Source organism: Manduca sexta, chromosome 22 (assembly GCF_014839805.1).
Source record: "Manduca sexta isolate Smith_Timp_Sample1 chromosome 22, JHU_Msex_v1.0, whole genome shotgun sequence".
NCBI lineage: Eukaryota > Metazoa > Arthropoda > Insecta > Lepidoptera > Sphingidae > Manduca > Manduca sexta.
This window is the reverse complement of record NC_051136.1, coordinates 394034-448094: the sequence shown is the minus strand read 5'-3', so window position 1 is coordinate 448094 and position 54061 is coordinate 394034. Positions and strand designations below refer to the sequence as shown.

General features: G+C 33.8%; 2 protein-coding genes across 2 annotated transcripts; one reads left to right on the top strand and one right to left on the bottom strand.

Moving 5' to 3' along the window:
* Positions 1-21914: 21914 nt before the first annotated feature.
* On the bottom strand, positions 21915-40295 carry LOC115446642 (tetratricopeptide repeat protein 17). The gene is given in 21 exon segments (XM_037441401.1): positions 21915-24046; positions 24497-24602; positions 26008-26159; positions 26965-27184; positions 27441-27558; positions 27750-27962; positions 31229-31345; positions 32051-32186; positions 32188-32229; positions 32527-32751; positions 32910-33051; positions 34592-34717; positions 34927-35085; positions 35231-35342; positions 35695-36018; positions 36287-36396; positions 37213-37500; positions 37711-37937; positions 39145-39495; positions 39497-39517; positions 40054-40295. Coding segments are annotated over 21 exon segments (3447 nt in total). The 5' UTR covers positions 40171-40295; the 3' UTR covers positions 21915-23905.
* Positions 40296-41765: 1470 nt separating this feature from the next.
* On the top strand, positions 41766-48535 carry LOC115446646 (post-GPI attachment to proteins factor 2-like). Its single transcript, XM_030173379.2, has 6 exons — positions 41766-42159; positions 42229-42360; positions 43106-43267; positions 43803-43908; positions 44783-44989; positions 46179-48535. Exons 1-6 carry the CDS (start codon positions 42052-42054, stop codon positions 46307-46309), a joined length of 846 nt encoding a protein of 281 aa, XP_030029239.1. The 5' UTR covers positions 41766-42051; the 3' UTR covers positions 46310-48535.
* The last annotated feature ends 5526 nt before the right edge of the window (positions 48536-54061 follow it).

The window sequence follows — 54061 nt, the reverse complement described above, 5'->3', positions numbered from 1 at the left end:
ATATAATTGTAAAAGGTAGGTAGATAGGGTAAATTTGACTTTTCGGACGACAAAAACCTCAGTCACAATAACCATGAAGGCTGCAAAGTCTTCGAAACGTCGGGTAAAAGTAGTAATACGAAAAACCGCGACAAAACAAAAAGCCGCGAAAAATCCAAAAATTTGTTTCATTTCAATACAACAATACAATGATATCTATTATGTATATCTTAAATTTCTAGAAATTCGCGTATAAATCATACCAAAGATTAAAGCCTACTACTTTATTAAAAAATAAATAAATTATTTCTGTTATAATTGAATAAAATGTAAATTCATCCTCGCCAACCAATCACTATGTTGGACCTTCATAATAATTAGTGTCGACTAAATTCGCAATCGACCACCCCGCGCGCCCGCGCACCCCCCCCACCGCACGCCCAACCTGTTTCAGAATTAAACTGACCTAATTCCTACACTGCAATCCCCCTCCGCACCGACTGACGTCATGCCACACCATTACAGAACGTAACAACCTATAGCCCATGCAACTAATACGGAATAAAATGCGCATCACAATATATCATAAGGGCTATAGTACCATAGCAAGAACAAGATGGTTACGTCTCTTTGCTCCTGTATTCACGGGGCATACAGTCAAAAACTGGGTCATCCCGGATTGCAAGGCTCTATTCATGAATCGAAGCAGGGGTGACGGGCAGCGGTTCATTCTTGCCTGGAGTTAATCGAACACAGTTCTAGCGTTGACGGATGAATCGCCATATAAAATTCATTAACATATCACATGATTATGTAACTTTTTTGAAAATGGAACTTTACTCTCTGGTTAAGTATATAGAAATGAAACAAATTTGGCATAATACTTTAAATTTTAAAAAATACAGTTATAAGTATTACGTTGAAAAAGCATAGCAGAAGGCATTTCATTAGCATATAACAATAAATACATGTAATATTTTAAAAAGGTACCTTTAGTATATCAGTTACCTGAAACTTTGGAAGTTGGTATTGTTAATAACGATTTGTATGAAGAACTTATGACACTATTTTAAAATATTTTTAAACGTTCACTAATTTCGATTAAGTTGCTATGTAAAATTTTAATTCATTTCCATTGTTTTCATTCTGGGCAGAGACTCTCAACCAGGTACAGTCATAAAAAACCTTTAGTACTTGATAAATCTATTGAAAGAGGATTTCCCTACAAATACTTATTATTGCTACTAACCGCTACCTTTTAAATTTTCATTTATAATAGTAATTACGTTGACACTGGCACATACACAAACCGCGCCTTGCGGAGAGAGAGAGAAAAGAAAATTGTAATATTAGCCGTTTTCTATTTTTGAATGTTATGATTAAGTAATTATGTCTGAATAATTGACTTTAGGATAATATGTAAAAGTTTAATTCTGGATGACCTTTAGATAATGCGCTAGCTTATATATATTTCCGTTGTCTTAATATTACGCTTCGTAGACATTTTTGTGGATATTTTTAAATATTGTTTTAATCTAATTAGGTTCCGAATTCACATATTACATTTAAAAGATTTATGTAATGTTTTGGTTATTCGTTTTTAGTGGCAGATATTTTAATAATAGTAGATTTACGCTGTACACATAATACAACCTTGTATGTTTGCAGCATGAATGACAGCTTGGGGTTGTATTTCGTATGGCGAGTAGAATTTTGACGAAAATTGTAACATCTCTTTCATATGTCTTAATCGTGTTCCTATTGGCAGCGTATTTTTCTAGTGATGCAGGGAACTTAATTGTTTTTTTACTGGTTTATTATAATAAAACTGATCAATACTTCTTTATCGTATAACACGTATAAAAGCAACCTTAAAAGTAATAACTATAAACAATTCAATCCTTTTATAATAAAGACGTGAAGCCTGAAGCAAGGTAACAAGTATTATGTGTCATCACAAGGCATTGTAGTTTAAAACGAAAATAACCAACGCCATTACCGTGTGGCCTGTTTAGTGTAACGCCAGGGACGCATTAGTATTTTGAAGAAGGGCCAAATGCAAAGTCCTATTTACCTATACATGTACCACTCTTGTGCTGTCATTACGTACCATAGTTTAGAACATACTAAAATTATAAAACAAAAACGTCACTAACAGAAATCATAATCAATAATTATAATCAATAATCTCTATAAGTAGATTAATATCCACATAAAGGTGAAGTATTGTAATATGTATTGCATTTGAGCCAACAATCCCTATCAAGTAAGGCTGTTACTTAGAATAAATTATTACATTATTCTAAAAGGTGTCCAGAAAAATGTTAACCATTTTAAAAAATTGCAATACAGTTACCATTATCAGTAACCTCTATAAATGTACTCCAATACTTGAACGCTGCACCTACCGAGCAATACCAATTGCATCCCTGTATAAGGCTAAGCGAGAAGGCCGCGTCCTTGCGCCGTGACGCACGCGCCCGCCTTGGAACTGAATGGGCCACGCTGCGGAAATTGTGTTAGCCCACTAAACTTATTTATTTATATCACCGGCAAACAACCTGTGCGCTTCGCTACAGGTTTTAATGTTTTCATGGTATGGATGGCGTTTGTGCCTTGATTTGTAGCTTCGGCGATTTTACATTTTATAAAGATAACTGTTGTTATATTATGTGGTTAGGATATAAAATAAAAGTTACAAAATGTTAAGTAGAGATCATTAATTTATGTTTTATTTGTATTTTTACAATTAGTACCATAAAAATGTAGAGTGATTTACGAATGCAAAAAGCCTTGGCAAAAATCTTCATTTCTAACACGTGGTTCACATAACTCTTAAAAGAGTAGAGACTAAACAAAAGAAGGACGAAATCGATAAATAAATTTATGTTGCATTACATTCCCGAGCTTTCATACCAAATACATTTCTATAACTGCAAATATTTCGATAGCATAAAACAAAAGTAGCTCAGAAATCATGTCTTTAAATTAATTGATCTTCTTAATTTCACCGACCCCTTTTTGATGAAAAGGTTTTGGAACGCAATTCCAGCATGCCGGACAAATATAACTCGCCTGGTGCACTTCAATGACTTGGAGTCCGAAAGATGGTTATCAAACCATGTTACATCCTTTGATATTCAATGACCAGCATTTCTTTCTAAAAACCTTAAATTTTTTTTAATACAATACCAGATGATAACACATTTAGCATTGGGACAGATTTACGTCACCTATGTCCACAGTTCTTGGAAAACACTTTTAATCAGTCCGCGAAATGTTCTACACAAACTATCGCTGAATTGCGTCATAGTTTATCTGTTATCGTAGAGGAAGTAATAACCGAGCTCACGTCACGTGTGATAAGGATAGCCAGATCCGCTTTGAAGAGAGATTAGAGAGTGAGAAGCAGGTTTAGGAAGTTTCCATTCTATCTTCTCTCAAGAAAACAATAATTTATACAAGCTTTTGTCAATCTCATTTAATTTTTACAGTAAGTTTATAAGTTTTATGCATTTTTTTTTTGTATATCTCGATGTGGTAAAGAAAACATCAGAGTCGATGGCAATACAAGGACACCATAATTTTTTTAGTGACCTCAAGAGTAATGGGTAGTGTAATTATATTTATTTATAGTCTATGAAATTTAAGTGTCATGTTTCAGTTATTTATTTGTATTAGTTATTGATCCAATAGAATTAACAAAAAACAAATTCTAGTATAAGAAAATGGATTTAAACATCGAACGCTATATAACGAATCCATGAAATAAAAAAAAAACAACTTTAGATACTGGCCATATGTTAAAATAATATTTAATAAATATCCTAAAAGTACACAAGGCCATTGGTATCACTTGTCAGCCAGTGATCCATCAATCTATCCTTACTGCACTTCTGCTCCAGTAGCTCAAGGTCCCAAAATACGCTTGCAATTACATTGCAGCATCTCGCATCAAGGTGTTTCATCCAGTTAACTCCTCGTCCTCCGTTAAATGTCAAACGAACATAGTCGATATACCTCCACTTGTTGCGCGGTGACCGGGTCACGGCGGGGGTGTGCGGCGGAGTGGAGGGATGCAGGGGCGGGGGGGAGCGGTAGGCGAGAGCTCCCGACAACGGTCAACGATCGCACCGGACGCACCCTGTCGCATGCAAGCTATTTTAGGAACAGCCTGCATAGGTAAAGTTCGAAGGTCAAATTATTTTGACTCCACCTATTTGCTTAATAAATTTTAATGGAATGGGGAATGGAGGTTCGTTGTGTGTTCTTAATTTACTAAGAGCCAATTTAGAAAAAAGGAAAAATTTTTTTTTTGTAATTTTCTATTAAATCAAGACATATCAATAATACTTTATTCGGTAAATTTTTAATTACCTGCGAAGATTAAAATAAAACTAAGTACCTACTTACAACATAAATTATAATTCATATGTAAAATAAAAATAAAATAACTTCGTTTACGTCTTTATAAATTAATGCGAATTTGCAATGCTCGTTACGTCGTAGAAATTCAAAATAAAATATTAATATAATTATTAATGTCCGTAAATAGCACTTACAAATTTATTTAATTACAAATAAGTTTATTCAGAGAACTTAACTAACGGTAGTAGTACTTGATCGGGACCCTTAAAAATATCCTCATATACGACATTGAAAGATATTAATACCGTTTGCTTCTATTTCAGATGCTCAGTTGCATAATGGAGGCTGGTGTTGGTGACGTCACGGGAGGCACGGCGGGGCGCGCCGCGAAGCGTGAGCGTGAGCGGGCGCGGCAGCGGGCACGGCAGCGGGCGCGGCAGCGGACCTCCATTCATACGGCGGGGCACACTCACACACCCACAACTCCGCACACGGCGCCCCGGCCACATGATTGTGATTTTCGTAATGACGTCACGGCGCGCCGACCAATCGCAGAGCAGATCCATTCAAGCCTAACTGCTGAAGGGAAATTCGTCGCGTGGGATGAAGGCACCAGTCGACGGACGCTCGCCGCGTAGGTGGTAACAGTCAGTACCTCACTTCCGCGTTCCACCACCAACCTGTAATGCATATTCAAAAGTTGTACAAAGTTTTTATTATGCAGTTTTGTTAAGTATTATTATGTTGCGTTTCATTGGCATGTATTTAGAAGTTCGAGGGAAACTTGTTGAGAGGGTGAGTAATCGAAATTAAGAAGAGATAACATACAAATATATGACAATCATTCATAAAACAAAGAAGCTTGAAATTCGAAAAGTTGGAAAAAACTTAAGTTTGAATTCGTAGATCACGTGTAGCGGCAGCTACGCTACGATGCTACGACGCCCACGCGCTGTCTGCCTCGTAGCTCCGTAGACTCGCCCACGCACAAGAATTTCCTCACGAACCCTACATAAATCGCTGAATATAACTTAGTTCTAGTTCTTGCGTAAACAGAGGTTCAAAATATATTTTCTATACAAAAACATCGTTTCCTAAGTTCTGTTGGTACCATTTCTATTAAAACTACGTATTATAGAACAATTTAGTGATTCTGAAAAAACATTGCTTTAAAAAAGTATATGCCGCGAAAAATAAAATTGACCTTGAATCCGCCATGTTCATTACTCAGTCTAAAAATACGCTTCCTTAAAGGCACAAGTTTATCACAGTACATATGAAATTTATTTTGTAAGCTAAGCACAAATTACGAAGAAGCACTTCCTGCGCAATAAGCACGCGATGAGCATGCGATAAATCAATCCAATCGCGGAAGTAATAAAATCTGGTACAATGCCTATTGTTCCTTTAAGTATTTCATAGTTAATATCAAATGGTTGTAAGGTGGGCGTATAGCGATCGTTGTAATGTCCTTGCACTTCGACAGTTAACCACGCAGGTCTGACATTCACCACAGGAAGTTCATTATTTAGTCGTTTTAATCTGTAGATTAAAGAATTACAAAACAGTTAGTGTTTCAGAAGCTGAAAGAAAACGTAAAATAATTAATAATCATGGATATTTCGGCCTTTAAAATTTAATATGACGAAATTTTAAAGGCAGAAATATCCATGATTATTAATTATTTTTACATTTTCTCCAACTGCGAGAACTAATCACTAACTAGACGTGAATTTAAATTCTTTACTTGCCAATACTTGTTTAGTTACCCAGATTAAAGCCGAAACAAAATGTATGAAAATGGACCTTGAGGTATCGCCTTAAACACAATTTTAGAACGTGACGTTAATTACGAACAAGCTCCTGAAACAAAGATTTAAAAAACGTGACACTTATTTCTAGATGTTTGTATAATGATAGTGTCTCTGCTTCGAGTTAATTCGATCAGCTTATTTAAAAGGTAATCGAATTATAAAATAGTTATATTCATAAAATATAATTTAAGCTTTCTTTGTGTAAGTTGTCCAAAATAGTATTAGTTGAAATAAAAGTTTTATAATTTTGAACGTATATTTTAATAATATTGGTGGAATCGTACGATATCGGAGTGCCTCCAAACACTTCAATTAATTATATTTAATACAAGTGGAATCGTTATAAGTAATTGAAAAGATAGATAAGAATAACATTTAGCTATACACTTATTACTATTTGATATCGAAATATCACACATAGTTTATATATACTTTTTTGTATGGATTACTAAGCATTGCTAGCGGCTTCGCTCAAGATTTGGTCTATGTGATCAACCTAAATAAGTACCCTATGTTCTTTTGTGATTCAAGTTAACTGGAAGCCAAATTATATTAAAATCGTTTCAGTTTAGCTGTAAAATATATTATACTAATAATGTTATTTACTTTTACAAAGATAGTATGACAACAAAATAGTTAACCTTCCCAAAACATATACTAGGTAGCATCTGACGACACATCCGCTTCCTCAAGCACTATACTGGCGAAATCAGTTGCTAAGTTGCAATGCAAATTTTATTTCAAGTTAACATGCAACATATGACGTCACTATTGCGCGTTAAAATGAAAAAGTAAACTATTTAACATGAAATCCTTTGGTCATGTTATCAACAAAATTTGGTAGGATATTCAAATAAACATAACATCGTGTTATTTGTCAATACTTTAAAACTATTTAAAAATCTTCTGCTTCTGTAACTTTTTATCTCTGAATAGGTAGGCAGAGCTGCAACTAGTGCATACTTCGTTGAGCTTATATCTACCCCATGATGTGATAGGTTGTGAGTCTATCGCCATACTAGTCTATCGGAAATTTCTTTTGTTATGACGTATTCTTGGTATGACGATTTAGTCAATGATATAACAAAATGTATGAACTGCCTAACATTCTGTTTGATAAACATCGTATACAGATTACAATACTTTTTACATTATTTTAAAATTAAGGATACAAGGTATCTAGGTATTTTAACTGTTGCATGGGGTTTACCTTCACTGAAAGTCCAGAAAATAAAAATTCCATCAAAGTTGATAATATTAACGTAATTACGTTATGGGTTAATTTTAGTAAAAAATGAGGATGGAAATGATAAGCAATTTGTTTGCTTATAGAAAGTATTTCTTTTCATCTTCACTATAAAATTTTCATAAAATATCTTTATTATTTTAATAAATTCTATTGTTATTAATGAGTAAACTAATATAAATAAGCAGTAAAAAATAAATTATAAAATTTCTGTGTATAATTTTATTAATTACAATAAACTTTACAATTTTATTCTCACAGAAATACCAAAAAATCTAAAAAAATACCTAAAATATTATAGTATAAATCTGTAATTTTTATTTTGGGATCATTCTGATACATAATTTCAGGTTTTGTGACAAATATCCGAGAGTTAGAACACTGCAACACTAAACACCGATACACATGTACAATATATACATAATAATACTATATACATAATATACTATATCCATGTACATTATTATTTATTTGTATATCAAATAACTTAAATTGTACTAAAACTGCAGATTATTAATTATACAATACTATGCATACTGTGACATGTTACTTTATATTATCATCTATAAACCCTGCAGTAAACTTACAGTAGGATGAACTCAGACATAAGCTTTGGTAGCATTAGGCATCATCCGCAAAGGCCACAAAGAAACAATATCCATAAAACTGTAGGAGCAATTCGTATGCGAGGGGCCCGGGGCGCACTGGGGGCGGGAAGGGGCTCGGCTTGACGTCAGAGCTCTCCCGTGACGTCATAGGTCTTTGCCACACCCGCGTTTGACGTCATCACCACTGAACCTAGGCATAGCGTTAGTGTTACAGCGACCTCGGTTGCACGTACGTCACAGCATTTCTCATCCCGAATAATAAGTCATATTTTTCGTAAATTATTAACGTGTAATCATTCAACACGTTATGCTTTTCTAGAAAATTCCTTTTAAACATATTTAAATTAAAAAAATCTTCATAGTTTTAAGAACTACTATAGATACTTAATCTCTTCTATATTAGCAGCATCCTATTAAAACGAACTCAAATTGCATAAAAAAACCGCGATGCACCGCGGCTGAGCTTTTCGCTTATGCCTGTAAAATTCAATGAACGAGCTTGGCAACGTCACGGGCGCTGCAGGCTTGCGCTCCGTCCCTTTCTAACACGGTAGTTGCGATGCGTATAAAAGAGACAGAACACCAGTGACCCAATTTCCCGACCTCGCTCAGGAGGGATCGGCGTCTATTTTTAATCTGAAGGTCGATTTATTTATAACTTGGTCGCGGAGGTGTCTCGTCCGATATCAAGCTCTTCCTGTTACTGACACCTTGCGAGAATGCTTTTTGATATCGAATTTGGTAATTTATTTTATTATTACATTCATGTCTGCTTCAAATAATGCTTCTTTTGATCTGCTGTAAATATAAATCAATCGTTTAATGAACTATTCGATTTTAATTTTTTTATTTTTTACGATAGTGTAGTGGTTGCTAGGCTGTAAAATCCGAGAGGTCCTGGTTTGATTTTTGAGTGGAATAAATAAAATCTATATGTAAATAGCCTGAATATCCAATATAATGATAAGATAGCTTCTAATACACATCTTCTTCACTGCTGGTAGGTCTCTCATATGTGAGAGTCCGCCTGAGTAGGTACCACTGCAATGTCTATTTCTGCCGCTAAGCAGCAACGTGTAGTCACTGTTGTGTTCCGGTTTGAAGAACATTATAGCCAGTGTTACTACTGTACATAATAAGACTTAACATCTCGTGTCTCAGGATGGCGAACGCAGTGGAATACCAAACAATACTTTGTGATTCAAGGTGTTGGATGGTGTTTCTGTTGTCTACGGGCGGTCGGATCGCATACCATCAGGCGAACGGCAAGCTCGTCTCGTCATTCAAAGAAATAAATAAAAATATCAACACTTATACAGATATAAGCAATGCGATCAGTGTACAGCACACTTGATGTACCTGCACCAAGCTCTTCTGGGAAACAGGCGTGAATTGTAAATATTCCTCAATAGTCCATACAAAGAGTTCTAAGATTATATAAAGTGGACATTGGCAAAATTGTCATACAAAAATTTTGCGCTCATGCGATGGTTACGCAATCTACCGTGTAATAGCAAAACATAGCAAAATATCATATTTTGATTTGCACATTTTTAATTAAATATTTTCAGGAGATATAATATTTCCTGCGAAGAAGATATTATGTATAATATCAATGCACAGGTGCACTTTCCGTTCCTTCACTCTTATAGTCCGGTGCGACGGCAATCCGTAATGACCGGAGAGAGATCAGGCGTAGGACCAACCTCCAACTTCCTGATTCCGAGCTGCGACTGAGTAAACAATTAAGTTTCCCCGACCCAAGAGTCGAACCCAGGACCTCAGCGGGATAGTCGTACTCGTACCGGGTGCAAATAAAGTAATATTATGAATGGCGCCGTGGACCTAATAATATAAATAAACAAAGAGAATTTATAAAACTATGGGTCGTTTAATTATAAGAGTATTAATTGGGATGTCTATATTACAAGCAAATTATAATTATTTAGAGGGAAAACATCAAATAAATATCTTATGTGTCCACTAACTTATATGTCATGTTAGTTATATAGCGGAGATAGCCTAGTTGGGTGTGGAACGGACTGCTAAGATGAATGACCGCAGGTTCAAATCCGAAGGGTCCTCATCAATCAAATAACTTAGACTTTTATAAAATTATGTGTGTATTCTTTGTGAATTATCGCTTGCTTTAACGGTGAAGGAAAACATAATGAGGAAACCTGCATACCTAATAAGTTCTTTATAGGAATTTTGAGAGTGTTTGAAGTCTACCAATCCGCACTAGGCCAGCGTGGTGGACTAAGGCCTAATCCCTTCCAGTAGTAGAAGAGGCTCGAGCCCAGCAGTGGGGCGGTATATAATACAGGGTCGATATTATTATTATGTTAGTAATTACATTATAGGCTTCACCCACATAAAAGACCTTGCCATCCCTTACAATTCATTCAGCGGTTTCCGTGTTTATTTGAACCAAACGTCCAAAAATCTCCATGAGCAGAAGTAGAACACCTAATTATTATTTTAACATAACATTATTATTAAACTCTATTATACTTTTAACATTACTGTTCAGCGTCTATATACACAATGCAATGTATATGATATAATAACAAGGATTCTCATGAGTTATTACTTCTCACAAGTTGGTAAAGGCATATTACAATGTATTTTGATTAGCAATAATACAATTTCTGAGGTGTTACTTTGTTATAGGAGGCAAGGAGCGGAAATATCTTATGCCGTCCACACTACTGTTACAAGACCGTAAATAAACTACTTGAATTTGGTATTAATAAGCTGCTTGTAAACAAAAACTTCAAAAGGGTAAAAACTTTAAAAAGTTGGGGTGTGTAAGTAGTGCTTGCCAATAGAATGTTCCGTACTGGGGTTTAATTATTTTTTTACTTTATATTAATTATATTTTTATACATATATAACAGCATAAATTACAGTACTAAAGCGATGTTATATAAAGTATGTATTAATTTTATCAATTGGTTTCAACACATTAGCCCAAGTCTGTGGATTCTGGAAGGTTGAACAAATATGTAAAACTTCTGAGATAGAATTTACATTTCATTAATTCGTAATGATAAGTGTACTATAGTGGGGAGTTGAACAGACTGCGCAGACGAAGTTCTGCAGGTTCAAAACGCAAGACTCACACCTCATTACACAAGGAACTTTTCGAAGCTACTTGTGTATTGTCATCGTCGTTATTTTAATTATCCTTCACTTTAAAAGTTAAAGAAAACATTCTGAGGAAATGTTTCCTAGTATGTATGTACCTGAGAATTCTCTATAAAAAATTCGAAGGTTTGTGAATTCTGCCGACACGCACTAGACCAGCGTGGCGTGCTGAGACCTAATACCCTCTTAGTAATAGTGTAGGCCTGTCCTCAGCATTGAGCAGTATTTAATACAGTGCTGTTACTATTAATAATTTCGTTGATACAAAAATGTTTGTGAAATTTAAAAAATACAAGAAAGTAGCTTAAATTAAGAAAATATTACACAATCTAATACAGAAATTTGTCTATTAAATATTATTTACAGGTAAAATACATTATATTGTATTCGTATTTCTTTCGCGTCTTCTCTCAATTCAGTCAGACAGCTCAATTCAGACATAAAGTTTAAAGGCTATTTGAAATTTTTAATTTGCTGCTTTTATGTCTGACTGTAGATTTACTTATATATATGTTACTCAAAAGTTCTTTGAAGAGAATGCCTTAGGCGAATTTTCCAACTGTATACATAATAACAGGAAATAAATAAACCATGACTTCCATAAAGGTTTGATATCATAAATAAGGAACCCCAACTAGTGATGTTCCATGTAAGCCGACACTAGCGACTAGACGAGTCCGCGGTGCGGTGCAAGTCGATGTCATCACGGCCCACCGCGCCGTGTCGGGTGACCGGACATAACTTCCGCGGGGCTTCGGGCTCACATGTCTAATCTATTCGGTATTTTTTATTAAATAACCTCTTTGTCTACTTTTTTAATTATTTTACCATCTGACGCATTTAATAGAGTTAAAAAAAATTGATATTATTATAAAATATAAATTAAATCCTTTAATGAGCTTATGGGTTGTTAGAGGAGGTAGGGAATTAAAGGGCAATGCCTTAACTAACACCTAGTGCCTTAGTTTAAAGTTACGTTTAATTTATAAGCCGTAAGGCGTCGCGCAGACGTAGTTAACTGTTATCGCAGAAATATTATAGTATGAAAAAACAGATATTGGTGTAATATACCAAAACTACAACTAAATCGAAATTACTAAAGTGAGTAATGAGAAAATTCAAATAAAACACCTTTCATCATACTAATAGTATTATTCCATAAGATTATTAAAACCACTAAGCAACGATATTTTTTATGTTAAAAAGAACTCATATTTGCAACAATTATTCTCTTTTAAATCATCCAAATATACTGATCTAAGGATTAGAAGAATGCTGAAAAGTACGATTTTTTTTTATAATATTGGGAAAATGGAGAATATAATAGAATAACAAATTCAATAATGACGTATCATTGATGACGTTCTTAAATAAACATAATAAAAAATTGTGTTTATAATTATTACCTTATAACTGTTTATGTATAATACACAGGTACATAAGTAGACAGTCATCAATTAACAACGGTGTGTTTCCATTGAGGTAACAAACGGGACGATGATGTAATTTTTTACTTGTAAAAAAGATAAAGTTATAATAAACATATTATAATCTAATAAAGAAAAACATAACACAACATCAAATATAAACAGATTTGATATAATATAGTAAATTAACGGAACTCTTGAAGACCCACATAATTTGAAAATATTTATAAAACCTTTTTAAAAATAGTAATGATGTTTAAAAATAGTTTTTTTAAAAAATATGAAGATTTTTTTTTTATGGAATTGCAACTAATACTATTAAATGTAACAATAAAAGAACTAACAAAAAAATGTACTACTATCTATGTTTTCATATTATAAAATCAATTTTAAAAAATAATGTATTTGGGCCTTGTTAGGAACCGGCCTTTCTTCTGTCACACTACCTTAGTAATAATAAATCATTTTATGGAACGCTCCAGTTTTTAGTTGGGTTGCTATATTGTAAATTGTACAGTAAGACTTTTACATCGGGAAACGTCGTTCACGCGAGCGAAGTCGCCAGCAACACCCAGTTTAGTACAACATGAAAATTATGGATAATTCGAAAACTACATCTCTACTTACTCGCTCTGAAATAAAATGGTGAGCTCTTGTAATTTCTTCAATATGTTTTAACAATGTATAATCCAAAACATTAAACAGTATAGTTAGTTAAATATAAAATGTAATTTTTGTAACCATATAATTTAAAATAACATAACGAAGAGCATAAACTAACGTATTTATAGAAATAATTTATTTAGCACTAATTTCATTACATATCGTGGTAAAATGGAGACAGACAGGTCACTTTTAAATCTTTGTGGTGGTCTGTTCATAATCCTGTAAGAGGGGAGGCGCCGGCCTCCTTAGTAGGGCTTCCGACCGGCCTCGCTAGCATTCCTCTTATAACTCACACTAGCTAGCACCGGTAACTAAATGAACTTACATTGTTACAAACTACCCGGAATATTTAATTATGACATAAAAAATATGTTGATTTGTGATTTAATATTTCATTATTCTTTGTAGGACAATTTTTTAATTAGATTAATGCATGCTGTATCTCCTTAGAATTAAAGATACACACAAGGTTTTTATATTTATGTTACTTGTACCCAATGAACCATTTATATATTATGTGTTATCTTTTTTGGAGATCTTGAATAAATACATAAATAAATGACTATAAAACGGATAGATAGATAGATAATTCTTTATTGAACACCATATAAGTTAGAAAAAGACACATATACAAATTAACTATAGCTAGTGAAACAACAGGCAATCTTATCCCTAGGAGCGATCTCTTCCAGACAACCATAGGTTGAAATTATTTCTACAGAGAAGTTCAAGTGTGGGTTTATTTATAATTAAATAAATAAAATACATAATAATACACGATAATACAGTAAAATAAATAAAAATTATATATACTTATTCATAAATAACATAAATGTATGGAAGATATAAATTAGCAAGTATTTGACTCCGAATTTGTGACCATGGTTCATATTCACACAAGTCATACGAGTTGTAAGTAAATAGTTCCAACATAACGAGCCAAATTAAATAGTAAGTTGCCAAAATATTTCAATAAAAACTTAATCTTTGTTTTGAACAAAACGAAAATAACAGTCTTCCACGACATATTTTAATAGCATACGTTATTTAAATTATAATTAATCATAGAATCATTTTACAGAAAATACTTACATGTTACATAATATTTACTGGAAAAAATAATACTAAAATCCCTACACAATATTAAATTTGAGAAGAATAAGAAGTAAACACTAATAACTACTTATATTAATTTTATTTACATGTATAAGATTTTTATTAGCCTTGTCATAAAATATATTTGAATTTGACATTCAAAGCGATTAAATTTGGAAGGCAAAGCAAAAACTTTATGATATACCCCTTTACAACTTGCATGCGAAAAAGGTTGATCTATCGATACCGATTAAATAACAATTAAAATGCTGTCCTACATAATTATATACAAATAAAGTATATAAAACAATAGGCCGGCTCATGTGAGGGACTCCATAGCTTAGTGCCGTTACGCAAAGTGGAACAAGGTGGAGCGTATAGCGATTTAAAACATTTATTCATAAAGGACAATGCCCAAAACCAGGCTATCTTTGCGTCAGTCATGCGTCTTAACCAAATATCTATTAAAATTCATCATTTTATTTATTATTTCACTTGTATTTATTTCAGTCCTAAGCAAATGGGGGTTTAAAAGATATAAAAAAAAAGTTGTTCGATTGTTACAAATGAAACACCGGATAATTTACTGCGAATATGGCGAATTGATACCAATTTATTACAAAATCCCCTTTTAAATGGAATAAAAAAGTAAATATGCACAATAAATGTGCTTGTTTTTGAAACTATTATAATATATGGATTAAATATATTATTTATTAAACAAAAGTACTGTTATAAAATAATATATTTTACTTAATAATTATGACCAAACTCCAAATAGTTAGTAAAAAAAAAGAAAACACCATTCGTTCGAAAAACAAACAAATGGCGATTTATACTTGAATTACCAGAAATACTAAAGTCAGCTAAAACATGTCTACATTATTTTTAATTAATGAATATTTGGGTACAGATTTTTATTACACTGGCAACTGAAATTAATGACATTTTGACACTTCAGATTTGTTTGACTTTGAATGTTAAATCATAATATTTTACTCAAGATCGGAGTGTTTTTCTTATGTATTTTAATGTTGAGTAAAGAAATCCTCTGTTAAGAAACAACGTGTATAGTGTGTGGTCGAACTTTGAGACGGGAGGCTTTTAGTTAGCAACACAAGTCAAGTCGTCTAGAGCCTAGACCCAGGACAGTTGATCGAGACGGCATATCCCGGTGGTGTATTAACTGCACCTTTGCGGTGCCACAGCAACGACACGTATATTTCTTGAACGATCTGTCACACTCGGCGCTCAATACTTTTAGTTCGTGAGATTGCGCCGAACATTGTAAGTATCTTGTTATTAGCTCGATTATTTCAATTCGTACAAAACAAGTTTGACTAATTGTTAAATCAAATTAAAAAATATATGGAGACACCTTATGTCTTGAATGTTACACAAAGATTCACATGTTTACTTAACTTCTACATTATATTTTAGGTTTCAATGCTGAAATGAGTTTGTGCTGCCTGTTGGAGATCAACTAATAGAGAGGTTCACAGACAACAATAACATGACATGACCCGAACAGCGCTGCAAGAAGTCATTCACTCACTTTAGTGGTATATAAGCATGCTGCAGCTACATCAAGTTCTTGTTTGTTTTTTGTGATGCCAAGAAAATATACCTCTATTAAAAATATAAATCCTTATAAAAATATACATTGGATTTCGTATTTCTTGTTTTATTTTCCTTATCCTCTGATAATTAACTATTAGGCTAATCAGGCTTTAAAGTGAGTTCCTGGGTTCGATTTCCAGGCCAAACAATATTTTATCTCAGTGTTTCTAACTTGTGTTGCCTGGGATCGGAATCCTCCAAAGACGGTTGGCGTCAGGTATGCGATCGGTCATAAAAACTAAGCTGAATCTATATGTGTTGACGTCATATTGGAGGAAGACAATGGTAGATGGAAATAAAGATTAAGTAATCCATGTAAAAGAATAATTCGTAAGTCAGAAAAATATATACACAAAAGGACAGGTAGCATATGCTCAGTGGAAAAACTAATATTCCGCCATACTATCTAGAAGTTTCATTGGAATTTCGTCTTATCAGATATGTTAGTACTTATAAGTGCGGCTAAAGCTAGGTGAAAAGATTGTCCAATAATTGGTTATAGCAGTAACAAGTAGGTACTGCAATATTAAAATTAATTAGGCACTTAGGTACTTTCTACAATATATTATTGCAGTCCATACTTAACCTCAAAATAACCGAGCTATAAAAATTCTGATTACTCCGAACTCCCATCGAATATCCAATTGTTTTCAATTTGTATAAGAGTTAGGATACATTCCCTATAGTTTAGTGAAGGTTTTGTACAGACGCAAGCGTAGCCCAACTTTCATACAAAAATGGGCATTCTCCTTTGATATGCAAATATTGCTAACGTTCGCTAAGGTTCCTCATTACACGTTTGATGCATTCGAAGTTCAAAAAATATATATTCTCATTCCTTTCACAGAATTCTACTGATAACCTCTTTAAATCATCCTAATAGATATTGTGTTGATTTGTCATATAATTATGTAGAACATTTATAAACTGCTCATACATAATAGGTACCTGGGAACTTGAAAATAAAAACTTATTAGTCGGTTTTAAGATGTAAAAGTAAAACACTTCCAAAATCCTGTTCTAGAGTCAAAAAAGTGACATTTATATTTCATGCATTATGTTATGGTAATTAATAAGTTAATAGTATTGTACGTCATATTACATATTCATTTATAAATCGCTACAGGTAGGTACGTTGGACAAAGTGAAAACTAACAAAAGACGACACGAAGCTTAATTATACCTATCTGGCAACCGCGTATAGTATGTGGCTTGCGCCAATCGTATTAGCAGGGGGTGGTATCAGGACATTATGTAGGCTCGTCTGCCCACACTGGCAAGTAGTAAGGTAGACTTCCTTCGACACTCACTCGAACCCCAGAGCACCCCGCGTGTACACGTCCACTGTACTTTTTTATTTTTATTTTTTAATTTTGCTCTTTATGAAGGCATAGACAGTGATATTTACAAATTGTTATTTTTTTTTGTTTTTTTTGTGTTTTTGTGTGTGTCAAGTGAGTATTTCTTATGGGTTTCATTTTTAGTTTTGTTTCTTTTTTATTTATCGTTTTAATATATTTTACCTTTAATTATCTGGTTTTGTTTTTGTTTTATAAAATGAAAAGCATCGATGTAATAGACGATAAAAATCATTGTGATTTAGAAAAGAGATTTTGGATTGTATCATTTATGACAATATTTTTTTTCTTTTTTAGAATTGTATTTTTATTACTATTCAGTATAAGGAGTAATAAATTTCATAGGTTAAGTATATATCACGTATTAAATGTTTAATAACGAAAATAATATAATTCCACCCACATGGTTTCTATAAACCATAGTTTCGATAAATTCTTATAAATACACCCAATTTATAATTCGATATTTTCTAGTAAGCGGATAGTTCTTTGCACTTTTTTATAATTTAAAGCGACTTTACCGCTGCCCGGTACGGCATTAGGATCGAATGTTACGTTATGCTTTAAGCCGGTAGTAAGGTTTCATCGAGCGCGGGGCTTCACGTCATCCGACACCTTTAGTTTTTTAATACATCCTTTCCACTGGATTGGTGTAAAAACGTTGCATACTTCATTTAATCGGATAATGAAAATAACTGATACGAGAAGTTTCAAATAAAATAATTTATGGTTCGGTTACCCCGGTATTTATTTGGGTAATATTCAAGTAGCAAACAAAGAAGTAATTTATATCAATTATGAATAAGACTTACAATTAAATTACAAATAAGTATACTTAGTTAACGATATTATTATAAATTATTTAAACATTATTATGTGAAAGCCAGTTACATTAAGTTTCTGTTTAAGCTTTTAATTTCTTTTAGTTTATACGCTTTACTTATACGCTTAACAAGCCTTCGTCAGTTCAACATCTCGGAAGAGCCAGAAAGGTCCAGCCTCCATCGTTAATTTGGATGAGAATGAAGCCCAAAGCAGCTGCTGGCCACTGCACAAGATTAGTTAAATCTATACTCTTGTGCGTGTGACAGCGGCTATTGCGGGCATTTCATTGTCTGCGAGTCATGAAGATCTCTCGGGGATTCCGTTGCAGACCATTAGTCAAGATATTTTAGCATCAAGTGCCTATTTAGACGGATCGACTCCTATTAGAGATGTAACCATTTATGTCATTTAGTCGATGTATTCTATAGAATTATGTTGTATTTTACAACTAATTCTCTGTTAAAAGTGAGTGAAATATTACAATTGGCTGACCAGTTTAAAATAACTTTATGAACTCTTCCAAATTCTATAACGGACGACACACTCACTTTACTTTTGTTTTTTTATTCGCTTTAATTATTTTGCATGGCATGTTTTAAAATGTTTTTTAATAACGCATTGTTACGCTTAGATAGTGAATATTTTATGCTTTTATGTGTTGTAGTTTATCGTAGTTAATAGCGGCAACAAAACTAAGCAGGTTTTGGATTCAAACCAGGTTAATTTTATATTATTCAATCCTGGTGTAGCTTATGGCCGAATGTTCGTAATTATTTCTATTAAAATGTACTAATGAAGTTTTTTTCGCGGTCTAATCTCTAAACTCGGCTCAGTTTTGAAAAAATAGTCATATTTTAGCGTTAAATAGTCTCATGGCCAATTTTATTTAAAAAAAATCAACAAATGTTTTTAAATCATGAAAAAAAATCAAACACTGGCCAGATACTTAAAAAGACGCGCTTAATTTAATATTTTTTTGTAAACTGCGTCTTTTTAATTATCGAGAAAACGTGTTATATCCTTTTGTAAACTTTGGAAATGATAATATTTTGCCTTATTTTAAGTTTGTCTTTGCACGTAGAAATTACGTATTGTCAACAAAAAATAGCGTTATTGGTTTCACTTTTTATAATTCCTCTATGTGAATAGATTTATTTTTAGTTAATAAAATATTTTATAGAGAATTGAAGAAAGAAGACAAAACTCCGGAGTAATAATGGTGAGATAAAAACAAATTATAATTATTTGACTATTAACTTTAATCCTACATATTATATAAAATACAAATTAGTCAATCAAATCAGTCAAACATTGCCGCGATCGCAACATCAAAGGTTGTTCACCTCATTATCAAGTTAATTTTCTATAGTTAACCATTTCATTTATTTGTGTATGACATTAAGATATATTTGAAATAAATAAAAAACAATTCGCTATTATTTTCGAAGATACTACGCGCCCGCTGTTCATTTTTTTTCTCGAGAGCCTGATTTCTTCTTCTACAAATATAACACCGCCAATACGATTTCTCAAATAGTCAGATGTAAATAAATTTAATTAATTTAATTGTTTCATACTTAGAATTAATTAAAATTTAATTAATTCTGAGTATGGAACAATGCACTCAACCTAAGGACAATGGAAAGTTCTTTTAAATTAAAATAAATAAAAGTTACAATAAAGAGTATTATTATTTATTCTATTAACAAGTTTTGTATACATAATAATTACGTGCCCAAAAAATAAAAAGAATCCCGGAAAAATGTTTAAACTGTATACGTAACGCCATCTATTATAATATTACTCAACTACCTTATACTCTACATGAGATAACGGTTTTCTGGTGAAGAGCAAGTTAGGTTCTCTACTATCGTGAAATATATATTCGTGCTTTTAAATTGTTTAGTATCGAACGTAGATAGTTATCTAGCAAAAGCTTTTTAATTGTTGCATGCTTTATTAATTGTGCGTGCTTTCTTATATACATTGAAATCGATTTTTTTTTTCAAACAACGCCATACATTTTTATTTAGAATATTTGAATAGACTGCACGGGCTTCGCATGTTTCTCTTCGTACTTTTTCTCGCAAACATTAATTTCCCTTCCTCTTTTAGCGCAACAATAAAATTAAATTCCTTATGCTTTGCAAATTTATTATATATAAATGCCGTGTGAAACTAACATTACTTTCAGTCAAATTCAAAAGAATATAGCAGAAGAAGACGGGGGAATGACGAAGCCCAAAATAACTATTGGTCACTGCACAGGAATAGTAAATTGAGTATACTCTTGTGCGTGTTCCAATAGTTCTTATGGGTGCTTCATAATCGCCGGTGAAGACATCAAAATTGAATCAGCTCATCATTTATCTGGACTTTAATAGCTATGTCAACCATCGGCGCTGGTGAGTTTCAGTATGGAATATGTACAAGTGTACAAGTTTACTGAGGTCTGTAAACGTCGAATTCAAATTATTTTGAACTTAAATCAGTCAACTATTTCCGCGACTATGTTGAATAGACATTAGTTCCAATTTTTTTTTAATGTCAATGTTATTGTTTTTTTAAAATAATTGTGAGAAAAAGAAGTTTCTATTTATAATGGCTGCACTTAGACTTTACAGATCTCATACTTAGCCAACGAAGGACACAGCAAAATATTAGTCTCAGTAATAAAACATAGATTTTTAATTGTAGAATATCCAGAATACTAACTTTCTAGAAGGAACATTATTTGTAAATTTAAGAAGTTCCACTAACATTTATAATGTTTCATTTAATTGAGTTTTTGTTTTATGAATACTTTTTGTAAGGTAATAAAGACACCATCTTCCAAACAATGTATTCATTAATATCTTGTGTCGGTCGTTGGCATCATAATACTATGTATAACTGCTAACAAATTATTAAAAATACTAATATGTACTTACCTAACAACATAAATGTACTTATAAAAATATTGTTGGATTTATTCTTTATTTATATTTCAATTAATTCTTATTTTTCCGATCTTCCAATACAGATAATATTATTCTTTCTCTTGTATCCAAAGATTATATTCATAAAAACTCGCGCGACAGGCGAAAAAAAATAACTGCTTATGTAAGCATTATATGACTGGCAACATTTTTAGTGTTGTAAGCAATAAAATAATAAAAAAAGAAATACAGTTGCACATGGGCAATCAATGAAAGACCATGATCTAGGGACGTTGCAGGCCCTAAAAGGGAACTATATACAATAACGCGGTATTTAACAATATTCTGCATAACTTCCGCATGAAACGCCGATAAATAACACTGGGAAATAAAAAAAAGTGAAATAATCAAAGAAAATTGTATCAGTAAGTAGAATTAGGTAAAAATAAACAAAAAAATTATGCTTAATTTATCTCGAATTGAATCGAGACATAGCAATTACAGTGACCACTACAAAAGCGCTGCCTTATGTACCACGGTCATCTCACATACTCACAAGCGAAAATGTCCGTTCTTCAGGTCATGTAAACCGACTAATGGCCGTTTTACAACTACTCTTATCTTATTCGAAGTTCGAATCGATTCCGAGAAGTAACCAATCAAAATAAGTCATGTTATAAGCGTCAAAAAATACTTTATTATGATTGGTCAATTTTACACATGATTGATTATAATTGTAGTCAGTGATAAAAAGACAATTGTTCAACCAATAAGTATATCTTTATAGTCTTAAGTTTTAAGTTAGCTTTACATTGAAGAGGTTTACACAAAAACAAAATGGCCGTTGTTGTAACATTTATTTCTTTAAAAACATTTCGATCAGTCTTAAAAGTCTAAATGTACATAGTAGTAATAAATATTATAAAGAAGAGCGAATGCCATTACCTTTTCTAGGCAATGCATCCTTACAATAAGTTGTTGCTCCACGTCAAATCCATTTTGATCGCATAAATTTGTTTTATATTCCATAAACAGTATTTTACTATTTAAACATACGGTATTCTTAATTATTATTAAGAACTGTATTTCGGCGTAAAATGTCATATATAAGGAAAGTGTGTATAGTTATGTGAAGTTTTATAGGAAATGGTCCTGCAAACATAACAATACAATATAAGGTTCATTTTACAAAATGCTAATAGTCGGAGGTAGGTAAAATATATTTATTTATATAGGAATGATTGATAGTAACACATTTTCTTATGAAACGATTAATTCAAAAATATATTATAATTAAATGAGCTGTTTTTTTACGATTGTAGTCTTTTATACCGCCAATTAAAATCAAATATCAACGTACACCAGATCCCATAACATAATTTGTCTATGGTTCGATCTAAAAAAAAGTATAAAGAACAAAACTGTCATAAAAATAAAAAAATGGAAGCCAAACTATCAAACACTAGTTCGATATAAAATCATCAATGTCTATTCACACTCAAGAACAGTGGCAGGGCAGTGACGGAACCGTGCACTGTTAGTTATATAAAAAAATATAAACTGCATAAACGAGTTTTTATACCAACAATATTAATTTCGTTGAAATAAATCGATGCTCGCCATAAAAAAAACCACAGCACAATGGAACCCCAGAAGACTGTGTGAATAAGCCATTAACTCCCATATAAAACCACATTAACGTGTGTATTTTTTTTTACAGCCGACAGATATATTCGGTATATTCGAGTTATATATTCTACGGAAACAAAATGACAATATAATCACTACAACCGAACGTTTGTGTAAAGAAGCACACGATAACTGGAATATTAAGGACGGTACATATGTATACTGCAGTTATTTATATTGAAATCGTGATTAGCATTAAGTATCGCCATACACGGGCAGTCTGAAGATAGTGACAATTGAAACTGACTGAACTGGGGCCGTAGCCCAAATACCTTTCTACAATTGTTAAAGCTAACGTTGTGTACGAGAATGACGTTCTAGCGACAGGCTTATCGATATATCATTCCATTTTTTTTATTAGATTAAACGATTGTAGCAAGGCATTTTGGCTAGGGCCCGTTAACTATAATCTATGAACAGCATAGAAACGCATTTTTTTCTGTTAATTTAAAAGGTTTAATCATTGTTTTAATAGGTTTAATAGCACAGGAACTCTAGCAGTCACGACCTTACCAAGTGTCTTATTTATACATCTAACTCACGAAACGTTAATTGCCTGCTTATAAACACATGAATTTCCATTATTAGTAATAACTCCACAACTGTTAAAAAACCAATTGATATTTGCGCACATTTCTGAGATGTTTGGACTAGCAAGTTCTTGTAAAAATAATTCACGCAAAAACTTCCAGATCTGTTTACACTAACGGCATCATTTCAATAATTGTATACACATACGACTTGCTGCAACTCCTGCAAGCTTCAAAACCCGGGATTTTTGCCGTGTTTATCCGGCGTCAGTAATGCACGTGATGGCAGCCCTAATTACACTTAAGTACAAAATAATTAAATAATCTCAAATAACCTTCAGATCAATCCATAAACTAAACCAAACAAAATAAAAGTTACTTTATTCTGGTTATTCCATTTCCACAATCGATATCATACAAAATCGATTTTAATTTCGCCCGTTTAACCGACTGATTTATGTTTCTGATAATTTTACTGAAACTGATGTAATTATTTAACGCCGGTACGCAACTGCTTTACTGACTCTTTTATATTTTAAATATATCCCGTGTATGGCGTTCATCATGGCCGTTGTTACTGCGGTAGGTTCCGTTGTTACTTTGATGGGTCCGTTAGTCTCTCGAGTGGTTCCCGGTTTGGTCTTCAAACAGCATGAGGCATATTGTCGCGTGTAGACACGCCTTAGCCGGCAAGAACTTCTCGTCAAATGTTAGCGCGTAACGGTACATCCACACTGCTTTTTCATAATCCCCCTGTTATTAAAAAATATATAAGATAAGCTTATGCTATGTAGAGACAGAGAACAGACAGACTTTTTAGAGTAAAAGGTAAGTAAAAGTACAGTAAACATAGAATATATTGCCTCATTTTTAAATACTAACACGTATATAACTGATTAGAGTTACTATATATTAGTAAACTTAGAAGCTAGATTTTGTCATGAATGGGATGAAGATGTGATGTGTTTTAAGTACAGTAAAACCGGTTATACCGACATCGGTTATAGCGACGTATCGATTATAACAAATTAACGGCAAGGTCTAAAATTTAAATGTGTTAAAAAAGAATATAATTTAGGACTATCGGATATAGTGACCAATTTTGGTGGTCAATTCAATGTTGTTATAACCGTTTTACTGTACCGTGTATTATTTTCTAACAACAAAAATGCATAATTAGTCGTTCAGATATTAGAAACTTACCAAATAAGTATGCGAAACGGCCACTAAAAACGCTTCCACTTTACTTTTGGGCGACGCATAAAATGAGAGATAGGCCATATCTCTACCATCGTGGTGTTTCGATTGCCTGCAATTATACAACTTACTTAAACAAATAAGGTATACATATACTAAATATAATATTCGAATATAAGTATAGAGAAGTGGCATTGAATTTATATCGAAATTGAATAAATAAGATTTTTTGTTTATTATTGTCGACAAGATATTGAATTATATTTCTACTCTCTATTGTGCTTTTACATTCAAAATTTTAAATCGTCTGTACTTTTGTCGCCATAACAACAATCGTTTTTTGTTCATAAAAATTAAAAGAATATTGCAATTGTAGTTAATCTGTAGAAGTGTATATCAATTTTTAATTGTTCAGATACTTTTGTTGCTGACTGTACCTGGTTTGATTGTAAAGTGAATTTTATATGGTAGTCTGACTAACTGCTACGGTGGCGTAGTCGTATTACATACGCGTTACGACTTAGGTTTGAGGTCCCGGTTTCGAATCCCGGACCCAATAAATTTAGATTGGATTTTGCTGCTCAGTGACAGCCTAGTATACAATTTGTGCTCGTAATGACAAGGGGCTCGCTTCCTATCCCATAATAGTTCGAAACACACGTGGCGAAAAGTGGATGCCATAGTTGCACCTCTGCCTATCACTTCAGTGATTCAGGCGTGATGTGTCTCTGCCAACCCCATCGGGAATGTGGGCGTGATATAATATATTATTGTTCAGTGTGCGTGTGCGTGCGTACTGTTGCGCGACACAGGGCGACAGGGTTTTTAAAAAAAGAAAACACGATTATTCCTTTAAAAAAATGGCAGCGTGACGACTGGACAATGGATAGAGACAGACTGACTACTCGGCCCGTGTTCGGGCTTTATATTGGAATAATTGCACTGACTTGACAGAATGTCTTGTTTATATCATCAGACTAGCTTTTGCCCGCGGCTCCGCCCGCGTTATAAAGTTTTTCAGACTAAAGTTTTCCGTTATAAAAGTAGCAGTTTCCCGGGAGCCTATGTTCTTCCCAGGGTCTCAAACTGTCTTTATACTAAATTTCATCTTAATACGTTGGGTAGTTTTTGAGTTTAACACGTTCAGGCAGACAGATGCAGCGGGGGACTTTGCTTTATAATATATTTTTTAGAATTTTTTAGGTGAAACAATCCCGTCATACATCATTGTTGCATAACTTTAACCGTTTGCGCAACGCAGGCAACGGAAACTCTCAAAACTCATAATTTTCCTCGTTTTTGCAACATGTTTCATTACTGCTCCGCTCCTATTGAATATAGCGTGATGATATATAGCCTATAGCACTCCACAAACAAAGGGCTATCCAACGCAAAAAGAATTTTTCAGTTTGGCCCGGTAGTTCCTGAGATTAGCGCGTTCAAACAAACAAACAAACTCTTCATTTATATATAATAGTATAGATATGTGTACATTGAAGGGATGTAACAGTACTGACATGTGCAGCAGCGCGGCGAGCGCGGAGAGCGCGTGGTGGCGGCGGTGCGTGGCGGGCAGCGCGGCCGCCGCGCAGCGCCGCGCGCACGCGCCGCGCCCGCCCGCGCCGCACCACCACGCGCCCCACGCCGCCGCCGGCCCCGCCCGGCCCTTCTGCAACACATACACTACATTATACACCGCTAGCTCACTATTACACGCTACTGTGTTTTATTTACTATTATATATCACTATTATCCTATGTTCTATTCACTATTATATATTATATCACTATTATACGCTCCTATGTTCTATTTTTTGGGCATTGAGTGGCCCTTGCAGAGTAAGTGTGGAAAATAAACAAGGTTTTCCGTCGAATAGGAACTTATATTTTTAATAGAGTTAACACGTTAGACAATCGTATTAGACTTGCGCACACTGCTTAGTAACAGTACATTGTTATTTTATTCCAAATACAATAATTCAAAAAGATAACAGTACGCGGCCAGTTTACATTACATTATTAAAAAGGCTTTGTATTTGTCTATGCAAACCTCAACACTATTTACTACTATATATTATTATATTATATCCTATGTTCTATTTACTATTTTATACGCTCCTACGTTCATTGTTATATATTAAAAAAAAGATAAAATAAAAATTTCATATTGGTGAAAATTTTGAAAAGTCATTAATTCATCCTTCCACTGTTATTTATCTTTCTGGACTATTATAAAATTCAGTGAAAAAAACTTAAAATTATGTGATATGATACAATAGGATTTTACAATGATTACAAGGATGGTGTCTCTGCCAACCCGTTGCATTCAATTTAACAACACATTCCAAAAAAAGTCATCTACCACGTCAACACTAACTTTAATGTTCCCAGAGAATCACCAAACCTCACAGATACCAGCACACATTTTAATATAACAGCGATGATAATATAATCTAAAATATTCACAATACTTACAGTGTCGATGAACTTGGCGATCTTGGCTCCCAATGTGATATAGTCGTAGAAGTTGAACATCTCTGCAAACTGGTGCATCAGGCTGAGGATCGGCTCCCAACCCTCGCCGTCCACTTTGGAAACGCGTTCCAGGAAGAAGTCGTCCATCGCGTCCGACGGCATGCGACATTCAGGCACTTTCTTGTTAGAGGGAGTCATCGCTGTTATCTCGTTTGGGAAGCTAAAAGTTGTGTAACAAATAATATGTGTTTGTAATTAAAGTTTTATTAATTGTATACCTTTTTTTCTAAAATGTATGATTACATATATATATATATATTTTAGAACATGTGAATGCCAATTATATGCGTTATATTTCATAGGCACATATTAAGTAACATAAATCACACACCCTGTATAACTTTATTGATATTCCAGTCACATTTGCCCATTCCATAATGACATAAAAAATTAATTAACTCAAACACATGTGTCACCTTAATTCCGTATCGCTGAATAGTTGCCTAAAGCTAATAATATGTAACCAATAACTGAGTTGTAGTTTTTGATGTGAGCATTCTTCTTCCTTTAGCGTGAAGTCCTCAGCTTGGACGTCTAAAAAGCAAAAAAAAGTCTTTAATACCTTGTTTGATTACCATCTAAGTAACAACAAAACCTATTGAATACTTTATAAAAAAATATTGAACAAAAATTCTAGAAAGCCGTGGCTTTATGATCTGTTTACCTTTATCTTTTCATTCAAAAAATTGAAAACTCTTCGCAATAATATCTTCCAGTATACTTACTATAGCAGCCTCTGGCACCGCATGCTTTCACAGCTTTATCAATGATTTTCAACATGGCATCATAGTTTTTCTGATGCGCCTGTTTGTCCGTCCTTTCGACCGGCATATTGCTTATGATAGGGTCGAATATCGCCCCGTCTATATCATCTATGGCCACACCCTGTATATTATCGTCTTTTAGCTCTAGCATTCGGACTATTCCACTGCTGCTTTCTATGGAAAAACAAAATATTAATCTTGATTGAATATGAAATAAAACTAACAGAATTTGTCAAAAAGAAAACTTCAGCTGTTGTATTACAATATTTATAACTGATAAACTAACCCATAGATATTAACCAAAACGGCAAGGTATTGTATATTTTTAATATATACTTACTTAACTATCGATTAAGAGGTAGGCAAGTGCAAGGTACTCGCAACAAGTCACTTCATAAACAATATAAAAATCGTCCTTGTAGCATCCACATTACATTTGCTTATTATAAACATTTTTTACCTATCAATTATTTTCGGATTCGGTTTTTAAAGTTGTCTTATTTTTATGTCTAACATATCATAACTTTAACCGTCAAGCTTACCCTTTTTTAGCAAACCATTATAGGCAATAATAGAAAAAAAAATCACAAGTATCAGACCCGCATTCACAAACGTTTCTTGGCTGAGTACAGAGAAATGCTTTGATAATGGGCCGGTTCCTCAATGCTGTCATGACAGCCTTCGCAGTGCCTTGGTAAAGAGGCGCTTTGATTGGTTAATATTAAAATACAATTTGTCTTCAGTTGGCCTTTATATAAACAAAATTGAACAATGCCAGAAAAAACAGTGAAATTACCGACACGATGTTTTAGGGCGCTCTGTGCTTCCTCAAAGTGTTGTTTGTGACTACGGGTATTAGTGTAAGTTATTATCATTCGATTATTTTTTTAGTTAACATCTCTAAGTTTTATAAAACTTAATTTAAATCTCTCACATGAACTATTACATGAACTATTAGTAGCATAAAGGCTTTCATAGCTAAGAGGTCTTGGGTTCGACTCCTAGGCTCGACAACAGTTACGTAATTATGAAGATTAAAGATTCACCAAAAAATTTCCCACCACGCCATTGACCTCAAACAAGCAGTTGACCATTAAAAATCATAATCTACACCCAACAGCATACTAAAAATTGATATTGTGCTGAGTATGTACCAAAAATATGGGGACTGAGGGTAGGAAAATTATAGGGTTTGATATAATAAAACTGTATAAATAAATTAAAACAATAATATAATCAATTCACTTTAACAGAATAAAATTAAAATAACATTCGTTTTCGTTTTTCTAAACCTCGTATTTTATACAATGCTTGTAGGTATTGCATTTTGATATGTGCTTATTAAACATAAATTTTGTTGGACAACATTTATATTATACTTATAATGTATTTGATATATTCTTTGAGCAAATAAAGCTGAAATTTCAACTCGTCTTTATTGTATATTATTTTTCACCATCCCTTCCGGAACAACAGTTATGGATATTTTGTGGGTAGCTGAAAACAATTTAACAGCAGTTTATCGATAAAGTACGAATGCAATAAATGAGGGAACTCTCGAATAATTACTCTACATATAGATTTTTTTTAATTGAAATGTATAATGTGATAAATAAATATATTACCTTTATTTGTAAAGTTTTAAGTATTATAAAAATAAAATCATAATAATCGATTTTAAAAGTTTCGAATGATTAATGTATCGATAATTATGTAACTCTCACTACTAATATAGTTGTTCCATTAATTCTTACCATTGTTTAGAAAGATTTGATTGCATTATGTATACACAAAAATATATAAATATTTATTAATGAATTAGTCAATTAAAACAAATAATATTGAAAGCAACTACATTCATTTGTAAATTAGCAGTGTTTTAATTCTATCACGTACATAATATGTGCATGTTACCTTAACTGCCTTTCAAAAACAAAAAATACAATACTAAATTAATGGCAAAAAACTATAAAAAATTATAATTGATTTGTGTAAACATACCTACTTACTCACTGATACAATGGTAGAGCTTCCTTATATTTTTTTGCGTACAACTTGACTTATTTTTTTACGTACAACGACAGCAAACGTCACTTGAAGGTGACGTTTGCTGTCGTTTAGGCTACCGAAAATTACCACCAATAATTCTTTGGGTATTTATGCAAAATTTTAGGGACAACGCAAAAGCAAGACTACATAACCCTCATACAAGGTCACACAATACAAAACAAAAAAGTCCAGACTGCCTCGGTGGCGTAGTTGTACAGCATGCGTGATCGGCAGCATTCCGAGGTCCTGGGTTCGAATCCCGGGTCGGGCAAAGTGATATTTGGGCTTTTTTGGTCTATATCAGTCCAGCTTATAATTTGTGGCCGATATGGCGATAGGCTCGCCCCCTATCACATCATGGGACTGAACACACTTGGCGAAAAGTGGGTGCCCTAGTTGCGCTCTCTGCGTACCCCCTTCGGGAATAAATGCGTGATATGTATTTGTTTTGTTTTTTTTTTTAGAAAGTCTATGTCGTTTGATTGTGATTGGTCGAGAGACTAACACATGAGACAGTTTAGCAACATAGTTTTTTATTTACCCTTAGCAGGAGAGCAACACGTTAAGGTTTGATGGTAATAATTTCGCAAACCCACTCAGACTTCGTTTCCAACAACGTCAGCAAATACCGCTCATATCGTGTAGGCTTTCAAGGTGTTATCTAAGCACTTTATAACACAATTCAGTATCTTGGAATATATCATGCGTTAGTGTAACTGAATTTGAACAAGCAACATGTAAACTATATCATATTTATCGAAAGTAAAAATGTCAACTACCTCTGTAATTTTAATTAAACTATTTCACGAATTATAAAATTGTTTTATTTTTATGTCTAACATTCGCGTAAACATAAGAAATCATTATACCTCTATAAGTGTCCAGAGTATAATTGAGATTGTAACATTAAAATGTGGCAAAATCGCCGCCTAATTCCCAGGTCACTCTGAAGTTTGCCTCAAAAGTAGCCACGCATGTGCACTTAGTCTGACTTATAAACTTCTTTTAGCGTTAAGAGGTGGTTAAGAATTGCTTAAATAGCTGTCAAAAACATCACCAGTTCCAAGTTTAAATCTAATTAAGAGTCAAGATGGCGGGTTTTGACTTACAGCTGTTCGAGTAAATTTGTGTTTTAACTAAGCATAACTTTGCGAAATTATTACAAGACTATTATTGTCCTAATCCTACGCTACATACGCTTGACGCAATCGTTGCAACTTAAGAGAGGACTAGAAGTTTTGCAACATAGTCTATATTGTGTTTACATCAATTTTTCCTTCCCCAAATATGATAGTTAAATTGCACAAAGACGTACCGGTGCGATATCTATAGGTTAGTTTATCAAATATTAGTGACAATATTACAACTAGATCGACATATAAAACACTTACCCCGTTCGTGGTTACTAAAACAGTGTATATTCGCCACGTGACAATTGCTGCCGTCCTTTTCACACACCATGCTTATGCCCGGCTCCATTTGCGTACAAATATCGCCCTCGCTGTACTCTGGAAAATGTTATATTTTTATAGACAAATGAGCAATTAGCCCGTAAGGAAAGCGTAGGTGGTGATGAGTTATAAGGGCACTTCAGTGGCATCAGGCTTCGAGTGTAGTAATTTGAAATTTTCACAGTTTCTGCTTTTTAATGCTGGAGTGGTTAAACACCACATAACCAAGTTGAACCTCGACTTAAATCTGTTGCATGTTAAAATTATAAGAGAAGACAGGAGATAAGTGGAGAAGAGTGTTGATAATTCTTAACGCGATAAAAAAATCTTGATTGATGATTGTATTTAATTAATATTTTTTATATATCATATTAAAAAAAATCTTATTTCATAGAAAACGCAATGTAATAATAATCAGCTGACACACGTGGTCACCTCTCGCCGCACACCCTCCTTAAAAATGTGCTAAATCTGACCTAGTGACACGTCACGTTTGATCAGTATGGTAAATAAACCCTAAACCCTATCAATAGTAGAGGTCTGTGGCCTGCAATAGGGCCATAAATAATATAGGGTTGATATGTCATGGTAATGTATATGAAAAAGGCGGTAGGTAATGGATGGATGCGGACTGCTCAAGACCGGGATGGTTGGCGCTCACTTAGGGAGGCCTACGCTCAGCAGTGGAGACAGGCTGACTGAATTGAATTGATACGTGCCTAGTAATAATTGACATGTACCTAGAATTGAACTGATACGTACCTAGTTCGTGCAGCACGTCGACCTGCTTGAGGATGCAGGCCCAGCCCAGCAGCAGGCCGCGCGCCAGCCCGCCGAGGTAGCGCGGCTCCACCCTCACCACCTGCTTCAGGTGCAGCAGGTGCGTGTTGCGGTGCTTTCTTCACCATGTTCAGCTCCGCCAACACGAAGTTGGTGGCTGGCTGCGGGGCAATAATAGCGTGAATATAGGCACAAGCATGCGGGGATATCATCTGTCAACTCTGCTTATGGAAAGGTATCAAAAGCAGGTGCAATTTTAAAAACAGTCACGCCGTTAATAAACCTAGTAAATAAATACTTAATAAATATTCGCCATTATGGGGCTTCAAATTCGAGTGTTTTCGATGATATTAAATGTAATACACAGTGACTTGGTTGGCATTTCATTTATGGACAATTGTAGCATTCACCAGCAGGTAAGCGATTTGCTCCTTTACTAGTATAACAAACCATCTCACCTCATACAAACTCAGTCTGAAAGACTCTTCCGCTGCTGTGAGAGCTTCATCAAAGTATCCCATCTCCAAGTAGACAGAGGCTAGTGAAGTCAGCACAATGTCTCGGTACTTTGTTTCCACTGTCCTACTGGCGGTTAGTAGACAGTGCAGTGCATTCACATTGTTATTCCGAACTCGCCAGTATAGAGATGATAGCGTGTATAGCAACCATTTCGGTGCTAATTTCTGGAATCATAATTGTATGCGGTTTAGAAATTGTTAGAAGTAAATCCAAAATTACTGGACAGATTTTAATGAAATTTAACATATAGATAGACCAAGTCTTACTAATGTGTAGGCTGTAAAAGCGCTAACAAAAACTGTAGAAAAATGCTTCAACCTACCATCTGCATAGCAGCATATATCCTTTGTCCGATCTCGGCATCCTGCATATTCCTAACCAACTCGGGATCGCCGTCTCCCACATATTCTAGAAGTTTCTCCCTCAAGTACTTTGTGGCCACCACTTCGCTGACGAACTGCGGCCTGTAATATTAAACTGAAAAAAGAATTCCGATTTTGGCGTTGTACTGTCACTTATTGATGATTTTGGAAGATGAATGGTTGATGATTTTGAAATGTTTTATTCGATAAATTGTTCACAAAGTTTGTGGTTGCATTATACTTGGAACCCTCAAAGGAGTATAGAAAAGAGCAGTTTCCCTGGATGATAGAGATGTTGAAAATGTAACAGCAATATTAACAGTCCAATTTTCTAATAGAATGGTTCAAACCTTTAGTGTTCACTTCTAGAAAGTCGAGCACCTGGTTACGTTCTTAATTTTTTACGTTCTAAATTTAGAGTTTGTATCTTATGTTATCGACTAGTTTAGTGGAACCAATAAAAAATAAATTAAAAAAACCTGGTAGTCGACCGAAACTAGCAAAACCAGTCTAAAGCAAGGGCCTACTGGACCTAAGGGCCACTTGGAGTCTTCAATCTATCTATATTGTACACTAGCTTTTGCCCGCGGCTCCGCCGGCGTTATAAAGTTTTTCAGGCTAAAGTTTTCCGTTATAAAAGTAGTAGTTTCCCGGGAGCCTTTGTTCTTCCCAGGGTCTTAAACTGTTTCTATACCAAATTTCATCTTAATACGTTGGGTAGTTTTTGAGTTTAACACGTTCAGGCAGACAGATGCAGCGGGAGACTTTGTTTTATAATATATATTTTTAGAACTTTTTAAGGGGAACAATCCCGTCATACATCATTGTTGCATAACTTTAACCGTTTACGCAGCGCACGCAACGGAAGCTCTCAAAACTAATAATTTTTCCCCGTTTTTGCAACATGTTTCATTACTGCTCCGCTCCTATTGGTCATAGCGTGATGATATATAGCCTATAGCACTCCGGGATCAAAGAGCTATCCAACACAATAATATTTTTTCAGTTCAAACCGGTAGTTCCTGAGATTAGCCATTACTGCTCCGCTCCTATTGGCCATAGCGTGATGATATATAATTTAGAGCACTCCACAAACAAAGGGCTATTCAACACAAAAATAATTTTTCAGTTCGAATCGGTAGTTGCTGAGATTAGCCATTACTGCTCCACTCCTATTGGGTATAGCGTGATGATATATAGCCTATAGCACTCCACGAACAAAGGGCTATCCAACGCAAAAAGATTTTTTCATTTTGGCCCGGTAGTTCCTGAGATTAGCCATTACTGCTCCGCTCCTATTGGGTATAGCGTGATGATATATAGCCTATAGCACTCCACGAACAAAGGGTTATCCAACGCAAAAAGAATTTTTCAGTTTGGACCGGTAGTTCCTGAGATTATCCATTACTGCTCCGCTCCTATTGGGTATAGCGTGATGATATATAGCCTATAGCACTCCACGAACAAAGGGCTATCCAACGCAAAAAGAATTTTTCAGTTTGGACCGGTAGTTCCTGAGATTAGCGCGTTCAAACAAACAAACAAACAAACAAACAAACTCTTCAGCTTTATATAATAGTATAGAAGTATAGATACATAATGACAAGAGCTACATAAAATAGTAATGGTTTAAATAACATACTTCTGTCCCTTCTTCTGTGTGAAGGCGGCGGCGTCTTTGTCGTTCGGACATGTGGGCGGGTGCCACGGCAGTTCGTACTCGACGCTGGCTGGCACGCCGATCTTGTCGCTCAACAACGAGCTTATCCTACAACGCGATATGTAACATGTTGCAATTATGTCGTACGATATTTATCGTAATCATTCTTAAATACGACATTTATCGTATTCATTTTCAGAATACGATATTTACCGTAAACAATCTCGAATACGATTTGTATAAGTATGCTCTAATAAGATATTTGTGGTAATTATATATTCTTAATCGATGTTGACACAAAAACGTAATAAAGTTACCTTAGGCCCTTATTTTCGAAGGGCAAAAACACTGGGTATATAGCCTCAATATTTTCCGGCAAACTAGACGCAGATTCTTTACATTGTCGGCTTGAGGGCCAATCAGTCTCTACATCAAAGTCTTTTTGGTATCTGTTAATCTTCATTGTAGGAGGGTACCTAGAAAAAATCAATAATGAAATTACCATCAACTTGTGAAGTATTTTGAAAATCAAGAAATGAAAAAAAAATCTTTATGTCTAAAGGTGTTAAGATTTAATTTGGCATCAATCTGTTTAATAAAGATAGCAAATACTTAACTTACATTATAATACCCGTGTCAAATTCTGAGATGTGATTTTCCTTATGTACAATTTTCTTATCGCTAAGTTTAGGAGATTCTGTTTTAGCTTCTGCTGACTCGGCCACTGGTTTCCCTGAAATACAATACAAAGCCCCTCTGCAATTTTTATTGTAACCTTAAAATCCGTAGTTAAATTTAAAACCCGTAGGAGTAGACAGAGTTGTAATCACAACACCCACTTTTTGCCATGTGTTTGCCAAATTATCGTCACATTGGGAACGAATTTCAGACTCCGAGCTGATACTGGGTAAAAAAAACCCACTATCACTTTGTCCTACCCGAGATTCGAACCTGTGACCTCACACTGGCATACCGCACACTCAATACAACTACGCCACCAATGTCAATCGCATAATGCCCAGTAATTACGATGTCTATATGCGGTTCTGGCATATTATTTTCCAACAATAATAACACAAACTCACCTTTCTCAGGTGCATTTCCTGACAAATCCATCATCTGTGGATCCCGGACTATCTTACCGTCTTGCACTCTGAACTGATCAGACGGTATCACAAAACTGGACACCATGTGTGCCTGCTTGTTGATATGATTCACGAGTCTCTGTAAACTGTATGCTGACTCTATGATATCCACGCCCCGCACTTCGAACCACTTCTCATCATACATGGGGCTGTCTAAGAAGTATTTGATGAGTGAACTCTTGTCACCCTGGTGCTTCAGTTCGTTTATATTAAGACCAGTTAGTTCTGTCATTCTAACACAGTTTTTTTCAACGTCTCTATAATCTGGAATGGATGTTACGATTGTACAATATTGTCAAAAATATTTTGAATGAGATTTATTTTCTAACTAAAGGAATATCCTAAAGTAGGTTATATTTAGAAATAAACAATTTACTGGTGTTCTGTTAAACTATATTATACGTAAGCTAGAAAAACAATATTTTCTAACTACATCAATCATGTCTTTGATGTATTCACTACAATACTGTACCATGTTAATTTAGTTTATATGTTTATTTGGGCACCCTGTACATAATTTAAATAAGCATACCAAATTCTTCTGCATGTTTCATAGTCCTTAAAAACGCAGCTTGACTTTTAAGCCAATCCACTTCTTTATTGTTGAACTCTGTTAACTCTTCACGTAATTTATTCAAAGTTCTGAAATATAAAGAAATATAATTTGTGAATTTCTCTGGTTTCTCAAATCAAAAACACGTTATGTAATATGTTTCTTATTTACTTACAAAATCTCAGTTTAGTTTTATCTTAATTCTTACTAATATTATAACTGCGGAAGTTGTAAAAGTGTTTGAATGTTTATATGATTGTTAGAAGTAAACGCATAAACAACTGAACGGAATTGAGTGAAGTTCGACACCTCACACATGTCCTGGTTTAATACACAGGATACTTTTTATCCACATAACTGAGGTCCTACAGTGTTTTAAGGGCTTTTATAGGGGTAAAGGCGGCGGTAGCCTAGTTGGTTGTGGAACGGACTGCCGAGATGAATGTCCGCAGGTTCAAATCCCAAAGAAACACACCTGACTTTTCTAAATAAAAATTATGTGCGTATTCCTTGTGAATTATCGCTGACTTTAACGGTGAAAGAAAACATCGTGTGGAAACCTGCATACCTGAGAAATTCTCTATAGGAATTATCGAGAGTATGTGAAGTCTACCAATCTGCACTAGGCCAGCATGGTGGACTAAGGCCTAATCCCTCTCAGTAGTAGAGGAGGCCCGTGCCCAACAGTGGGACAGTATATAATACAGGGCTAATATTGGAAATCCTTATATAGGGGTAAAGGATTTTCAAGCAGGTGAAGCCGCGAGCTACACCTAGTGAACAATATGTAGAGTATATTTTTGATAATGACCCTAATGCATTGACATGGGCCTAACACTTATATTTTGTACAAGGAATTATATAAACCTAATAACAGCATATAAAATACACAAAATGATACTCACTCTTCAATATTTTTCATTTTCTCTGTGAAAAACATATGACACAAAACAGCATTCTTGTGCTTCTTAGCCAATTCAAAAGTAGGGTTGAGTTTGAGACATTCTTCAAAATGTTTTACAGAGTTGTTGTATTCGCCAACTATTGCATATGCATTGGCCAATGCAAAATGATTATATGGATGCCCCACATCATGATCCAATGCGGCAGTGAGGATTATCAGTGCATCCTCTGGCATTTTACTCCGATGAAGTATTGAGCCCATACTTAAAAGGGCTACGTCTTTATATTCTCTGTAATAAAAAGGATATGATGAATAAATGATGAAACTGTTATTGTAAATTAAAACATTCTTTTGAAATTTATGACCTATATTACAATATTGCATGTGGTCCACCTAACTTCAGGTTTCACATAGTCATTAATCAAAGGCAAATTCAATACTTAAATAATGGATAATAATATTATAATTATCAAATAATATTGCATTTAGATGTTTTTACCTTGGTGCATAATGCACAGCTCTGCGGCTGCACTCCATTGCTTTTGGTGCATTCCCTCTCACTCTCCAATATAAAGAGGCCATGTTATAATGCAGCCATGATGAACTATTTTTCCTTAATATAGTAGCCAACCAATGGCCAAACGGATCTACCGTCATGATAGGAGCAATCTGCTCTGGTAATGATAGCTCTGGACTCGCCGTGAGATTTTCTCGCCGTATCATACCCTGTTTATATGCCGTAAAGTTATTATGCAGAAGTGTATATTAGCCATAAAGTAAAACCAATATGGCGAATCACCTGTATAATGTCTTAAACTAGTATATTTAAATGTAGAGTACAATCTATGAAATTACTCATTAGATTCCGATTTTTTTTTTTGTCAAGAAGCTACAATTTTATCCTACATACAAAATGTAATGTACTCTAAGCTACAAGAAACACCAGGTTCATACAAGGAAATTTCATTTTTTTCCAGAAATACTCATACTAATATTATAAATGTGACTAACTCTGACTGTTATGCTTTCATGGCTAAACCATTGAACCAAATGTAATGAAATTTACTATGAAATGAGCCTAAACCATGAGGGAGGACATAGGCTGCTTTTCATCCTAGAAATTTACATAGCAGGATTTTTAGTGGGAAAAAATATTCATACAGACAAAGCCCCAAACAAAATCCAGTGAATAATAACTAACAGAAAACTCATGGGAAACCCCTAGCACCACATTTCTCCTGTCTATTAAATTTATGGGCTTTATTTCATAAAGAGGATAATTTACCATTATCCTTATGTTCCTCCAGATGTTACCTAATGTAATAATTTGTAACTAGCTATGGGGATGTCATTTATGTGGAGTTAGATCTACCTCAGCCTGCTATACCCCACCCAATACAAATCCTCAATACACAGAACACAAACAATGTGTCTGGCCTGTCTCCCTGGAATACCAATCTGTCCTTGACTATCCTATTCAATTCAATTCAAAAGCCCTTATTCACTAAAAATAGAGAGTACATATTTTATTTATTTTTTTACTTCAACTAAAATTTTCGCTTGAAAATTTCATTTGAGCTTCTTCCAGCAATCGCCATTTTTCCTTGTCCCTTTCTGTTCTCATTCACAATGGTCTGACAGCCCTCTTTAGATTGTCACACCACCATATTTTTTTTTTTATGGTTTTCCTACCTCTTTTCCGTTTTGCGTTAGATTGAGCTATCCACGCAGTTACCTTTTTCATCCATTTAGTTCTTATTTCTCCTAAAAGGTGACCTACCCACATCGTCCCAATTTGTGACAATTCTAAGGCTTATTGCGCGTTTTTTTAAATTAACATAAGACCTTGTAATAGTGAGCCCCAACTATATTTGTATCAATTAAGCTATTTCTCAATGAATAAAAACATACACAACAACAAACAAATAAATACCTGCAAATGCTCGAAAGTAAACATACTAAATGTCAGTGAAGACAATTTCTTGCAATCAGGCACATCAGTATCACCATAATTATTATCATGTAACATATACTCTTCATCGGCAATACCCTTTGACTTTCCGTCTTCTAGAAATGATGCGTACCAATCTATGGAAGTCAACTGGCCCACCTTTACGCAATGTTTGTCCAATGTCAATATTGTAGAAAAATCAACAGCTTTTTCCAGATCAGACCAAAGTTTTTCTATATTCTGTTGTCTTTTTTGCAGATCATGGTACAAGTTAATTATGTTGTCCCATCTTGTGTCTTGGTTTAGGAACGCTAATAAGTCATAAGGCCGTTGCCATTTCAAATGGTGAATCAATCTGGAAATGGATTCAGGAATTATTACAAATATTGAGGAAAACTCTTGTTAATAAGGTACATAATTATTAAGGTTACAGTTATTATTGCAGAAGGAAAGTTAAGTGGACATTATGCCAGGGTTTTTTATTACATAAAATAAATACTAGAAGTAATTCCTATTGTGCCAACCTTTGAGTTACTTTCATTAAATACCAGTCTCCAATACACGTAATAATATAATAGTGAAGTCAGCCTTCATTTAGAAAGTTTGGATACTTCACTCTTAAGTTTTTTGGACATATGTTCCATGAAATAACAGGCAAGTTAATGGAAATGAGCACGCGACACCTTTAAGTCACAATTAAATTTGTATTACATCTAATTAAACATAAAAGCTTGATAATATTAATATAGAACACCTGCAAATATTACATAAATACAAAAGTCCTGAAAGAAAACTAATTACAAAAAACCAACTTAAGGTGTAAAACTTATTTCCTGTTGTATAAAAATATATCTTATAATTAAATAATAATACAGGAAACTGTTATCTTACCCTTGGCTGTATAAGTCCAGTTTCAGTAACCATCCAATGTGTTGAAGCCTGTGCATTAGTAATACACAAACTTAACAACAATAAAATATTCAAACACTTCATTTTGATTGCGTCCATTGTCTACATCAGAAATACATATTTCATAAAACAATATTTCATTGAACTTTCAATAATCCAGAATATGCCGAACAAAATCACTCGCAGAAAACGTTCAACTATTAATGACATTTGGTGACTTGACAATTGACAGGTAAAGTGACAGTGACTGTCTCACACGCCACGATAGGTAGTGATGTGCTTTAAAGTTTGATTATAATATCGATTCATACAAAATTTTCAGAAAATAATTTTATAATTATAGCGATGTAAAATAAACCAAATAACAATCAAACAGCTGATATGTTTTAGAATGTCTGGATGTTATTGCTAAAAGTTTTAAAATTTAATACAAACAGATTCAAAATCTTGCGCACTGCTTTTTTCTCGTACGTGTAATTACCTACTTTTACAGTATAAGGTATGTAAATATTATAACAATGGAAAGCCCTGAAGGCCTAAATCGAAATAAAATGTAGTCGCCACAATAATTATCATTGTTGAAATGAAAGCATTTGCTCTATTATAATACCGGAACACGTTACTTTTGTGTCAAACAACCAATCAAACAACCATACGAAAAATATTATATTCAACTGTTTTTGAAGCCTCTCCGCTTTGTAAGTTATATATAAGATATTAAATTTATATTTTATCTTACCATAAAATGTATCGATATTATGGTTTTATTCATAATATTGAAAACCGTTGATGTTACAGTACAGAAAATTATCTTATTGGTTGGCGACGCGTAGCGTAGCAGGTAGGTAATTAGGTAGTAGAGCTTACAGGAAGCACATTAAATTATTTATAAGAAAGGGCCCTTTCCACAGAAAGAAAAATTTTAACTTGTTTTCGACACTAAACCAGACAATACATACATTTTATAAAATGTTGGAAAATAATTTCCTGTACATACTTTTCTAAAGTAAACTATGTTCCTACTTCCCGAAAATTATTATGCTCTTGCACGCACCAAAGTTAGGCACGTTATCTTCCTAGGTATATTAAGTCTAAGCTAAAGTAATAAGTGGTATAGGTCGATATAAGGTCCAGACTCTACGTAGGATGCACTGCTCTATTTTTAATGAATTGGTAATTAATATATTGCCAAAACTATTAAGATAACAAAGTTTTTACAACAAATTTATTTACTATGATTTTATTACCTAGGTTATAAATAAAATTCTAAATAAACACTTTTGTTAGAGAAGGAAGATATCAATATATCCCGGAGATTTTCCCAGGAAACAAATTCCATCAAAGTGTCTATTACAATACCTAATTGTAATCTATACGAGCTTACAAATCACGGAGTAACATTTTTATACAGTTCACTGTTACACACGCATCTTTTTAGATGTAACTATTTACTATATCGGTACATAATCTTTGTACGTAATAATATTATGTATCAGGGTAACTAAGGCTCTTAATTATTTTCATACCTTTGAACATGGTTTTAACAAGTAATCAAACAAGCTATCTGGCGTCTTCTTGAATTATATTATATTCACGCCAAGAAAGTATGAACATCAGTATTAAATAACAATACCGAGATATTCTTGTAAATGATCGTCGTCGATCGTGATGAAGCTGCGACCCTCCTGCATACTGCGCATGTCCAAATAACGTCGTACATCCACACCTCGGGTCATCCACACGGCTTTAACATTATAATTTCATATCGCAAAAACCACCCTACTAAGCACAAAGGAAGTTTGACTTTGTTTCGATACTTACGGGAGACATGGACTGTTACGTAAAAGTGTTAACTACTTATTAAATTCATGGCTTGTAATGCGTTTATGCACGATGTATCGAACGGTTACGCTGAATAGAAGATGCAGAAATATTAGGATCATGTGAAAATTAAGTTAATAGTGTTGTGTTAGAAGGAAAATGGTAAATGACGCGCAGGTACAATCGCCGCCACAATCGGATGTGCATGATAATAACAGCACAAATGCTTGTGATGTAAATAGGGGTGTCAAAGTATTGGAATATAAGGTAATTTTATCAATTTAAAGTGGATATTGTTTGTTGTTTCAGTATAAACCATACGATTTGTGTTTTAAGGGACTGCTATGGAAATGTGGTCTTCGCGAGATATGTTTAGCTGCCCTCTGGCTTCCACTTGGTGCTTTAATATTTTGTTACGTGTCAGCGTCTATATTCCAAGAAGATGATATACATGAAACACATTGTAGGGTAAGTTATTAATAACATCAATGACGTCATGATTTCATGATGCGTAATTTTAAACTCACGAAGCGGGCTCGCAGAGGTCTAACTAATTCACACACGGTTCACTGAGCTTATTTCCGTCCCATACTGTGATGGATCGAACCTTTATCCATATTGACAACAAGGAGTTGTTATCCCGGGGGATTTTTTAAATTGAAACTCTACCATATTTCACTGATCGACTTTATAATCGCGACAAAACCTAGCTATATTCGAAATTTAAAAACGCTCATAATAAAGCGATTAGCTAGAATATCGATGAAAGTTTTTATACAAACAAGGTCAAGTTTTTAACTGCAGTATTTCTTACGTAGGTGGCTACATAAAAACTCTCTACACGATGTGCTCATAATAAATCAGCTGATCTACATTACCTAAAGGATTCCAATAGCTATAAAATATTTTGTTAAAAAATATAATTTTACGTTACATAGCGCTAAAACGTATTGCAATTTTTTATTAAAAATTTGTGACCTTTAGAAAGGACATTAAAAGCTGATCTATTATCATATACATATTAATCTTGAGCCGTTGAATTGATATAAACTTTAATCCGAGTTTTATTGATGACTGTATTTGATACTTTACGTCTAAACATCGATTAAGTTAAATACCAATTATTTTTATTAACAAGGACCTTATTATGTGAATGCATGAAACCACATCAGTTACTTTGATTTAGATAACAATCCCGTTTCCTATCCCACAGGTTTACAATGTGGTGCCATCAATAAGTGCGATTACTGGGATAAGCCCACAGAGATATCTTTGGAGGATATGTATTGCATTTCATTTAGGACCAAGATTGTTAATAGGATCCTTGTATTACAATTATCATAAGGAACGCACTGCGCACATTACCCAAGAAAAGGTAGGTAGCGATGTATATGAATAAGTAAATTTTTTTCCACTCTACCAAGTAAAAAAATTATAAGATAGTTATTTAGGTACTTGGTTAACTGTTGGTTCTAGTTAAGTGTAATAATTGAAGGTTATTTTATAATAGTGCTGACTTAACTCATAAATGAATCGTCCTTACGCTTCTATTTATAGGTATTAAGGGGCTGTTTCATAACTTCTGAGTAAATGCACATACATGTTTAAGCCGACCAAATACAAAAGTCACACTTTAATCCATGTTTTGAAAGAAACGGTACTATCTGCATTAGCCGTTTAATACAATAACTGTCAAATAAATTTAAATTGAAACTAGTGAAACAGGCGCTTAATATTGTAATTTTATATACTTTTAATCCCGAAAAAATGTACAATACTTTATAAAGGCGGATGCAAATATTAACACGGATGAAGCCACCGGCAAAAACAGAATAATATGTATCGTAAACATCAATATCCTAAGAACACGCCAACACACGCTTTTAATGCTTTATTTCCTTCTGTTACAGACACGAGTACTAGCAACAAGATTAGGGGAAGCTTGCTATTGGCTTAATTTTATAGAACTGTTTGCACTAACCGGTGTTACGTATGTGTCTAACAGAGAAAATTACTGTGAGTACCTTCCTGCACATCTTCAATAATCAATAGTAACTATTCTGTAATAGAGCTGTTTTTAAAATTTGACCTAAATTTATGTTTATTAATAACGTTTTTATCCATACTTCCATACATATACTATAAGTGTTAATCTGAGTCTGTTTGTCTGTTAAATTTTTCCGGCTAAACCATTAAACCGATTTCGATGAAATTTGGTATGGAGATAGTTTTAGACCCTGGGAAGGACATTGGGTACTTTTATCCCGGGAAACCCTTTTACGGGTGAAGCCGTGAGCAAAACTAGTTGTTCATATTTATTTATAACCATATCGTTACTCAAGACTAAGGATTAGCGTAATCTTCGTAGTTGAAGTACGGTTTTAGCTCATTGGTTTCGTAACAGACCACCTCTGACGTCACAGCAAGTTAAGCATATTATGGGTGTGTGCCTGGTAACAGTCGGTCGATAGATGTGGGTGGTACACCCCTTTATGATGGCAGACTAGCTGCATCATACCACTTTACTGTTGACCTTGCAATTCTTTCTTTAATGTTGACCTTGCAATTCACCTTTAAACGATTTAGGCAATATCCAAGAATCTTAGTAGAATTATCTAAAGTTTGGAATTAATTGGAATTAAATGAGAAATTAATCCTATATTTATATAGCATATCCCTACCCTTTCGTAATATTAGATGAGCGTATTGTCATCTATCATAGAGTACAATTCCAGACTCCTACCTGATAACGAGCAAAAAACCCGGCGACGGATCCTGAGATCCAGCACGACAAACTTACTGCAAACTCTTAGGCAGTTATCGTACAATATTTTTTTTTATTACTTGTATATTTCTGTAATTATGTAACAAAATTATATTACCTTTCCAGTCGTTCACGAGAAGATATTCATAGTGTTCATGGTGGCAGCCTTGCTGCACATGCTGTGCCGAGCGCGCGTCGGCTGTATCGGAAACGATGCGATCGAGCCGGTGAGGACCAACAAACTCGTGTGGATACTGTTCTACGTAGCGATTGCCGCCACGATAGGACTGATTGTGTTCTTTCTGAGACATCGTCTACTGTGTCGTCCTTTAGGTAAGATATAATATATTGCGATATTCAACATTAACATTTACCTACTACAATATCAGTTAACTTGGGAAGATGCCCACTAGTTAGGGTGGTGAAATTTCCGAGTTTAAATCTAGATGATTCTAGAACTATTATCGGATTTTGAAGAGGCCCCATTTATTCTTGTGTGTTATAGAGGTACCTAAAGCATATATAGCGTATCGGAAATTGTATTTTTGGGAACGTTCTCGAAGGTACAAAGTAAGAAAATCTAATCAATACTAAATATAACGCTTCTCATAATAACATAATAATCTTATTTAATTAGACAAGTTTCGCTTCTATAGTGGTAATTAATTTTGTTTAACATCTGCAAGTTATTAGCATGTTGAGTGGGCGGAACGTTTTCCTTAAAAGACCGACATAATCAGCTAGAAACATCTTGTGAGAGTCTCTACCTAAAAGTCGTATACATCGTTAAGATATGACTGCACTTAGCAGTTAATAAGGATATTATTTATAATTATCAGTATATAAATATTCATAAATTAAGTATGTAAAATATATCTAGTGTTTGCGCTACTATAAAATTTGTATTGTCGGAAATTAAACGACCTGCATTAAATATCACTAGTCACATTTCTTATATATTTATTGTGTGACCGTGACATTGCATCCTCTTTCATACTCATACTAATATTATGAAAGCAAACGTATTGTGTTTATCTATTACGCATTACGGTTTAACCTATTTTGCTGAAATTTTGCGGAGAAAACTTCAACCAAACCCTCTCAGTAAAAGAGGAGAACCCTGTTTAACGAAAGTATATAACACAGGGCTAGTATTATTAAAGCTTCAACCATAAGTAACGACATAGCGTATTGTTTATACCAGAAAAGTATATAGCAAGACTTTTATATCTAATAAACCTTTTGAAACAAGCGAAACCGTGAGCATTAGACTTCATATTCCATAAAAAGATATTTAATGCTAGGTAGGTAGTTGGCGATTACGTAATTTTTACCAATATTTCAATTCTATTGAGGTGGACATACTGCACTGACACCTAATTTCAAAAAGGTACATACTAAATAGTTAGTTTAAGTACTTACCTAAGTTAGTTTCGACAATTTGCCTCTTCTTATCTACGTACTTAACAATCAAAGTATTATTGCACATAGATGTTTAAAAAGAATATTCCTTATTTTCCAGCATTCACATGGTTCTCGGTATGCGAGTACATCCTGGCGACCACCAATATGGCGTTCCACGCGGTCGTCGTCAGAGACTTGCCTCTTCATCAGCTGCAAGTGATAGGCCCCAACCACGAAAAGACTAATTGAATTTGTACAAATGTATATACATTGCGCTCCACGTAGTTTTAAACACATCTCGTTAAGTAAAATCGGAGGAAAGCATTTCTACTGCGTGTTAAACGTTTTTAAATTCCAAACATACCTTTACAATATTTTGATGAAAGAACTTATCCAATAGAACTTGCTTACTACGTATACAACATTTTTATAAATCCATAAGATTTGTATTTGTAAGAATATGCAGTTCAAGTTAATGGGAATTGATATTCGCTGTGACAACTTATAATGAAATATTGACTTGGTGAAAAATAGAACTTAATATCGTTTAAAATTGGTTTCCACGTCAGGCACATCCATTGACCATGTTGTATCTATCTGATATTGATTAGTATGGCAGCATATAGCTAATAGAGTTGATACATCTAATCACTTGTGAGGGCCCTAAGACCAAAGACATACCAACATGGGCTACAGTGAATCAGACGAAGTATCTGTAATAATAGATAATCACCAACATCGGTGATGAAAGTTAATACACAGAAGACGTAAACCAACGTGTTCGTAATGGCTATCTTCAAAAAGATTGATGAAGACGCAACAATACTACGTCCAATACCTTTTCTTCCTTTGAAAGTCAACGACGAGGTCAGACTAACTCTCATCGTAGGTACTCACAAAATTTATCCCAGCTACCGTATTGTAGAAGAATCTACAGCCGAGGGTCATTAATAATGTCTTCGTCTTTTTATAGATATTTTTAACTTGAAGCTTCCACAGTTTTCTAATTTGATCGCAACTAGAGTTTCACAAACAATTATAACCATTGTTAGCTAGGTTACGCGTTCTATGTTGTTTGTGACTGAAGGCATATCTTGAAACTGTTCTTTGGTATCAAATAAAATTAGTGTTTCTTTTGGCGGTTATAAATCTCGTTGTCCGTGCGGCATTTTAAACTAACTTATGACAAGATCTTCGTACAAAAGGGAACATTTGGAGTTATTTACCATAATTTAATTAGGGATAAAATATTTTATTGTGAATATTTTTAATTTGAGACATTATTTAGAGGCAATACATATTATTCCGCCTACTAAATCCGAAAAGAGGTTAATAAATTTTGTGTTAATTAGCCATTACAAATTTAAAAGGACCAAACTCAAAAATACTTAAAATGTATTCAAAGGACACATATCTACTAGTCTCGATTTTCCAATTATAAAAAAAACGTTTTTAAAAACACACCACACGAATAATTAAAATATATACAAAGTGTTGCTGGTGATTGGGTAGCGTATATTATTTCGTACCCGATGGAAAAATGAATATCCAACTGTAACCACCACACATGGTGAAAAATGCGTGTTCAAGCAAATCTCACTTCGTTGCTGTCGGTGCTTATCCAAGACAGGCCGCCATAATATTGGCAATCGTCGAGGGACTACATTGTACCTAAATAACGTCGGATCTAACTCTTAATCACTCTCAGGTAAAAAATTACAAGAAATCATTAACGAAATATGAATGGTGTATAATTGATCGTAACTAATTTTATGAAAATATTTTAAATATTTTCAAACATATCTTTTCGCACAATAGTAGTTTTAAAAAAAAATTATAATTATGTAAAGAGATTTGTACCTCAGAAACCATCGCTCGTCAACGTGTACAACGCCTTGAGTACAGTGTGAATTAGTAAACATAGATTAATATTGAGTTTAAATTGTTGCTTAGTTTAAGAGATTAGTATAGACTTAAAAGTTAGATAGCATTTGCGTATTAAACCATTTTCGTTGTTCCATATGAGATGTAAGTACTATTGAAATGACATTTTTGTAAATAAGTACCTACAGCTTGTTTTGGATTTGTAGGCAGTAGATTACTACTTTTGTTGATTATTGTTATTAATGCGGTTTCTATGAACACTACTTAATATATAGTCACATATTGTGTAAGCTCATACGTCATTTCATACAAAGATATGGACAAAAAATAAAAAAAAATACATTTGTACACTCTCGTTAAATAAAAAGAAACACATCAAACATTAAACTAAGAAAGGTATAAATCAGCAATATTAATTATTTTTTACATAATCATATATCGTTATTAATATTATGTTCAATGAATTAAATTGTTGTCCTTTGACATAACATGAACAGTTTTGTTAAACATTTTATAGTTGTATAATGTATTATTATTTCTTATACATTAACAATGTTCATAATGCTGACAAAATTGAGTATTTTTAATATTAAGCGTAATTTTAATAATTTGACAGAAATATTAAAATAAATAATTACAAGGAAATATTAAACGAGTGGTGTTAAGAAAGTGTTAATTATTTTATTTAAAATTTCAATGCATTTCCAACCGTTGTTGATAAGGTACCAACTTACCATCTCAGTAAGCTAGTAACGGTGTCGAAAGGCCAAACACCGGTGACAACCTGGGTTCGATGTCCAGGATGGAAATTTATATTATAATTTAAGTAGGTATTTAGATCTTGATTCAAATAATATACCTATGTGAATTTTTAAAACATTTTTTTACCGACATCTATGATACGTCTCCCAATCATATCCCTCTACATAAACTCTGCCTATCCCGCTAGGGACGCTTCCGTAAGCTTGTGCTGTGTTAACAAAATCTTGTAGGAATATGCAAATCCGTTCCGTCGTAGCGCTAGGTAATTTTGAAACTCAGTAAAAGCAGTGCGTATGTGCTCTACGTGAACTCTACCTATCCCATTAGGTTTGCCCCGAGTTGGTGAAATGTAAACAAAATCAGACGTCATATCTACAACATCGAAATCCGTTCAATCAAAACACTTGCAAACTTTAAAACAAAGGAAAATACATATTTCTGCAGTCCCAATTTACAATTGCTCTCTAAAAAATCGTATATTTTTATATTACGTCTTAATTAGTAAAAGGCTGACATTATCAAAGAATTAAATAAATTTAAATAATAATAAAGGACATAACTTGACTCTAGAACCCCAGTCTAATTAATTCAAAAAACGACATCTAGCGACAAGTACTGATAGTATAATCGCTTCAATAGATGGCGTTACGAACATGACAGTTTGAAATGGAGAACATTCGCTCTCTGTCATATCAAAGATGGCGGCAAACGGGAGCTAGGGCAGGTATAAACTTTTGCATGTAGTAGTGTATACGTACACAAAATTTCACGTTTGACCACTCTGGACACGCACACAAACACAAAAAACCGGGTGATCGCGGGGCAAGGGGAGTGACGTCCATGAAGTTGTGTCAGCATATGCGCAAACGAGGTGCGCATTCGTCGCGTGCGTTGTCGGGATTCTTTGTGCCATTCTTCGCATACCAATAAGAGTATATTCTTTAAATTTAGTCTCAAATTGTTACTTAACCAAAATTCGTCCGTTCACTTCATCTTCGAACTCCATAATAGGTAAGTGAAAATTGTTTTTTAAGTGATTTTCATACAATCTTGAAGAGATTTTGGTGATTTTTATACGGGAATGTCAACAATGCGATCGCGATCCTGCAATATTTTACATAGTTGTCGTGTTTGCTTCGCTGCGACTTCCGGTCGTTCGGGTGTCGGCATTTCGCGATGTAAACATTATCTAGTTTTTGGATTCGAGTGTATTTAGGCAAACCGTCGGGAATGAAGTGTGCTCAAGGTGCTTTTGTGTTGAATTCGCTTGAGTGTGCTTGCTGGGATGGCGCAATTTTCGAAAGACGCGGTATGGTATGGTACGGCCGCGATACAGTTCAGTCGCGTCGGTGGGTGCATGCGATTTGACGTATTCCGCGCAGTGATGTCACTTGACAGTTTATTTTATGAAATGTCAAACGTTTTTAATGTAAACCGCGAGTGAATGGTAAACAAATTAACAGTGAATTAAATATCTATGCTGTGAAATAGTTCACCGGTGACATGGACTGTTATTATTCCAAGTTTTATCCAAGACGTGAGTATTTATTGGATATAATTCGCAAAACAAACAAACGGATTCCATGAATATTTTTGTAAATACTTATCATACTTGGTTGTGTTTTCAAAACAACATAAATGTATTTTTTTACAAAATGTGTTACCTGCGGGTTATAACAGTAAAGCTCTTGTAAAGTTCAGTGACATTATTGCTCGAAAAAAAATATTAGGTATTACCCATTGGAATTATTTAGGCGTGGTTAATAATAAAAATTATATTGAAATAATACTCCAAAAATTATTTAAAAATATATCAGGTATATAAAAATATTTTACAGACGAATAAAATTAATTCTAAATTTAATTTCATGGAAAATACCCAAATAAAAAGAGAATGTGTATTAAATCTTTGATATTTTTTTATTATTCTGTAGGTCGCAAAAATTTATTGTGTACTGTTATACTAATTTATAGAATTACCTTACTACCCCAAATGATATTAAAAAAAAAACGTTTTTTTTTCACTCTATTGTAGTTTAGCATATTTCATTGCATTAATAAATTAATTAATTAAAATATAGAATTTAATGCCCCACCCCCTGTTATTGTTCCTACGTAGGTACAAATAAATTACATAATAATAAAATATAAGTCAATATTTTATTAAGTAATAACAGTTTTACTATAAGAAACTAATGACTCTTTTACATTATCAATTACTTACAAGAGACAAATATTGCTAACTTAACTCGTTAATTAAACTAGTTAGTTTAAATGCCAGAAAAAACCTTTTGTTATTAGTAATTAGTTACGTAAATTTACACCTTTCCTCGAAACTAATAACGAAATGTTAATTACATAGTGCCAGATTTTCTGTCATATAATCATCGCTCAATTAAATGACAATATATAAAAATTTCGAAAAGATGTGGCACAATGTTCCAAATTAAAAATTACCGGCAATACTTATTTATGAATAAAATCGAATATCAACTTCAATACAAATTACCGCTCTACTGATTTTAATGAATCCAAAACTTAACTTCAATCTTCGAACGCAAAGATCATGTAGAGACCATAAACTTTTTCATACATACATACGTCAAAAGCCTATCTACCTCTACCATTTCTTATAGTAAGATAATAATGTCCACTCGTATTATATTATACAAGTTTGAACATCTACATACATCAGTAATAGCGTCGGTAGAGATTAATGTAATTGTTCGCCACTACAATGATCGCTCCCTATAAATAAAACATATCGTAAACCAATAGACCGTCCGGTAGTGCAATACGATTTTCTAGACGCGGTCTTCACTTACAGTATCTGTCTGAGTCGCGAATGGGTGCCAAGAGTTATTTTGGTCAATACAGTTGATGTTTTTATTGCGCGTCGCGACGCCCGACGCCTTGCGACTTGCGACTTGCACGACAAGCAATAAGACGTGTAAAGTGCTGACGGTTCAAGCGCTCACGCCGTCGCATCTAATAGTCGATTCGGGACGATTTATCACGTATTCTGTCTTAGCGAAATTGAATTTAGAGCCATTTGACTGTACGGTGACTGTTATTATGTTCCTTGATTAAACTCTTTTATTTACACGACTTGAGTTTTATGTGCTTTAGGGAAAGCGGTAGGCTCAAAATATATTCTGGGGTATTACAAGGATATTTTAAAAGTCAGTCAGATATGTCAAAACATTAGTATTAAAGGAAGTAAGGAAGTGTTCTTAGCAAGACAAATTAAATTGATTTCGATTGCGCTTATTCCACTGCATACATATTAAGTGAAAGTTCCTGCAATAAATGCAAGTAATGCGTTGTAAGCTTTGTTCAACTGCACACTTTCGGATTTGATCGATTCTATTTATTGATAAATTTGTATCGCCAGTCGCTACCGTGACGGATACAATGGTCGGCATTAAATTTATTCTCGTTTAATAACGTTAAATGTTCTTACCACTCTCAAATTATATCGTAAACGTCATCTGGGGCTAATCTATTGTTAAATGAAAAGACATAATCACTTACAATATACTTAAGTCGTATTCGGTCTTTTGAAAGTGTCCACTTTGTTTAAATTATGTTCGTTAAGAAGTCAAATTGGCGTCTTTGAAATCAACTATTCTTACATCTCGCTTAAATGCATGTTTAACGTGATTGGGTAGTAACAAAAGATTTTTTGTGGTTTATGTGTTGCAATTATCATTTTGTAATTGTAATACACGGTTCGGAAACTTATACATATATAATAATTAACAAAAGGAAACAATAAATAATCTTAACAAAAATGGAAACGCTTTTTTGCAAATTATGATAAAATGCATTAAAGTTTTTAAAGTAGTTTTACAATTCATGTAAAACAAATATCGTCTGATCAAAATATATTTTTATCTAATATTTAATTTAGCGCTGAGCTAATACAAACTATCAATAAAATGTAAATATGGTAATTAACACATGGTCATAAAAACACTTTTTAAGTATATTAAAAGTTTGCTAAAATGCTACTTTGCTAAATACAGTAACACAAAGAACAACCTTTATCGTTTTAAATAAAAAAATATAAACTTACTTCAACTGTAATACTAAAAAAAAGGCTTTTAAATAAATACATGATAAGAAGGCAAGTAGTACCCGCAATAGAACTTCTTGGGTTAGAAATGAATGATAACTAAAGCGGGGACGCCTTCTATAACGCATGATACCTAAAATCTAAAATCCTTTCTGCATGGAAAGCGCGATACCGTTGCTCCTTATAAAGATAGATTTAATGTAACTAAAAACAATAAGCATCTGATGATAAAACTGGACATTAGTTTCGTGAACAATACGTCAATAGCCAGCAATCGTCGATTTACCAAGTTGCAATTTCTGCTGTTATGAAATGACCAAATAAATATATGTAATAAAATTGTAACATGTCGATGTCTGTACATTATAGATATTGAAGAAAAACTATGGGGGGCGCTAAAACAACAGTTTTTAGAATTTTTGACTGTATGTTTGTACACGCGTTACGAAAAAACTACTGCATGGAATTAAATGCAGTTTTTGCCGATGTATTGCTAGAGGTCTAACTTAAATTATCAAAGGATAATTTAAGTTAAACATATACATCTTCAACATCAAATTAAAGAATTTAGCTTGGTATTATGTAATAGAGCTTATAAGTTCAAAATCGATATGCGACTTGAAAATAAAGGAAACTTTATCTTATTCGTAGGTATTGTGATAATTCCAATTCAATAAACTTATTAATAAAATGTTGTATCTAAATCAATTTCAGTAAACGCAGTAGCCGCTATTATCTGTGACACTACCAAAGGCTTACCGATTTCTTTGAATTGAGTGTTCATTATTCATAATTTTTATCATAAAGTGTCGGGCGCCGGCGATTGCACTCAGTCTGATAATGCCCGCGGAAAATTCACCATTGATAAAGATATAGTTTATCGATAATCTTAAGGCTTAGTATAAGAGATTCTGTTTATTATTAATCCAATAATTAAAATTGATGTCGGATCGATAAAACTAGTTGGAAAAACTTTTATTCAAATCTAACGTATGACGAACTAGGTAAGTGATAAAATTTGTAGATAATAACGTTTTACGAATGTAATATTTACTCGTAAACCTCTTTTTTAACTTTTTGGTGCGTCTAATGGGAATTGAATGAATGTTCGGCCACCGTGTGAGCCAACGCTACCTGTTTCTACCTGCTCAGAATTGACCTGCCGAAGGTTCCTTTAATCCCTAAGTAATCTCTGTGGCCACGAATCAAATTCATTGAATATTAATTGTCACACTCTCGGAAGTGTAGAAAAGGGACGCGTTTTATGTTGAAACCAT

What these genes read in the sequence shown, in the direction of transcription:
- LOC115446646 (XM_030173379.2), top strand. Translation starts at nt 42,052, where the DNA reads ATGGTAAATGACGCGCAGGTACAATCGCCGCCACAATCGGATGTGCAT. An exon ending in CGCACATTACCCAAGAAAAG is followed by an intron (nt 43,268 to 43,802) that starts GTAGGTAGCGAT and finishes CTTCTGTTACAG; the next exon opens with ACACGAGTACTAGCAACAAG. An exon ending in GTCTAACAGAGAAAATTACT is followed by an intron (nt 43,909 to 44,782) that starts GTGAGTACCTTC and finishes TTACCTTTCCAG; the next exon opens with TCGTTCACGAGAAGATATTC.